General features: G+C 54.8%; 2 protein-coding genes across 5 annotated transcripts; one reads left to right on the top strand and one right to left on the bottom strand.

The window, feature by feature from the left end:
- The first annotated feature begins 17,278 nt into the window (after positions 1-17,278).
- Positions 17,279-23,415, top strand: TMEM106C (transmembrane protein 106C). 4 transcript variants are annotated; one of them, XM_081114622.1, is made up of 9 exons: positions 17,282-17,314; positions 17,558-17,619; positions 17,844-18,097; positions 19,357-19,420; positions 19,896-20,055; positions 20,147-20,287; positions 20,748-20,797; positions 21,269-21,322; positions 22,694-23,415. In XM_081114622.1, exons 3-9 carry the CDS (start codon positions 17,914-17,916, stop codon positions 22,788-22,790), a joined length of 750 nt encoding a protein of 249 aa, XP_080970748.1. In that variant the 5' UTR covers positions 17,282-17,314; positions 17,558-17,619; positions 17,844-17,913; the 3' UTR covers positions 22,791-23,415. The 4 variants fall into 4 exon arrangements, with proteins under 4 accessions (XP_080970747.1, XP_080970748.1, XP_080970749.1 ...); XM_081114621.1 differs by lacking the exon at positions 17,558-17,619 and having other exon boundaries at positions 17,279-17,394; XM_081114623.1 differs by lacking the exon at positions 17,558-17,619.
- Positions 23,416-27,653: 4,238 nt separating this feature from the next.
- Positions 27,654-58,480, bottom strand: COL2A1 (collagen type II alpha 1 chain; the record flags this gene model as incomplete). Its single annotated transcript, XM_081084306.1, has 54 exons — positions 27,654-28,211; positions 28,723-28,965; positions 29,274-29,461; positions 29,888-30,176; positions 30,518-30,625; positions 31,022-31,075; positions 31,331-31,438; positions 31,620-31,673; positions 31,768-31,875; positions 32,044-32,097; positions 32,362-32,469; positions 32,619-32,726; positions 32,946-33,107; positions 33,798-33,851; positions 34,285-34,338; positions 34,790-34,897; positions 35,183-35,236; positions 35,619-35,672; positions 36,029-36,082; positions 36,358-36,411; positions 36,751-36,858; positions 37,069-37,167; positions 37,355-37,399; positions 37,620-37,673; positions 37,884-37,937; positions 38,754-38,807; positions 39,169-39,222; positions 39,579-39,677; positions 40,325-40,378; positions 40,502-40,600; positions 40,691-40,744; positions 41,126-41,233; positions 41,593-41,646; positions 41,821-41,919; positions 42,013-42,057; positions 42,348-42,446; positions 43,890-43,943; positions 44,391-44,435; positions 47,316-47,369; positions 47,876-47,920; positions 48,229-48,282; positions 48,414-48,467; positions 48,825-48,878; positions 49,615-49,668; positions 50,082-50,135; positions 50,235-50,279; positions 50,910-50,987; positions 51,958-52,059; positions 52,195-52,248; positions 52,345-52,377; positions 52,482-52,514; positions 52,703-52,719; positions 54,125-54,334; positions 58,396-58,480. The coding sequence occupies 54 exons, from the start codon at positions 58,478-58,480 to the stop codon at positions 28,065-28,067; spliced, it is 4,467 nt and encodes a 1,488-aa protein (XP_080940432.1). The 3' UTR covers positions 27,654-28,064.
- Between the last annotated feature and the right edge of the window lie 10,647 nt (positions 58,481-69,127).

Genomic DNA, 69,127 nt, shown 5'->3' with positions numbered 1-69,127 from the left:
AAACTAAATAAAGCAAGCATGTCAAACTTGTGGCTGGCGGGCCGCAGGCCTTGAGTTTGACACGCTTGAAATAAAGGATTGAAATAGAAATGAAAGGAGGAGGGCCAGTTTTGGACAGGGCAGTGAGGAACCCTCTCTGAGGCGATGATAGGCCTGAAGGGTGAAAATGGGCGGGCTGCCACTGGGGGAGAAATTCTAGGCCCTGAGGCAGGAAAAGAACTTTGACCATTAGGAACTGCAAGAAGACCCAAGTGCCTGGCAACGGAGGGGGGCATGAGATGAAGCTGGAGAAATGGGAAAAGTCCAGAATCACTGAGAGCCTAATGGGCTGCAGTAACATTGTGAACACTCACACACAGAAAGCCTTGTGCTGAAAGGGTTGTAGGGTCTGAATGACGAATCCTAATGCTCAATGCACACTGAAATGGAGGAGCCTCAAGTTGGAAGCAGGGAGCCCAGTTAGGGGGCCACTGAAGAATCCAGGTAAGAGAGGAGGGTCGTGTAGAGAAACACGGGGTGGGCTGGCAAGTGAGAGACATGGCGGAAGTAGAGGTGCACGTTGGAGGTAGGATTTGCTAGGCTGGATATAAATTGGATGTGAAAGGTGAGGAGGGATCAAGGACCACAGTCTTTAGCAACTAAGAAGGTGGCGGTGATGTAGCAAGACTGGAGGTAATAGGATGAGAATCAAGAGTTCTTGTTGCAACAGATTAAGTTCAAAATGTCTGGGAGACCTCAAGTAGAAATACCAAGTGGGCACTGATTCTGAAAGTCAGCGCTCAAAGAGGAGGAACGGGCTAGAGTCAGAAATGTGGACTTGCCACCAAACGGGTGGTGTCTGCGGCCATGGAAACGTAGGGAGAGAAACCCCGGACCAAGTGCAAGGGCACTGGCATTGTGGTGGCTTTGAAGAGGAACCTGCCACGAAGCCTGAGAGGGAGCCACCAGCAGGGCAGGAAGGCAACCAGGAGAGGGCTCTGTGGGGGGACAGGGAGAGAAGGGCTTCAGCGTGGGGGTCAGCTGAGTTTCAGTTGTTGAAAGAGGGGAGAAGGGGGCTGAGACGTGTTCATCAGCTCTGGTGAATTTTTTTAAATTTTTATTGATGGGGGGCGGGGGGAAGGGAGAGAGAGAGAAACATCGATTTGTGGTTCCATTTACTTATGTATTCATTAGCTGTTTCTTGTATGTTCCCGGACCGGGGCTCGAACCCACAACCTTGGTGTATGGGCTCGACACTAACCAATTGAGCTGTCCAGCCAGTGCCTCAGCTCTGGTGAATTTACTATGAGCAGGTGCAGTAGAGAGGCTGGCGGGGCAGAAGGCACATGGGGGTGGAGGGGGTGGTGAAGAGGGAAAGTCTGGGGAGGAAGTAGCAGGTGCACCTGCCCGCCGGTTGGTGAGGAGCCTGGCTGTGAGAGTGATGGGCAGTGGCTGGAGGGGCCTGGGTCTTGGAGAGGGATTTTATTTTTAAGGTGAGAGTTAGAGCATGTTCATGTGCTGATGGGAATGGTCTAGGACAGTGGTCGGCAAACTGTGGCTCGCGAGCCACATGTGGCTCTTTGGTCCCTTGAGTGTGGCTCTTCCACAAAATATTGACTTCTGCGCATGGGCCACGAAGTTTCAATCGCACTGTATGTGCGCGCCCACGCGTGGTATTTTGTGGAAGAGCCACACTCAAGGGGCCAAAGAGCCGCATGTGGCTCGTGAGCCGCAGTTTGCCAACCACTGGTCTAGGAGGAAGCAGGAGAATGAAGGTGTGAAGGAGAGAGGGGCTAAGCCGCCCTCAGATGAGCCGAGGATGACCCTGCCCTTGGACCTGGACCCGGCACCCAGCCTATCCAGGCTGGATGGGAGGAAATGCCTACCAAGGCTCAGGGTGGAGGAAGCCGGGCCGGGAAGGCCTGCCTTGCTCTGGAAATAGAACACCGACGTGGTAACTGAATAACTCGTGGCGAGGGGCAAAGGCACTGGCAGAGTCTGAAGGAACGAAAATAATCTGTCCCGCTTGGGCAGCGAGGCGAGTCGGATGTGGTCGGTGGAGAGGCCTGGCCTCTCATCCTGGGCCCGCAGCACCCCTTTCTGGCCTGCAGGGGTGAGCACTGCTCTTCTCAGTCCTGCTCTGGCCCAGCCAGGTTCCCGGTGGACAGAGCATCATCAAGTGAAGGTCGTGCACTCAGCACCCGGCCGGCGAGCTTGGCTGCCTGCACAGCCGCTGCCTGCTGCACACTCCAGACCGACGGACAGGGCAGAGCCCACCGAGCCCCAGCCAGGCAGACAGGATTCCAGATAGGCTCCCCTGCTTCCCTCCACCCCACCTGCCACCTCCTCTCCGACCACACCAGCTGGCCCAGTGTTCACTGGCCTCCCACCCCTCCAGGAAGCAGGCATTGGCGTGCCAACCTCTCTCAGATCTCCCTCTTCTGAGTGCTAAAGCTCCCATCCAATGCCGCACATCTCCCGCACCACAGCCCTCCACACACAGCTGCAGTGTATGTCCCTCAGACGGGATGCTGACGTTCTAACAGCATCTTAGAATTGACGAGGGACAGAACTTAGAAGACAGAACTTAGAAGACAGAACCTACACAGAACCTACACACAGAACGTAGAGACAGAAGAACTTCGCTGGAGAGAACATGGCAAAAGATCCTGGACAGAAGCTGGAGACAGAACCTAGAGACAGAACCTAGCGAGAGAACATGGCTGAAGAGCCTAGAGACAGAACCTGGCTACAGAACCTGGATAGAACATGGCAAGAGAACCTGACTAGAACCTGGTGACTGAACCTGGCTGGAGAACCTGGACAGAACCTGGCTGGAAAACCTAGTGAGGGAACATGGCTACAGAACCTGGCTGGAGAACCTGGAGAACCTGGCTGGAGAACCTAGCAAGACAACTGGACACAGAACCTGGCTGGAGATCCTGAACCAGAACTTCGCTGGAGATCCTGATCAGAACTTGGCTAGAGATCCTGGCTAGGCTGCTGATCAACTGAACGCTGTCTCCGTGTCATTCCTTCTTCGCCGACTTCGTCCACACCTTTGGGGACCCCTGGACCTGCTGGGGTTGGACCCCAGCAATTCTGGGAAGATTTTTTTAAAGCATTTACCCTAGAAAACAGAGTTGCTTTATTCATAAAAATAAAAAAAAAAGAATTGACGAGGGATAGGCTGGTGTTTGAGTACAGAAGCTGCGGAGTGAAGATCTGAGCTTTCTCCCTTTTTGCTTCAGCACCTGTGTCCTCCCTTACCTTACGCTGGTCTCCCATCTCTCTCTGCTTCACCTCTCCCTCCCCAGGCTCGCCCCTAAGGTGGCAGGAAGCCAGAGGCACCGTCTGCTCATCCAGCAGACAATGCCGGGAGGTGAGGTGAGACCTGAGGGGGATGCTCTGCTCTGGTTTGCCCCAGGGCTACCCCTCTCTCCCACAGCATGCCATCCCGAGGAAGGCAGGTGCCAGGCTCCAGTGCATGGGGGTTGGGCCCGTCTCTCCTGAGGAGGAAAGGCAGGTGAGAATCACTGACCTGAGAAGTTTCGTGAACTCTGACCCTGAGAGAGAAGGGCGGGGAGCTGGGCAAGGCGCTGGGGAGGGAGCAACCTGGCAGAGTGGTTTCCTTGCTGTAAACTTCTCATTGGTTCCCATGGGAAACAGACACGCTGGACCTGCCCTGAAGAATGAGGAGGACTGGGAGCCACTAGCCACGGACATTAGGGGGCTGAGGGGTGTGCGGAACCAGGGGAACCATGGCCCTGGACAACTGGAGGCCGGTCCTGGGTGAGGGAGGCAGCTTACACAGGAAAGGCAAAGGAGGCTGTGCCCATCCTGTTCCCTCTGCCCAACCCTCCCCCCGCCACCCCTCCAAAGAAGTGAGGTCTGTTTATAGGTAAACTATGTGAGCGTCAGTGAGAGAGAGAATTGTCAGGTGGGTCCTCAGAAGTGCCAGCCCTGTACCCGGCTGCCTGCCGGGCTGCTGACGGAGCCACCTCCTACTGCCCCTCTCAGCACCTCCCTCCCAAGCTGATGGGAACAAAGAAGCCGAAAGTTTCCAGTAGTAAAAATCGGGGAGGAGCAATCAAGAACAAAGATCAAGGCTTTGATTTTCCATGACACTGGTGCCGAGGCGGAGGCACCATGCCTACCTGGCACAGTTCCCACCCCCCATGCCCTCTGGGAAGCAGGAAGCTGCCATGGGACAGGAGGCCGCGCCAGCCTCACCACCAGCACAGCTCCTTCCCCTGCGGAGGCCTGCGCCCATGCAGGCTGTCTGCTCAGAGCCTCCTGAACTCTGGTCCCGGAGCCGACTCTCCCCAGCTCCCTGAGATCAGATGGGCTCAGGGGCCAGGCACTCCCTCAGCAGGCCCCAAACCTGCAGCACTGCGCACGGGTTCAGGGTCAGGAGGAAGAGGGGAAGGGGGCTGGAGAAGAAAGGGTGGACTTTGGGTGGGTGGAGCTGTAGGGGAATCCATTTGCAGGTCAAAGGGCAGCTGGGACTGGGCTGCCTCCAGGGGTGGGGCTAACTTTTGAGGAAACACTTTCCTTGTACCCCTCCCCTTGCACCCTACTCTCTCAGCTTCTAGGAGACGAGGGGAGTGAGGACACGGAGGGGTCTACCCCATCACACACATGATGGCACATTTATTTAATGGAGCACTCTTCAGCTGTTAAAAAAAAAAAAGTGAAATAAATCCATGCATACTGACAGGGAAGAGGGCAAAGGTATATTCAGTGAAAAAAGGTTAAAAAATATGTAGATTTTTATACTATTTTGTTAAAAATAATTAAACCTAAAACAGCTGCATTTGGAAATTACATCTGGGATCATTTGGATTAGAATTAGAGGAAAGACTTTTGTATTTGAATTTTTTATAAGGTGCATGTATAAGGAAAAGAAAAAGTTGAGGGTGGGGGAGTGGTTCAGAGCGATCCAAGTGTGTAGTAGAGTGGGACATGGACATGCCAGGCACACGCATGTGCACACACACACACATGCACATGCATGTTCACACCAGGCATACCTGGCCTACCAAGGAGGGCACACCTGGTAAATCTGGCAAACACTTGGGCACACACCTGGCTCAGTCACATCCCTAGAGTCCCCGTGCCCTTGGCATGTGTCAGGCAGGGCCTGAAGCTCTATGTAGGCATTGATCCCATCCCACATCATCTCCCAGCACCTCTTGCTTCTCAGACCTCCAATGGCTCTCCACTGGGCTTCCATCATCTCCTGTCAGGTACTCAGAGAGCAGAACCCTGGAGAGTCAACCAATCCAGGAGGGAGTACCTGGCCTGGCTATGAAGTTGGCCTCCCCTTCTCTGGGGCACTGGGGCACAGTCTCCAATGCTGGGGCTGTCCCAGCTTTGCCTGTGGATTCTGGTTTGACTAAGAAACTTTCCTGGGGGCAATCAGCCAATCCAAATATGATCCTGGTTCTGCTGCTTACTGGTTGGGTGTCCTTGGACTAGTTATTTAATCTTCCTGAGCCTCAGTTTCCTCATCTGTAAAATGGGAATAATAAGGTTATTGTGAAACTCAAAGATGATAATATCTAAGAGACTAAATGCTTTGAAAACAAACAAGGAAATGACGATCACAAAAGTCAGGACAGCCCAGCTGACGTGGCTCAGTGGTTGAGCGTCGACCTATGAACCAGGAGGTCATGGTTTGATTCCATATCGGGGCATATGCTGAGGTTGCGGGCTCAATCCTTCGTAGTGGGCATGCAAGAGAAGCTGATCAATGATTCTCTCTCATCATCGATGTTTGTATCTCTCTCTCCCTCTCCCTCTCTGAAGTCAATAAAAACATATATTTTTAAAAAAGTCAGGAGGAGGAATGGAGTTGTGATCCAGGGGAAGATACAGGAACCTCTGGGGTGCTGGCAGTATTTTATTTCTTGACCTGCGCAATAGATACATGCGTGTTTGATTTACAATTATTTATTCAGTTATAATATATATTAATATATATCTATGTTATGTTTCATAATAAGAAAAAATGCTTTGGGAATTTTGATGTTCACTGTAAATGTAAAATGATATAGGGAAGTGTCAATTCCCACCTTCCTAGCCTCAGAATAGTTTCTGGGGCTCTTAAATTTTGCTGTGGTCCAAGTTAACCGGTGGCAAGATCAGCTAATATGTAGAATTTCATTTCTAACCTAAATTAGTGCTGGTCTCCTTGCTGGAGGAGGCTTAAGAGGGTGTGGATGGCTAGGGGTAGGCCTCGAAGAAAGCTGTAAACCAATCCCTTCAAAACTGAGCAAGCCTCATCCTGGCCAGAGTGGCTCAGTTGGTTGGGCATCATCCTGAAAACCAAAAGGTTGCCAGTTTGATTCCCCATCAGGACACATGCCCAGGTGTGGGCTTGATCCAGGGTAGGGGGCATGCAGGAGGCAGCCAATGGATGTTTCTCACATCCATGTTTCTCTCCCTCCCTCTCTCTCTAAAAATCAATTTTTAAAAAATCTTTAAAAACAAAAAACTGGGCAAGCATTCCCTCCCCCATGGGTCCTCCCCCACCGCAGACTGTGAGAGCGGCAGGCACTCTTTCCCACCAGACTTTCTGCTGGTGCGTAGTCACCCCTGCAAAGCCCCTACACCCTCCTTTCCACACCTGCCCACCACCCCCTAATCCTCAACAGCACAACCCCTCCCACATTGGTCCACTTACCTATTCACTGGTGTCCCACCTTGTTCCTAGAAGATCGGCTCCCCACTTCCCAGCCTTTTCTACGCCCCCGCTGCTCGCTCCCCTAGACTAGGAGGCTGTCTCTGCCACCCACAGCTCCTCAAGGCATCACCCCACTGCCCGCTCTGACTCCAGTGGAGGGAGCCCTCAGGAGAGCTGGGAGTGGAGGGCAGGGCTTCCCTGTCTGAGACCCCATGCTGGGCCCCAGCCCCCGCAAGCGCCAGGCACCCTGGGGCCGAGCCCACCCTGCCATCACAGGCCACAGGAATGTCCGTGTGGGCCTGGCCAGGGGCACTGCCTGTAACAGTCAACTCCCTACCCCCACATCTGACTTGCTCCCTGTCTCTTTCGGACTCGGTTTCTGTTCAGCTCCATGATTTAGTTTCTCTCCCGTCCCTGATTTTCTGTGCGCCCCTGTCCCAGTCCTCCCCGCCAGCACAGGGGCAGCAGGGAACTCCATCACTGTGTGTGGTGGCCATGGGCTCTGCTCCTGGCTGTCAGCCTGCTGCCGCCTGCTCCTGCTGGGAGTCTCCTCGCCTCAATGCCCGCCCTCTCCCCACTCAGGGAGGTGGTTGAGGTGAAAATTTCCAAAAAGAGCATGAGGGCCTCAGTGGCCGAGCCGAGCTCAAAGGGAAGAGGAAGGATGAAGCCTGAGGTGCAGGAGGTGGGACAGCACTGTTAGGAGCATGAGCAACGGGGTGGGGGGCGGGGCAGGCTGTCTGAGGCCTTACGTAATAAGAGCTCACAAGGAAGTCGAGTTCTGGAGAAAAGCAGAGTCTTGGGGTCACAAATGTGGTTTTCTGGGATAGATTCCGATATTAAGTTCTTTTCAATATCTAACCTCAACCCGGCCTGTTGCAAAACTAGCTCTTCCCCATCCATTTAGTCCTTGCCTCCTCAGAACCCACGCAGGGCATAAAGTGGAAGCAAGCGCAAGAGATGCTTACAAGGGCAATCTTCCTCCTCGGCCCCCCCCACCCCCCCAGCCACCTGATGGGAGTCCTTGGCAGGACCCCGAGCCAAGCTGTAGACCACAGCAGCTCCGAGCCATTCAGACAATCTTCCTTTCACAAGCTTATTTATTATTCTTTTCCCACCTCTCCACCTCTTCCCCACCAGCTGCTTAAAATATTTTTCAAACAGAAAAATCTAACCGCAGCTGGAAACCAACCCTAAAGTTAGTCCAGAACGTGGGAGCTGCCAGGGAAAATTGCCGGCGCTCAGGCGGGGCTGTGGGAGGAAGGGCCACAGCCACGGAGACAGCCCCGCTCTGCAGGGGACCGACGCAGGGACAGCAGAGGAGAGACGAGGGCACTTGAGTCCATCATCATTCCGTAGCCAGTCAGTGAGGACGCCCTGTGGCCAGGCCCTGTGCTGAGGCCACAGGGAGACACAGCTCGGTTTAAAGTAAGAGACTGATCTCAGAAGTTGCTGGCTTCATTAAGAGACAAAACACAGACACAAACACTCCAATGACAACAATAGCACACACTTAGAACGTGTTTCCTATGTATGGGGTCATGAGCCCACTTCAAGCCCTATCAACCCTGCAAGGAAGGTGCTATTGTTATTCCCCTCTTATAGCAGAGGAAACTGAGGCACACCGAAGTTAAGAAACTCTCACGCCACCCTACAACTGGTAAACGGTGGAGTCGGCCTCTGAGCCAAGGGAGTCTGTCCAGAATCCACGCTCTCAGCCCCCGTGCTATGCACTCTACAGGGCGGGCAAAAGTAGGTTTACAGGGTTTACAGTTGTGAGCACACATTGTAGTATTATTTATTATATATTTATTACAAACAACTGTACACCTACGTTCACCCTCCTCTGTATATGATCCTTCAAGGGTGAGGCAGAAACCCCTGAGATCTACAAAGCAAGCAGAGAAGTACAAACTAATCAACATGAGAATTCAGGAAGAGAGAGATGGTGTCTGGCAGAGGGTCAGAATCAAGGAGTGCTTCGTGAGGAAGTAATATACGGGCTGCTTCTGGAGGAATAATGGGGATTTTGAGCCTTTGCTCCGTGAGAGGGTCGGGAGGCATGTAGCAGAGAGAGCTGAGGCAGGAGCAGAGGCAGAAACAAGACCCAAGCAGCCCAGCTCCCCCTGTGTGGTCCCCGCCACTCAGCGGCCAGAGGGGAAGGATGGGCAGCCAGGCCAGGCCCAGCCATTGTGGACAGTGATTCAGATCCATGCTCCATCTCTGCAGCATCCGGAACCGCTTTCTCGCCTCCCTCTGATGCCTCCCTGCCCATACAAATCTCTTATTCTTACCATTTGTACTGGTCTCCTTGCAAACCTGTTCACAGGGGAGGATGAAAAACAAAAGCCACAAAACTGCAAAAACTCGTTATAATTCAAATATTGGTGGCATCTAATTTAGACCAAAAGCACCAAGCTGTCTTGGTTGGGATGAGCGACCCAGTGGGGTGACCACTCAGCCATGTGGCCCCAAGAACCCAAGAGATAGGCTAGCTGGTCAGTGGACTGGTCCCTTCTCCCCGCCCTATTCCACTTGTCGCTGTGATCTCTTCCAGGTCACATGGCATCTCTGGGCCACAGTTCTCTCTCTTGATCTATCTGGTGTGCTCGCTTTTGGGTCCAAAAGCCCCGTGAGCTCAGAGTATTAAGTCCTCTCTGCATAGAATGACCAGCTGGGGAGAAGCTCAAGGCTAATCTAAAGATACAGGTCCAGCTGGTGTCCTGTGCCTTCACCTGCGAGCGTCTACGGACCTGCTGCTAGAGAATCATCATTGTGGTGATAGCTTCCGGCTATGGAATGTTTGCTACTTGACAGATACTATTCTAGAAGGCTCTCGTGGAATAACTTATTTTATCATTCTAACATCATTAACATGAAGATACGGAGCCACAGAGGGGTTAAGAATGGTGCCCAAGGTCACACAGCTAGTGAGGTGCTGAGCCAGGATTCCCATGCAGGCCACCTGGCTGGAAGGGCACGGGTGCAGGGCTTCCATGGAGGGTGGGGTGCGGGTTCCTGGAGGGCAGGGACTTGTCCTGCTCCCACTGTCTCCCAAGGCCCCGACTTCCTGGAAAATGGGGTTGGCCTTGACTGGCATGAGGTGAGGTGGGGAGACAAAGCATGAATTCTAATGAGTTACCAGTGTCCAGGAATTGATGCTAATTTCCTTCCGCCTTCATGTAAAGGGCTCTGAGCTTTTCCCCAGCCTTTTCGGCCAATTTGACTCCATCTACAGCCTTCAGCTGCAAGGCCCTGTCTATCCCAAGATAGGCCTGATCTGGGTGTATCCTGATTCCCCAATAGGGAGCTGGCTGCCTCCTGTCCTACCAGGCAAGGGCAGGCCTAGCCAGTCCCGGGCTTGTTGCTGTGGTAACCCAGCTTTGGGTGGGCTCCTTCCCTCGGATCCTGGCTTCCTCATGAACCCTTCTATGAAGGGAAACAACCAACCCACACCTCAGTGGGTTTTAAGGCTGAGGCCCCAACTCCCGGACCTCTGGCGCCCCCTGGTGGAGGAACAGAGCTGTGCCCAGGCCTGCTCTGCTGTCCAAATCCAATCTTCCCTCAACTCTCCTCCCCTCCGTCCTCTCTCCTCCTTTGGTCTCTATTCATTCACCCTGACTGCATGTCCACTGGGTGCCAGGCACTTGCCATGAGATGGGAACACAGACTGTGTCCTGTGACTATGACATTGTCCCTGCCCCAAGGAGCTCCCCAATCCATTCTCTCAGCTCCCTCATTCAATCAATGAAATATTTCTGAAGCTCCTACTCTCTGCCAGGCTCTTCTCTCAGCTCCAGGGACACTATCCCAGCCCTCAGGGGGTTTGCAGTCTAACTGGACACCCAGGCAGGCTCACAGGCGACAGTATAGCGTGAGGAGAGCCAGGCACTAGAGAAGAGCTCAGAGGAGGAGACAGCAGGTGTGAGGACAGCTGCACTGACAGGGGCAGTGTGTGTGCAGGGGCGGCGGGAGATGGGTTTGGAGGGAAGATTTCTGAGTGACTTCTGGGCTGGGCTTGCACGGTTGTGTAGGATCTCTCCGGGCACAGGAAATGGGCTGTGGAGTGGGGTGGGGCAGGCAGAAAAGAATATCGTCTGCAGAGAGGACAGAGCGAGCAGGCACATGAAGTACCGGCATGTCTAGGGAGCTACAAATAGTCCTCTGTGGCTGGGTGTGTGGTTAGTGGGAGAGGGCCTTGCAAGCTGTGGAAGGGGGTTGGTCTTTCCCTGCAGCGGCTGAGGAGCCAGTGGAAGATTTAAGAAGCAGAATGGCAGGACCACATCTGCACTTTAGGAAAGGACCACGGGACTAGAGCACAGACCAATGCGTGCGGAGGAAGGGCCGTGGCTGGGAAAGACGCTTGTAGCCCAGCTGTGACCCTGGGCAAGCGGCTTCGCTTCTCTGAGCCACAGACGCCACATCCAACACAGGGGGCTGATGCCCAGCCTGCAGAGCTGTAGAGAGGACCAAATAGATAATGTGCAGGAAGGACCTACTATAACACATAATAGATAGTAAATTATAATTTTTTAAGCCAAAAAGCCTACTCAGAAGGCTACTGCCATTGCTTAGGCAAAAAAATGTAGAGGGCCTGGAGCTAACGGTGACTGTGGTTGGGGAGGAGAACCAGGAGCTATTCAGACTGTTGACTTTTGGGATGGGGTTGGGTATTGCTTTGGTTTTTCTAAAAACCTCTTGGAGTTCATTTCCACCTTCTGTCCTCAGGCTCTGCCTGGGGCTCCCTCAGTCCCCCCACACCCCGCACCCCCACCCCCATGCTTTTCATGGGCTGCTTTGCACAGGGTGTTCCCTTGCTCAGTGCTTGTCCCGCTTCCATTTCTCTGGCTGGTGCTCAGGCGGAGGCTGCAGAGGCGCTGCTGGCCGAGGCCCCAGGCACCGTGCCCAGCACCGCAGCACACACAGACAGGAGTTGAGTGGCGGTTTCTGAAGACAGTCACGTGTGGATCTGTTCAGCCACCGGGATTGTCCCCGAAGCTGGCACCGTGGGTGAGACAGGCAGCGCCAGGGAGGAGGGCTCGACCACAGAGACTGGCTGACCATTGCGTGGGTTTCCTCAAACACTAACTGCAGAGTTGGCATCAGCAAGCCCACCCCTGGATACCCTCAGGCATAGCTTCCCCCAGTCTCCAGCTCAGGCCGCCTTCCCGCCACACCTGCCCTGACAGTGCCCACCCCTAGCCCAGTTCCCACTCAGGAGGTGGCCCAGAACTTTTGGGCAGAGGTGCTCAGGGGTGGCAATTCCTGGGGGCGGGGGGGGGGTGGGAGAAGGGGCTACACAGTTTGCAGAGGTACAGCACGCACGCCAATGTGACTCAGCGTGTGCGTTCATCTGAGGTGGCCGGGGCAGGGATGCTGGCAATTATTAAGGAACAAGGCCCCCAGAGCCATCACACAGAGCCTGGGGACAGCGGTTCCTGGTGTTTAGGGGCCAGGGAGTGTCTCCTCAGCCTGCGAGCCCCCTCCCCCCGCCCCCCCACCGCAAGAGCCCGGCTTAGGTGTTCCCTAAGGCGTCAGCTTGAGTTTGGGATTTCCCTGTGTCTCTGTCCCCTGTTCCAAGGAGAGAACAGCTCTTTGCGTTCCTTTGATTCCCATGGGGCAGAAATCTTCCTTAAAAGGTTACTTTAAGACACCACCTTGAACTGTCTTCCACCTATGGCTCAGTTGTTGGAGAGGAAATGCCAGGTTTCCTGAGCTGCCACTGAAGGGAGAAAGGAAACCAGGAGGAGAGCAGGGAGAGAGGGAGCCTGCTCAGCTGGGGCGGGACCTCCGGGGCTCCTCTGGCAGGGCCGTGGGGACAGAGAACCTCCCTGGCATGGCTGGGGGAATGGCTGCGCTGGGCATGCCCGACCCTGGGCACCAGCTCTGGGCAAAGATTCCTGGGCCCTGAGGTAGCAGCAATGACACCCAAATCGGAGGCCTGCGTGGTGCTGGACAAGGAGGAGAGAGCGTGACCCATGGGCGGAGCGAGAGGCCCTTCCTTCCCTTGCTTCCTGGGCTCCAAGAAGCGAGTCTCCGGGACTCTTGAGTGACCTCGGCGAAGGGAATTCGGCCTCGATCACCAAGGAGATTAAATTCCCTGCCAGCCCATCAGGATGGGGCTCTGAGTTGGACTTAAACGCACCCGATCTAATCTTGTTTCCATTTATTAAAAATAGAACATCTTTTATCCACCTGGGCCTGGGAGGACGAGTCCTACCTCCCGCGGCAGCCAGCACAGAACGCTGTGTTGACTCTTCTGGGGCGCATCCCCAAGCAGGTCAATGGGGGCCCTCCAATCAGCCTCCTTTATGCTCCTCAGGGAAGGGGCTGAGGAGACCCCGGCCTTGCAGGCCACTTTGATAGACTGTGGCTTCACTGGTCGCCTTTATCAGGTTGTGGTGAACTGTCAGTTCCTGGAACACACAGCCCCCACAACCCTACGGAGTCCCCCTCATAGGGGACTTCTCTGAGCAGAGCCACCTGCCTTCAGCTGCTGCGCACAGCACACAACGCAGCCCCCACCCAGACCCCTTTATGTCTCTAAGCTCCCTCTGCGCCACTCCTTCCCCAGAACTTGTCTGTAAATGTCCTCCCTGTGACCGCTCTTCATAGGAAATAGCACAGTGAGAAGAGACAGGACTTGGGAGCAGAAGCCCCACAATCCAGCTCTGACCTTACCGCTAGCGCTGGGCAGCCTGCTTCCCGGGTTGTGTCGCGGTGGAAAATGGAAATGAGCTGCTTCCCAGCAAAGGAAGTGGCCGGTAAGTGGCAAAGTGCTCTCCTGCTGCAAGGGGCTCTTAAATGAAGGCACCGGCGCCTCCCCTTCTCCCCCGTCCTTCCCTTCGAGGACCAAACCCGGAGCTGCAGAGCGGGGCACTGTTTTCTGTTCACCCAGACAGCTCATGGGCCGGAGCTTTGCGCACTGAGATCTCTGATTCACGAATCCATTACACAAGAGGGTTGCGTGGCCCTTAAACCCCCCTGTTGTACCACAGTGGCTGCAGCAGTGGGGCTAGGGCCTGGCTTTGCCCCTACCTCTCCAAGCTCTAGCAAGTCCCTTTGCAAAGGGTAGCAAACAAGGTCACAGCAGATTTGGTTCCAGTCCTGATTCTTTCCCTTACTGGGTATCATTTAACCTTAAGCAAGTTTACCCAATGCGGGGTACATACTAGTACACGGGCAGAAGGAGGAACATGAAGAGAGCTTCCAATGTGAAGCCCCCAGTTTCCCTGTCAGCGCAGAGGGAGGTTAACCCAGTCCTAGACATTCCCCTGCCCCGTCCTGTCCTGTGTGTGAGCAGAGAGGGTGCAGAGCTTTCAGGACAGCAGCCCTTTGAGGTTTTTATTCCCCTCAACTTGTGGGGCCCGGGGGACATAATGCACATGGAGAAACTGAGGAGGCTGGGGGTGCAGGGACCCCCAGCTGGCCCCGCTCTGTCCCGGCCCACCCGGAGAGCCCCAGTGAGCTCATGTCTGCGGAAACCTCACTGCTCATCACCGGATGATGAGGTAAAGCTGGCAGCCAGGCACAGGTGAGAAGTGATGGGTATCTACTTAGGTATGTGCTGCCCAATTAAAACTGCCTCCCAGATGGCTCAGGTGGGTGCTGGGACTCCCCCCCCCCCCCCCCCCCCCCGGCCATGCTGGCCAGCCTCTAGGCTGAGTCTTTCTGCAAGCATTTATTGAGGGCCTTTTGGGGAGACAAGGAGAAAGAAGAGCCACACCAGAGAGTTCAGTCCATCTGTCCTAGACACACGTTTGGAAGCAGGTTGTCAGGAGGCCTTGAGGGTTCTGCTTCTCCTCCCCACAGGCCCCAGCCCTTAGCCTCTTTCTCTTCCTTTCACAGCATCCACAGCCCTCAGCCTTCCTCCCACCTACTCTTCCTCTTCACCGGGTGTGGATCAGGCCGCTGTCTCCTCAGCTTCCCTGCTTCTAGGGCAGCTTAGACAACCTTCCATACTGTCCGTCCACAGTACGCACTTTAGGCTTATTGTGCCCTGTCTCTGCAGGTTCCAGCAGAGGCCACACAGTGAGGCGACACCCATGTCACTGAAGGATGGGCTCATTCCCCAGGTTCCCTAGGCGAATTCCCTGTCGGAAGTGAGTCCTCAGACAAGAAAACTGAACTTGGAAGACAAGCGGCCTCCCTCTCTCTAAGGGCATGTACCCAGAGAGCAGACATTTTAAACGGGTAGAAACCGAAGTGTGCTCTACCTGGCGTGTGGTTACAGCAATCAGACTGCTTGTGTTAAAACCCAGGCTTCCCCCTTCCCTCTGTGTCCGTATCTTTCAGGGTGTCATCCTACTGTGAGAAACAGTCAAAACCCCTCACAGTGTTGAGGGGGTGGTTATTTTCCTCTTGTAACGAGAAGTCAGAAGACAGAGCCCAGGGTCTGAATGTGGCCCCAACGGCCATCAGGAACCCAGGCTCCTCCTACCCAGCCTTTCTCAGCAGGCGCTTCTCGCCTCATGGCCACGGGATGGCTGCCCCACCTCCAACATCAAACCCAAATTTCAAACAAGAAGAGGAAGGTCAAAGGACTAGTTGAGTCTCCGTCCCTTTTTAGAAGCTTTCCTAGAAGTCCCACAAACCGCTGCTTCCACATTATCAGCTTGGATTGGCAAGAAAGGCTGGGAAGCATATTTTTAATTGAGCATATTGCTGCACCCAACAAAACCAGATTGGTATAGATAAGGAATATAAACTGGTACAGTGTTTGCAAAGAGAGAGGTGAAGACCAGATTTCAGGAAGGAGACGGTGTGGGCAGAAGTGAAAAAGGAGGAGCAATGGCTCCTTGTTGCTTCTGACAAAGATTTCTTGCTTGGCCAGACTTTAGTCAGGCTCCTGAACCTTCTCCTAGGTCCCTCTGTGCACTTATTGTAAAATTCAGTTCCAGCGAGAACTCCCAACCCTCCATAGCTGATCACCTTAAATCTGATTGGATCCCTCGGCCTCCACCAGGCGATGTCTGATCACCCTGGCCTGTCTTCAGCGAGAATTCTATTAGGTTGCTTTAGCCAGAGTTCTCCTCACTCCTAATGTTCCCTCTTCGTAATTTCCCATCCACTGACCCTCACCCTGCTCCTGGCTATGAATTCCTACTTGCCCATGTAGTATTCAGAGTTGAGCCCGATCTCTCTTTCCCACAGCAAGACCCTACTGCAGCGGCCCCTACACATGTAGCCATGATCCTCTTGAGTAGCCTGCCTTACTGTCTTCAACTGTCATGCAATGTGTTTTCCTTTAGCACTTCTTATCCTAACGGCTCAGGGAGGTGATGGTGATCAGCGGTTGGGCAGTTGGCTAGACAGATGCAGGGGCCTCCGCCTTCCCCACAGGAGAACGAGGAAAGAGAGCTGGAGGTGGCAGAGTGTGGCGAGCTCAGCCTGGTTCAGTGACCCTGAGAGGGGGCGGTGAGGGATTGAGAAAAGACAGACAAGAGAATAAAAGCTGGGTCTCAATGGGACGCTGCTTCTCTGACGGAGAGACAGCACCAGCGCCCACAAGCCGTGTCTTTATTTTATAGCTGATGCCACCAGGCAAAGTAAGGGCGTGATCAAGATGTTTACAACATTCTCGTGGGTTTCAATCCTACTCAACTACATGCACCTGAACTCTATCAAGCCCACATCACTCAGCCACGTGGGGCCACGTGTTCCGACCAGAGGTTCAAGCTTACAACTACAGCTGTTGGCTGTAATTGTGCTGGGAAGGCTCTGCTCTCCAAGCTGGGACTTGCACGTGGCAATGAGAGGACTGTGCCCTCTCATCAGTCCAAGGCTTGAACCTGTCCAAAGCACTGTAGCGGCTCCCCACAGCAGAGAACTCGGAGGTGTCCAGCCCACTCTCCATTGCCAAGCAGGCCCCTCATTCACTCCCTTGAGAACTCTCCTCCCCCCAAGCATCATCTTTAGTAACTTCAACTGCTTAATGTCTGCCCTCACTTCCTTCTGCTTGCAGGCTAAGCTCGACCTGGCAGTACCTACAGAGAAACCCACCTTTTAAAGTGTTCTCTAGGCCGGCCAGGGTCTCTAGCGGTCTGGTTGGGGTGGCTCAGTGGTTGAGCGTGGACCCATGAACCAGAGGTCATGGTTCATGCCGGGGTTTCTGGCTCCATCCCCAGTGCAGGGCGTGCAGGAGACAGCCGATCAATGATTCTGCCTCATCATTGATGTTTATATCTCTCTCTCCCTCTCCCTTCCTCTCCCTTCCTCTCTGAAATCAATAAAAACATATATTTTTTAAGTGTTTTTAAGTGTTCTCTAACCCCTATGTGCGTGTCTTTTTTGCTTGTGGACGGCTGGGGGAGGGGAGGGCAGTTTTCGTGTTTTCTGCATCTTTGTACCTTCAGCATCTACACGGCCTCTGTGCTCAAAAAAAAAAATCGTTGAGAGTGGCTTTGGCTGCGGAGCCTCTTTATTCCTCCCGGGCGGGCGGAGAGACGTTCTGCTCCGGAAACGTGGCTGGAGCCTTTCCCGACATTACTGGGTAACGGCGCTCTCTCCGCGCGGTTACCTCCCCCAGGCCGCTTGGGGCGCTGCTCTCCCCGCACTCGGCAGCCCTCTAGCGCACGCGCAGGCCGCGTCCCCGGCCGCTCACCATTCGGCGCATGCGCACCGAGTGCGGCTGCTCAGAGGACCGGACAGGTTAACTCCGGAGGCGGGCAGGGGGCGGGGCGCGGTCGGGTGCGCCCAGGAAGGAGTTGCTGGGAGTTCGCGCCTGGCAGGTGCAGGACTGCGGCCTGCGCTCCCTGCTGGGCGGGGCGGGTGGTCTCCGAGCGTCGCTGTTCGCCAGGGGGCGTGACCTGAGCCCGCCTCGTGGGCTGGCAGGCGAGTGGGAGGATCTCTAAGGCTGGCCATTAATTTGGTGTCCGTTGTTTGTTGCGGAAGGCTTTCTCGAGGAGGACACAGAGTTTGCAGTAGTAGACGGAGAAGGGGCAAAGCCGGGCCAGGTGCGAGCTGGGGTGCCCCGAGTCCCGGGACGGCGAGGAGCTGGGCAGGTTGGCGGAGGCGACCAGTCCCTCCAGCTGCACGGAGGGGTCGGAGGGGGGCGGGGAGCACTGCTACACAACGAAGGCGCGGGAGAAGCTGTACCGGTGTTTGGGATCACACTGAGAACAGCAGTTTGGTCACTGTTGTGTTTTCCCTTTTCTCGGTTTCTTCCCTCCCTGTGCAGTGTGGCCATTAACATGCACCGCCTGGACTCTTCGCCCCCTAGGACATGACCCAGGTGGCACACCCTGGCCATGGGGTCTCAGCATTCCGCCTCTGCTCGCCCTCCTTCCCACAAGCGAAAGAAAGATGACAGAGAGGATATGCTGGACGAACGGGAGCAGGAAGAAGCCATTGCCCAGTTCCCATATGTGGAGTTCACGGGGCGGGACAGCATCACCTGTCTCACGTGCCAAGGGACAGGCTACATTCCCACAGGTGAGAACCTTTGAGAATCCCGAGGTACCCGCAGGGCTTCTGCTCCCAGACAGAGCCTTTACTCTGGGCAGGAATGTCACAGTGGAAGATGGTGCCCTGAACAGGAGCCATCAGCTGACCCGATACATTGGGGCAGGTTCCACAACTTCTGTTGGTTTCCTTATGTATTTGAAAGCCGTTCTTTTCTTCACTTCCACTCTTTGGTTCTTTGTTTCCTTGGCTTGGAACTTTTGGTTTTGTTAGAGAGCAAAAATTCAATCGAGTGAATTTGAAGATCTAATTGGCTTCAGTGAGCGATTCATAAATCGAGCGGCATCCCAAGTATAGCGGAGCCCCAAGGAGCTGTACAGTGTGGATGCTTTTATAGGCAGAAACTGGGTGGAACAGGAAAGTTGTTAGCAAAAGAAAAGAAAGGATTGTTTCGGGCAAAGGGGATTGTTCGTGGGGGTGGGGAGAGGATGAAGAGAGTCCACGTGACCAGAAAATTCCAGACTGACTGATTAAGATTACACTCCTGGAGAAGTCTGAAACTGGAATTAGGTCAAGTATTAAGTCTGGGTTCACTGTCATGGGTTTCAGCACAAGTGACTCCACTTTGGGCTTGTGGTTGTCTCTTTCACAGTTTGCTGTGCATTGTGGGATTTGTTGACAGGCACGTTTCTTTATTGTTGTCACTTGTAAGACTTGGAACAGCTTTGCTCCGTGGAAGCTTCTTCTCAAGGGAGCAGATAGTGAATCATTAACAACCTAAGATCTGAAAAATATGTGTATCACGTGGGGAGAGAAAAACAAATAAATGCTCAGGAGTGGAGCCTGGATTAGGTGCAGAGTCATATGTCACGACGCTGGTTCCCAGGAAGTCATAACAGCTTTAGATCATCACAAAGGTTAGAGCTGTAAGAACCATCTCCTCCAAAGCTTTCATATTAGAGGTGAGGAGACAGTGGCCTGAAGGGGTAATGCCTTCCCCAAGGCCATGCAGGAAAGCCAGACTTAGGGCCTCCCTTCCTGGATAGTGTACCTGCATGTCTCAGACCCTAGATTTCTCAACTTCCACGTCACTGCCCTGGCAGCACTGATACATGTTTTGTAATTTGTGACACTCTCTATAGAGTTAGTTAGTTATTAGACCCAAAATGCGAATCTACATCTAATTCCAAACAAGTATAGGTTGTGACAGGCTGATGTGCGATGCGAAGGCAAGTACTGCTAACATGTGAGATTTATTTTAGCAAAATAATTGTTTGGTTATTTTATAGAGCAAGTAAATGAGTTGGTGGCTTTGATCCCACACAGTGATCAGAGACTCCGCCCTCAGAGAACGTGAGTTACCGGCCTCTCTCCTGTTAACACCTAATTCTATCCCTGGTCCCTTTCTATACATATAAATGCCAGTTTTTGAAAACTTTTATCTGTTCTTGTCAATTCCTCCATTTCCTTTAATACTATTTGCTCGAGAAAGATATCTCTTCCCTCATCACCATCTGGGGGAGGAAACTTGAAGCTCGAAACATTCTGAGGGCCCAGGGAAGGAACTGAATTGGAAGGAATTGGAGCAGGGGTGTCCTGGGGGTTGAAAAATGTATCTGTCTACACAGCTCCCCTCTTCAGCGTCCCTTCCCCGATTGCAAACAGCAAAGGCTTCTGCCTCTGCACTCATTCTTGCCTGGTTTGTGGTTCCTAGCCCTTTGTCCTTTCCTGTCCCTGCCCCCGTCAGTCCTGGCTACGCATTTAATCTTAACCGATTGGACCTTGACATCTGACTACCCACGTGGGTCATGTGCTGTGTCATTTGCAGCAAGCAGTATGTCCTCCTGTCTGTCCTGCTGTGCCTCCTGGCATTTGGTTTGGTGGCTTTCTTCCTATTTCCACATTCAGTCCTTGTGGATGATGACGGCATCAGAATGATGAATGTCACATTTAATAAGCAGGACTCCCTTGTAATCCTCGCCATCAAGGTAAGACCTAGGGCCTCCCTTCCTGGGTTGTGTACCTGCATGTCTCGGACCCAGGAAGCTTACACTTCCTCCCTCCCTTGCCCTGATGCAGGCCACCCTGAAAATCAGGAACTCCAACTTCTACTCTGTGGCAGTGACCAGCCTGTCCAGCCAAGTTCAGTACATGAACACAGTGGTTGGGTCATATATGACAACTAACGTCTCTCTCATTCCACCTCGGAGTGAGCAACTGGTATGCCGGTGTTTTTTTTAGGGTCCTCACCCCATAGGCCTGAGAGAAGAGTGGGGGCTGTGGGAATGCCATAGCCTCCTTACTTGCTTTTTCCTCTCATTTCCACTTATAAGAACTGGTTGATGAGAAAGACCTGGCGAGCTCTGTAATTATGAAAAATTAGAGGGGGTGGTGGGGGGGATCAGCTTGCATTTAAATATTAGAGGAACAAAAGGATATGTAAAAGAAAGCAATTGGGTACAAATGAAGACGAGGCAAAATGATAGTCTGAGGTCCATGGCCTCTCCGAAGGGAAGAGGCGGGAAGAATTTGTTAGGGGCACGTAGTCTGTGTGAGGGCCAGTCTTAGGGAAACGTGTGTCTGAGAGGGAAGGGTGGTCCCAGGTCTTTTGATGCTAATGACAGTATTGTTCGTGTCAGTCCTGCTTGGCCACAGACCGACTCTGGTGTCTTCTTTACAGGTGGACTTTCTGGTGCAGGCGGAGATGGGAGGACCATTTTCCTATGTGTAGTAAGGACGCTGTTCTCTCTCTCTGTTCTCCGCTGGATGAAAGGGATGCAGAGTTGTGCTCAGTTGATTGATTGTGGCTGGTCCTGCCTTAAGGCTCAGCCTTTGGCTCCCTGACTTTGGCTGTCTTGAGATTTATTTGGAGGATGTGTGTTTAGCTGTGTGACTGAAGTGCTGGGATATCTAAAAGAGAACATTAAGCCACTAGAGACATTTCCAAGCTCCAGCATTTATATGATGGGTTTGAAAAAACAGAGTATCTCGGTGTGGGAGGAGGCAAGGACACTAGGGGCTGGGAACCAGTCAGCCGTGGCAGCGCCGAGGTCAGGAGAGCGGTGTGGGGAGGGGAGGCGCCCAGACAGGGCTGACTGCCCCGCCGCTTGACAGTGTAACTCCGTTCTCTCTTGCTGTTTTTCTTTTTTGTTTTGTTTTGTTTTAACTAAACTGACTGCTTTTATATTTGCTGTTTGTTAGCTTCTTCTGCACATTACCCGATATCCAGGTGCACAACATCGTGGTCTTCATGAGGTACGTTGCCCTCCTTCCTGTTCCACGGCCTCTGTATTTGAGTCTGGACCATGGGGCTGTGTGAGCTCGCCACCTCCGCGCAGGAGAGCCTGTGTGACCCACAAGGCACCCAGCCAGAGCGGGGACGGGGCGCCTCTGCCTTCAGGCACGGATACAGTAACCTTTTGGTGTCCTCTGGATGCCGTGTCCAAGCCCCTTCACAGATCCCCAGACTCACAATGAACAGTTAGATGTATAATGTTTTCTGTGAAACAAGGTCTAGTTCTGTGATCCCTTTAGAATCCTGACAAGACTAGTAAAGAACAGCAAGCTTCCTCCAGGTGCAAGTACTGAGCATTTGGCCAGACTGTCTCTCTAGCCACACAAATTACCTACCACATACCATGGACCTTTAGGGTCACTCCTAGAACCATGACAAGGCTCTGCTGCAGACATTTGAAATAGGAGAGTGTAGAGCAGGGGTGGGGAACCTTTTTCTGCCAAGGGCCATTTGGATACAGGCAGTCCTCGGGTTACGTCGGACTCGACGTACGTCGTTTCGTGGTTACGTTGCCATCTCCCATTTATTTATTAAAAAAAAAGTTCCGTCCTTTCTACGTTATGTACATACGTGCTTTATGTTTTTTTACTATTTACTGTATTTACCACAAGTAAAGATCAGGAATTGTTAACTTTCTTTTAATTTTTTTTTTTGCTGTTTCACTTCATTACTGCTGTGTATGTGCTCCATGTGAGTGACGTAGGTGCTTATGTAGGTGGGTTCCGACTTACGGCGAAAATCGCGTTACTTGGCGCCATAGACCCGAGGACCTACTGTATTTGTAACATCATTCAAGGGCCATACAAAATTATCAACTTAAAACTTAGTCTGCTATATTTGGTCAAACATTTAATTAACTCACCCTAATGCCTTGGCAGGGCCGGACCAATATACGGCCAGACAGCTGGACGTTCCCACCCCTGGTGTAGAGTGAGGTTTCCCAGCCTCGCACTATTGACATTTTGGCTGAGACAGTTATTTGTTGTAGGTGCTTTCCTGTGCATAGTAGGATATCTAATGGCATCCCTGGCCTCTGCTCACCAGCTGCCAGTAACACCACCACCCCCCTCCGTTGTAACAACCCAGAATGTCTGCAGACATTGCCAGAAGTCTGTGTGGGGTAAAATCTTCCCCAGTTGAGAAATGCTTGTTTAGAATGTCACAGCATCTCGGTGGATGTAGAAAGACTCTGGGTTTCTGGTTGCATAACCATGAAAAATGGGAATGGGACACATGGATATTGTTGCCTGAGTTTGCAAGAAATTATTTGGGCAATTTTTCTTATTTCATCTCAAAAGCAGAATTAAATCTCCTTGGTTTCTTTTTCCTAGAACTTCAGTGAAGATTTCGTACATTGGTCACATGACCCAGAGCTCCTTGGAGACACATCACTATGTGGATTGTGGAACAAACTTCTCAGCTGTTTAGAAACTGCTTTTGGCTCTCCCACGGCAGCACCTGTCAGAAGAGACACCCCATCCGTTCCTAGGGCCTGCGTTCTGCACCTACCCAGGTGGTAGAAGTAGAGGAGAAACTGGTTCTCTTAATCCCCAGCAAACACCCGCCTGCCACTTGGGAGGAAACCTCGCCTCTGTGGCACCATTTCCGTTTCCCTGAACCAGCGAATCACTGCCCAGTACCCGCTCTATGCCCAGCAAATAGTAGGCACTCAAGGTTTGAAGACTTTCATTCAGATCTTGCCAGCTGTGCTTGGAGATTATAAGCTGAAAGCAGACCAGGATACGAGGTTAGAGAACCAGAGAGGGGCGTAAGGCAGGACTGTTGGTGCAGCTGCACAGCTGTCATCAGGACCTCATCGCACCGAAGAGGCACAGGGAGGGAACGTGTGAATACATAAAAGAAAGCGCAGACCATTGAATATGTGATTTTTTTTCATCTGTTCCTCAATGCCTAGGAACTTAAAAACCTTTTTCTTGTAGAAATTTATAATTGTTTTTACTAAGAGTCTATGTGGGGCTTGATTAACCCTGCGTCCATTGGCTGGAACATGGATTGGGGGTTTGGTAGGAAAATAAACCCTGTTTTTGATTCATCTGCGTCTTCTCGCCTGGATGACTTAGACACCTCCGGGGGGCCGTGGATTAGGTGCCTGCTAAGTAGGTCAGCACAGGATGGGAAGGGAAGAAAACCCCTGAGTGCCATCCCCGGAGGCTCTTAGCACAGAGAACAGCCTCGCTTTTCCTGGTCTCTGGTGGTGACGCGCTGCCCTATTGCTCCTCCCAAACAGAGCACTTAATGCCCCCTGAAGGTTGGAAGAGGTAGGGCAGAGATGCCTAAGGAGTGAAGCTGCTTCTTGGGGCGGAATAACTTACCCACCACCACCCCGACCCCCTGGCTGTCGTTCTGATGAAAGGGGCCTGGTTTGAGTTTGAAAGTTTCTTGAACTGGCTCCAAGCTACAACCACCAAAGTGGGCTCCAGCCCCACAGTGGGAAGCTGGAGTAGTCAGGGTTCAGAGCTCAGCTGAGGTAGCCTCGGGAAGCCCTAATAGCAGCAGGTGGTGGCAGGGGTCAGTATTAGTCCTCATGCCCATAGCTTCATCTTCAATATTTGCTCATTGATTTTGACACTGAATCTTTTTTTTCTTTGGTTAATCCTCACCTGAGGATATTTTTACATTGATTTTTTAGAGACAGTGGAACAAAGAGGGAGAAACGAGAGAGAAAAATATCTCTCTCTCATAAATTGGTTGCCTCCCGCACGTGCCCCGACCAGGGCCAGGGATCCAGCCTGTAACTGAGATACATGCCCTTGACTGGAATCGAACCCAAAACCCTTCAGTCCTCAGGGACTACGTTCTATCCACTGAGCCAAACCGGCTAGGGCAACACTGAATCTTTTTTTTAAAATATATTTTATTGATTTTTTTATAGAGAGGAAGGGAGAGGGACACAGAGTTAGAAACATCGATCAGCTGCCTCCTGCACACCTCCCACTGGGGATGTGCCTACAACCAAGGTACATGCCCTTGACCGGAATCGAACCTGGGATCCTTCAGTCCACAGGCCAATGCTCTATCCACTGAGCAAAACCAGTTAGGGCCACTGAATCTTTTTTTAACTAAGGCTAAATTTTGTGACTGCTTTATTGACATTGACCATGATTGAGTAACCGCACGCTGAGAGCTGAGTTTCAGTGTGACACTGGGTCCTTTAATTGTCTGTATGAACACGTAGTGATGACTGTTCTGTATATTGACGATGGGACAGGACTTGCACAGAAGCAAATGTACACCGTTTCTGAGATCGTTGCCCTACACACATGAAGATGTTCACCTTGCGACATTTCCTCTTTAATTTCCCCATTTTCCAAATAGCTTCTAGTGCATATTTTTATGTAATTTTGGAAAAACTACTCATATTGGTACTTAAGTTTCAATGACTTTTGTGGCTGTGCTTCAATAGCATTTCTTGCTTCTCAGTATTACCTTTAAATCCAGCTGCAATGTTCAAAGGAAGCACTTAAATGTTTTAAACAGCAGTAAGTCTGACCTCGTAATGCTCTGAAATCTCATACCTGTTTACATCCTTAGCCCCCGCGCTGCACCGTGGGATACCTGCATAGTTGTGCCAGGCTCTCCGTCAGTTCTTGAACAAATGCGTACAGTTTGCTCTCAGCAACACCAAAATAGAAAGGGGAAGTGGCTGGCTCAGCTGTCATTGCCATCATCATCGTGTTTCTAGTGGATTGAAATTTAGAAAGAATGTGCTTCTTGAAAACAAGACATACTCTGAGATCTCTTTTTCTCTGTAGCTTCCTGCTTGGCCTCTACTGTGACCCCTTTTTTGCTCTCAAACTACTTATGCTGTGTCACCTGGTTGAAATCTCCATTGGTTCATTTACTCATTCCAAAAAGGTATTTATTGAGCACCTGCTGTATGCTAAGGATTACATTTTCTGATGTGTTTTGTCCAGAGTCATGGCTAGAAGTTTAAAACATCATCACAAGCCTTTTGTTTTAGGTAATTTTATTAAAGATTTTTAATGTTGACATAATTGAAGGTGTCCCCCTTTTCCCGCCCTTTGCTCTCCTTCATTCATCCCCACTTCTCCCTGCCTGGGCCTTCACCAAACTATTGTCTGTGTACAAAAATATCAAATGCTTCATGAATTTGCCTGTCATTCTTGTGTAGGGGCCATGCTAATATCTCTCCTTCCAATTCTTTAGTATATGTACTGAGAAAGCGAGCACCATCACAAGCCTTTTATACTCACCAGGCCCCATCTCTTCCTTAACTCTAGTTACCCCAAAGTAGGGTCCCCTCAATCTCTGGGTCAACTGTCTAGGAATTCTAACCCCAAGTGTGAAACATTACTGATAGAACCAGCCTATTTGTAAATGCTCTCCATGAATCCTAGGGGTTCCCAAATATTTCCTTTGCTCAAAATAGTCCTTATTCTTTGCCTTTATAAGTAAGATTCTTCAGTAAGATTCTTGAGAGCACCCTTTTAAAATTCTGTGTTCCTTCACTTGTTTAGAAGGGGAACTATTACAGAAGTTGTTCTGTAATTTACCCTGGAACTAAGGAACTTGAGTAAGTCTTGGCTGGAGCAGACTCCTGACTCCCAGTTAAAAGCCTTCAGAAACTTCTGTAGAGCTGAGGAAGCTCAAGAGAGGAAAAATAACCTGACTGAGGCCTCACAATTAGTAAGCCAGGTCTGTCTGCTGAAGCCTGCTGGGGGTCAGGATTTTCTATGAGAGGTTATTCTAAGTGGAGAGACCTTCTGCCTTTCCTGGGGCATTCGGGATCACAGGAATTAGTATGAACCTGGTTACTCTCACCCCCTCTGGGCCAGGTTGGGACAAGGAAGCAGCAGTAAGTAGCACATTGACTGCCAGCCAGGGTGGTGCATTTCAATTTGATCACACACAGGCAAGGTTCTCTGTTCCTCTGCTTCTCTTCCCTTAAGCTCTACCTCGGGTTCACTCCCCAATTACCACGCAACAGTTACTACAATTTCTAGGTTTAACCAGGTACCCAGGAAGTGTGTGGGCTGTGAGGGATCACCTTTATATCCTGGTGCAAATGGGACTTCACTTATCAAGGTCTGAGCTGCTTTAGTAAGAATAAGTAACTCTGCCCTGGCCAGTGTGACTCAGTTGATTGGGCGTTGCCCATGCACCAAAATGTTGCCTGTTCCATTCCATGCCCAGGTTGCAGGCTTGATCCCCTGTAGGGGGCATGCAGGAGGCAGCCAATTGATGTTTTGCTCTCACTTCGGTGTTTCTCTCCCTCTAAAAATCAATAAACTATTATTTTTTTAAAAAAAGGAATAAGTAGCTCTGATGACACTGTAGGAAGCAAAGTGAGGTAGGAAGCAAAATGGGCTCTTGGAGTGTGGTTGACAGGTTCAAACCAAACTCAACTCTTCATTTCCACCTATTGTCTAAGGAAATATTTTAATAAGCATCTGTACACCTCACTGCTCTGTACACCCTTGGCTCCCATTAGCTCTCTTGATAGATGGAAGGGTTGTTTATTCTAAATTATGAACTAGCCCTCTCTAGTGGAGAAGGTGTCAGCTTCCTCACTTTTGCCACTTACACAAGTCATTGGAAAGCAAGGGACACCTGATGGTAAGGAGAGATGGGAAGCTGTCTGTTCATAAGCCCACTGTTGGGAGGAAGTGCAGAGAAGCTTTAAATGTAGGTCCAGGAAGTATCGAATGGGGGGACAGAGGTACAGGGGCAGGAAAGAGGAATAGGGGTGGGTTATGTGTTCAACACTCCCACCTCTCCTTGATCTAAAAGTCTTGGGAAAAGACATAAATAAGTAGGTCACCAAGATTGCCTGATTGTGTGTCCTTAGCATGGGCCCCCCAAAGATTCCCTCCCCTCTCCTTCCCCCCTCTCCACACCCCCTCTTCCTCAGGAGCATCTTCAACCTCGCCCGCCAGCAAGATGTAGCCCACACATTGTCCCATCCTGAGCTCGGAGCATATCATTTCTCGTGCACTAATCTACGCAGAGTCCTGTGCCGTGTTTATTGTCACCCCTCCTCTGTCCCTCCCTTCCCAAATCTTGGTCTCTAGCCCCAGTTCACTCCTGGGTTCCACACAGTGCCAAGATTGACAAAAAAGAGGCAAGTCTGTGTTCCTGTGAGGTCACTAAACCAGGCAGTGTGGCCTCGGTGCCCGCCCTTTGGTTGAAAAGTCAACAAAAGAAAGCCTTCGGATGGCCATCTGGTCACGCCTAGAGAACAAAGACCAGTGGGAAATAAAGAACAAAGCTCGAGTCCATACATACTTTCCAATAATTTTTTTTGTTTTTAATATCAATCAATGTTTTAAAAAATACAGAGGTGTTTGACACAGAATAGCACCATTGTGTAGGACACACAGTTCCTGTGCCCGGCACCCGAAGTGGGTCTTCTTGCCTGGGCTGGGGGGCCGTCACTCAGGGGGCGTTTGACTCTCACCAGTTAGTTTCCTGCCTCTGCTTTGACCCAAAGGTCTTACAGGAAGACAATAAATAAATAGAACACCGAGATTTTATTTTGCAGTCTGCCCAGTTCAGGTCTCTTAGAAAGAGAGGGGAGAAAATCCAAACTGTGAAAGGGTGGGATGAATGGACATCAGGTCAGGTCGGCCATTCAGTGCAGAGTCCTAGAGTGACTGGGGTTGGAAAGTACTTGGGTCCTTTGGGTTTGCAATGGATTGTGTTGTTTCTGGGTTCAGGTTTTTACAAGAAGCAGACAGGCCCTATGTCCACACCAAATTCCTGCTCGGGCCCTCCTATGTCCATGGGTGCAATGTCAATGATGGGGAGGCGCGAGGTCTTCTGTGACCGGTACTCGATCATAGTCTTGCCCCACTTACCGGTGTGTTTCTGGAGAAGAAAGAGAGGAGACACTATTCAGTGATACCTTGAAATCCAATGCCAGCTGCCCAGGACCCCAACACTGAGCATCGCAGAACACAAAGTGAAAAACATACTTGGTTCTCCTTAGACCTCTTCTTGGCTGGCCAGAACCCTCTCCACCTCTACTCCTGTCCCTCCCAGCAGGGCCTCCCTTCTCCTCCTTCCCACTCCCCGCAGTGAGCTCCTCGCCTGTGACCCCCTTGTCATTCCATCTCATAGCCCATGAACATTACAGGAATCCTCCTATCAGAGTCTTTGGACACACTGGGTAAGGTCTTATTTCCCTTGAGCCCAGGAGAACAGCAAACACCTCTCCCTCACCTGTCACTCTGCATGTCTTCTCTACATGGCACACACCTCTGATGAGTCCCTCACTTTAGCACCACGACACCTGCTGGGGGCCAACCCTCCGCCCGCTCAGCCTGACCCCTGGGCCCGGGGCAGTTCACGTCTCTGGCAGCTCCAGCAGCCGACTCACCGTGCAGCCATCCTTCAGCACCGTGTACGTGAACCTGCTGTTGCCCTCAGCCCGGATCTCCACATCATTGGAACCCTGGATGAGCAGGGCCTTCTTGAGGTTGCCGGCTGCTTCGTCCAGGTAGGCGATGCTGTTCTTGCAGTGGTAAGTGATGTTCTGGGAGCCTTCAGTGGACAGCAGGCGCAGGAAGGTCATCTGGACGTTGGCAGTGTTGGGAGCCAGGTTGTCATCCCCGTAGCTGAACTGTTAGGGCAGAGAGCAGTGGTGTGAGGCCTGGGAGTGGCCTTCGATGGGACCAGGGGCTCCAGGGCCCAGGGTTCAGAGGAGCTGAAGGGGGTTAGGGGAGCAGGTCAAGGGAGGATGGTTTTGCTTCCAGGGTGTAGAGCAAGCCTCCAAAGACCTCTTCCTCCACCTCTAAATGGCAGAAAATGCTATTCCTCCTCTTTCCTTCCTTGTAGGCCCCAAAGAAAACTGGTGAGAATGTGCGCAAGGTGCTAAAAACTTCCAGGGAGGGAGAAGAGATCTCTGGCCAAGAGCAAGCAGGCACTCACGTGGAAGCCACCGTTGATGGTTTCTCCAAACCAGATATGTTTCTTGTCTTTGCTCTTGCTGCTCCACCAGTTCTTCTTGGGAACGTTCGCTGGGTTGGGGTAGACGCAGGTCTCGCCAGTCTCCATGTTGCAGAAAACCTTCATGGCGTCCAAGGTGCAGCCCTGGTTGGGGTCGATCCAGTAGTCTCCTGCAGGGGGAGGAGGCAACGCCCCTTCAGGGCTCAGACAGGCACAGACACACTCTCCCAAGAGGCTCAAAGACAGAAGGTATACCAGGGGGAGAGGAGCAGGGTGTGAGGGCCACACGTGGCCCAAGTCAGGGGGGACAGAGGGATCAAGGGAAGGGGGCTGAATGGGAAAGTCAGTGCTAAATGGGGCCGTGAGCAGCCGGGCAGGTGCAGTGTCTGCCTGGAGGATGGAACTCTACCATGCAGCCATGGCAGGACAGGAGCCAGGGCTTCAGTTTCTCTGCTGTGAAATGGGAGAGCAGCTGTCTGCCAGAACCTTCCAGGCCCACCTCTGCCCTGCACTAAGAGGTGCCTCCTCCCTGGCTCTGAAGGGGCCAAGCCCAATGGCTGCCCTCCTCCCTGGGGCCACCTGCCCTCCAGGCTCACCGCTCTTCCATTCTGGGTGGCAGAGTTTCAGGTCCCGGCAGGTGCGAGCGGGGTTCTTGCGGGAGCCCTCGGGGCTGCGGATGCTCTCAATCTGGTTGTTGAGGGACTTGAGCGTGGCATCCACCTCCACATCATGCTGCCTCAGATTGCCGGCTGCCTGATCGGCCCGCATGTACTGCATGGGGTCGGGGCCTTTTTCTCTCCCGCCTAAGCCAGCAAAGGCTGACATGTCAATGCCAGGGCCAGGGGGACCTGGAGGGCCAGGGGGTCCAGGATTTCCAGGAGGACCCTGCATCAGAAAACGGAGAAATCAGCCTGGAATTGCGGGGAGGTGCCCCTCCTGTGTCCATCCACCTGCTGAAAGGCACTAGAGTGTATTCTTCTCAGTCCCATGGGCGGGGGGCGGGGGGGGGGGGTGCAGCAGGCCAGGACCAGGAAAACCATAGCACCTTCCCTATTTCCTCATTAGCCCCCCTCTTCTGTTTCCCAACACCAATCGTGGGAACCTCCAGGGAGAGCCCAGGATAAAGGATGCCATCACCATTAGCTGCAGGCTGCTGCCCCCAAAAGCTCACGCCTCTGGGATGCTGGGGACACCCCAGGCAGCAGGGAAGGAGTCAGGGCACTTACAGCGGGGCCTGTTTCGCCAGAACGTCCACGGGGACCAGGAGGTCCAATGGGGCCAGGGATTCCATTAGAGCCATCTTTGCCAGAGGGACCGACGGGGCCAGGAGGACCCTGCAGGCCGGGGAGAGAGGAGGGAGAGAACAGTCATCAGCAAACGGAAGGGGAAGGTCGGGAGTAGCTGGGGCTGGTTACGTGGCCGTCCTGAGCACTAGCCACTCTGTCCCAATGTCCGCGTTTCTCAGTCATAGGCCCCAAACGGGTTTCACGCTCCCCTGCCTTCCTAAGCTCCTCTTTGTACTTCCTGTTCCTGGGAGCTCCTTGCATGTTCATCCTACCTGTGATCTCAGGTGCTCTCCGGCCACAGTCACACTGAGCCGGTCCTCCCCCCGCTGCAGTGAACCTCTGAGCACGAGGCTTCCCCAAAAGCAGCCACACTTCCCTCCCAATTGGACGCCTGGCCAGCGCCCTGGCCCCACCCTGAGGAAGGGTTCGCTCCATCCCACTTACTCTAGGGCCAGAAGGACCAGCAGGACCAGAAGCACCTTGGTCTCCAGAAGGACCCTGTGCAGAAGGAAGAGGCAAAGGTCAGAGGTCAGCACAGACAGGGCCCCGTCTTCCAGGATGGGGGGCCGTGAATACATACATCATGGAGTTGGAGGAATAGATATGGGCCCTACCCTATTCCCATCCCACCTGCTCCTCCCTCCAACCTGAGACATTCCTCAGGCTGATACCACGTCTTAGCAGCGTGGGAAACTCAGGTGGCTCTGAGCAGGGGGAGGCCTTAGGGAGCCAAGCACAGGCAGCAATACTCACAGGAGGGCCAGGAAGACCCTGCAGACCAGTGAAGCCACGGTGTCCCTTCAGTCCCCTCTCGCCAGCCTCTCCAGTCTCTCCTTTGTCGCCTCGGGGGCCTTGAGGGCCCTGGGAACAAGACGGACAGACACAGGTTGGGTCAGGTCCGGCTGGCCTCCCCTGAGCCATGAGTCCAGGATCCCAGGGCACCCGCTGCCTCCCCCCACCCCCAACCCCCCCCCCCCTCCCGCCAGCCTGCCCCCCAGCCTGCCACTGTCCGGGACTCAGTTCAGGACATTCAAATACTCACTGGGATCCCACGGGCTCCAGCTGGTCCTGCGGGGCCCATTGGGCCTTGTGCGCCCTGTGAGGAGAGGGTGGGGGCAGCGTCAGGGCCAGGCGGGGACAGGGCCACCTCCTCTGCATCCACCATCGGGCTGGGCTCCCCTGGTACTCACAGCTTCTCCTCGGTCTCCCTGCTTGCCAGTTGGGCCGGCGGGGCCCGGAGAGCCAGGGGGCCCCGGGGCTCCAGGAGCACCCAGGGGACCCGTCTCACCACGATCGCCCTGTCAGGAGAGAGGTCTCAGGTTCAGAGAAGAATGTTCCAAAAGAGGCAAGGGAAGAAGGTGCTTCCAGGCTGACACAAACCTGACCCCAACCGACTCCTCTGCTGACCTGTCAGGCCCAGCAGACCGTCCTCCAGGTCCCCCTGCCCCAGAGACCCCGACACTCACCTTGACTCCAGCTGCACCATCTCTGCCAGGGGGGCCATCGGCGCCAGGGCTTCCCTAGGCAAAGGGGAACGACGCCGTTAGAGCTGCCCCTGCCCGTCTCCCCGTCTCCCACGCTGCTCCCCTCAGAGCCCCAGGCCGGCTCTCTGTCCGACTGCGGCCTTGGAGCCAAAGCTTTCCCACAGAGCTCCTCCCGCCTTCCTCCCGAGCGCCCAAGTCCAGGTGTCCTCTCCACCACGACCTTCCCATGGCACCCGGTGCTTGAGCCTCTCAGCCCGGCCCATCCTGTTACCCTTCTCCACGGTGGGACCCACCACTCACCTCTCGTCCGGGTTCACCAGCAGGACCAGTCAGCCCAGGGGGGCCCACAGGGCCAGGGGGGCCTCGGTCTCCAGATGCACCAGGAGCTCCCTGCTTGCCAGGCTCGCCCTGAAGGAACCGTGACCGTGAGGATGAGCGTGGCCCCTAAGTGTCCCTGCCCCGGGGAAAGGGCTGACGAAGGGACACCCAATGCTCTGAGGGAAGAGCGTCCAGCCCGAGGCTGGCCCCCCCTCACCCAGAGGGCGCCCCTCACTCACCGATGGGCCGGGCAGGCCGGGGAATCCTCTCTCACCACGCTGTCCGGGCAGACCAACGATGCCCCTCTGACCAGCCAGACCCTGGGGACCTGGAGGACCATCGGGACCCTAAGAGGAAAGGAGAGAGATGAGAACTTGAGGACCCAGAGCGGCCCAGCCACCCAGCCAGCTGGCTGCCCACTCTGCAGGGAGCAGCACTCTTCCTGCTCTGCTCCCCTCCCCACACCCCACAGCCCTGCTGCCCTCCCCCACCCCCTGCTCTGAGCGAGGAAGCCTCTCCTCCCTTGGCCCTGGGCCAGCCCCGGCCTGGCCTGAGGAGGGACGTACAGAGGGACCGTCATCTCCAGGCTCTCCCTTCTCGCCAGGGGCTCCGGCAGGACCTTGGAGGCCGGGGTCACCGGCTCGGCCGGGGGGGCCACTGTCTCCTCGAGCACCTTTGGGACCATCTTTTCCAGAAGGACCGGGGGGACCAGGGGGTCCAGGGTTGCCCTAGAAGAAGCAAATGCAGGAAGTGAGGACTCATCTCACTTGCCCGTTGGGGCTGCAAAGCCACCGCGGCCCCAAGGACAGCGGTTCCCCTGGGAAGGGCAGCTTGACCTCCCCCCACCCCAATCTCTCTCTCCGATCTTCTCTCCCACATGACAGTTCTGGGCAGCCAGCCCTTGCTTCTCCAGGCCCTGCCCGTGTGGCTTTTTCTAATCTACTTGGAGTCTCTCCTGCCTCCTTCCCTTTGCCCTGAATTCCCCCACCCACCTCACCCCCATTCCTCAAGGAAGGGCGCAACCCCAGTTCCTCTGCCCCCTAAGCCTGTGCACCGCTCCCCCTGCTCTTCTGTGTTGCTGGTGAGCTGGATGCTTTTCCTGATCGCTCCTCTCTCCACTGCACCCCCCTCAGGGCAAGATGTGTGACCTGCACAGGCCGGTGCACAGAGCGTGCACAAGACATGCGTGTCCGTGACGGAGGCGGTTATGCAGCCCCATCCTGCCCACCAGGCCAGGGTTTGAGGGTTCGAGCCCCAGCCAGCTGGGAAGGTTTCCCCACGACCAACAAAAGGGTCGGGAAATGGGCACAGGGGTGAGCCTGGGCTCCCTGGGGCCCTGTCAGGACTGGGCAAGACTGTGCAGCCCCTGCCTGCGCCTCACGTGCCCGGAATAAAGAACCAACCAGGAGAGCACTTACGTTGGAGCCTGGGGGTCCGACGCGGCCAGCAGCTCCGGGGAATCCGGTGGCTCCCTATGTGAAAAGAGGGGAGCCCCTGAACCCCTCGGTCCCTCAGGAGCTCCAAGAATTTAATGTTGGGGGTGGGGGGGTCTGAGAGGCCCGTGTGGAAAGGGCCCGGGAGCCAGAGGGGACAGGGCTCTGTTGGGCAGCTGTGGCTTCTCTGCCTCGGGCTCCTGCAGGGGGCGCAGTGGGGCACTCAGCACCCAGGGCTGTCTCCCAGGATCCCTGCGCCCCAGCAGAGAGGGGCGCCCTCCCTCGGGATGGGCTCAGACGGGGGCAGGAGCAGGACTGAGGAGGGAGGAGGGGGTGAGTCCCAGAACACCACAGTGGAGCCCCTGCGGCCAGGTCTTTGTGAGGCCAGGGGGGCGGGTGTGAGAGAAGCTGCTGCCCCCACAGCACCCGCCCCCCACATCTGGGTCAGGGAGGGAGTGGGGGCCTCACTCACCGGGGGGCCTTGAGCACCTCGGGCTCCTTTAGGACCAGTCACACCAGTAGGACCCTGGGAGAGAAGGAGGGAGAGACAGTGAGGCCTGCTCGCCTGGGGGAGGGCCTGTCTGAGCCCCAACAGTGGACCCCTGAGGGCTGATTGCAAAGATGCAGCTTTCTTGGCACTAACTCCCAGCTCAGAAGCTGTCACAGGCAGGCCTGCCTCCCCGGCCACCTACATCTCAGGGCGGAGCAGTCCATCAGGCATTCACAGAGCCCGTCACCTACATCTCAGGGTGACATCTCAGGGCGGAGCAGCCCATCAGGCATTCACAGAGCCCGTCACCTCTCCCCGTCACCCCTCTCACCCCTAGGAGACTGGCTGCTCTGTCCAGGGCTCTGCACCCTCAGGGAGACAGAGCTGCACTCTGTCCAGCCCCCACCACATACCCACACCCAGGAAAATAAAAGCCAATTCATCTACTTGAGCCTTTATCCCTAAGTATGAACTCGGCACAACTCACCTGAGGCCCAGGAGCTCCAGAGGGGCCCTGCGGCCCTGGGGCACCAGCGTCGCCTTTCTGGCCGGCCTCTCCTTGCTCACCCTTGGCGCCTGGCTGGCCATCAGCACCCTGTCCCAGGAAGGGGGAAGCAGTGGGTGAGGGGAAAGCCAAATACTTGTGGTTCTTCCAAAGGGCCTGAGACTCAGCGAGGATGTGTGCGTGTCTGTGCACCTGGGCCTGAACGCTGGGCCTAAGGACTGTTGTGTCCGTGTGGAGGTGTAACGGGAGAGGAGGGACAGGACCATTTCTCTCTTGTTTAAACTCTGCCCCTCCCTCCCCACAGGCTGCGAGGCGCCCTCAGGTCCCGGATGTGAGCTGGCCTGAGTGGAGGGGCTGGCGGAAGGGTCCACTTACGGGAGGACCAGCGAATCCAGCGGGTCCGGGAGGTCCGGTCTCTCCACGTTCACCCTGTGAGAGGAGGGGGCCGAGGAGGGTAAGGCCCACTGCCTGCCTGCTGTTCCCTCTGGGAGCCCAGAGCCCCTTTGGGCCCAGCCCAGCCTCCTCCACTGCAACCCCAGAGGGAAGGCCTCTGAGAGTAGCTTCAGGAGGCTCCATCCTGAATAAAGGGAGCCAGGTCCAAGAGCCTCTCTCGGCTAGAGGCCCTAGTGCCTCAAAGCCCTCCACCCTGATCACTCCATGCAGGTGACATGCCTCCCCCCTTCATTTCTCATCTCTCCTCTGGCCCCCAGACCCCAGGGCAGGGAGGGGGCAGGGCCAGGCTGAGGCAGAGCTGGCTCTCTTGCTCCCAGGGGCCTGGGGACAGAGACAGGCTCAGGGGGCAGGTACTCACCGGGGCACCTCGAGCACCAGCCGTTCCCGCAGGACCAGGAGGGCCAACTTCTCCCTAAGGGTGGACAGGGGAGGGGTCAGAGGGGGCCCCTTTGAGAGTAACGTGCATCCGGGAAGTCCTGAGGATGGACAGGGGCTCTGGGTTCCCCTCCCCACGGTCTTTCTCCTGTTGCTTCAGCCACCACACCTGTGCGTGTCCAGGGCCCTCACTGAGTGCATCCCCCCCCCCCCCCTCAGTCCCTCTCCACTCCACAGGGCACATGGCCGTTGACTTTGCTTCTAAGACCCACATCCCTTCCTCCTCCCAGCCCCTGGTGGGCAGCAGGGTGGCAACTGATGGGTGAGGAGAAGAAATAACAGTCCTTGGCAGGATATGAGAAGGCTCGATGGGGGAAGGGAGCCAGGACTCACCTTCTCACCGTTGGCACCCGCCGGGCCAGGAGGGCCAATGGGACCTGTCAGACCCTGGGGAGAGAAAGGGCAGAGGTGAGGAAGGCAGGGAGAGTTGGTCTGGGATGTGGAGCCCAACAGGGACTCTGGGACCCCACACCCGATGGCCCCAGAACTCCCCCTCACCCTGTGGCTCCCAGTTTGACAGGAAGTCCCGGTGGTTGCCCAGCCCAGACAGCTGAGATCGGACGAGGGACTGCACACATACACGGCCCCTCCTCCCCCAGTGCAGGGCTGGGCACCTCTAGGCCCCCTGCATCTGCCCCACCCAGCCCCCAGCATTCACTTACTCGTCCACCGTCCTTCCCAGGGGCGCCCTCTGGGCCTTTCTCACCAACATCACCCTGTGGGACAGAGAAAACGGGCCACCTCAGGGTCACGGTCACTCCAAGAAGCCCTTTGCCAGCTCAGTGTCACCCTGAATGGGGCTCCAGGGAGAGCTCGGACTCTGGCCAAGAGGGATTTGCTCGGGCCCAAGGGGGAGTGGCAAGGAGTAACAGGAGTGAGATGGAGGGAAGGGTGGGGGGAGGATGTCACTAAAAGGCACACAGAGACTTTAGGGGGGTCTCCAAGTCCCTCAAGACAGGTAGCTGGGAACCTCACCCCTAGGTGCTGTGGGACAGGGAGTGAGTGTGGGGCCACGGAGTATGGATCTGGGGGAGGCACGGCTGCCTGGTACTTACCCTGTCTCCCTTGGGCCCAGAAATACCAGCTGCTCCCCTCTCACCGGGCATGCCCTGCAGACCTGGAGGGCCCTGAGCCCCAGGGGGGCCAGCTGGGCCAGATGCACCCTAGGGGGAGGGGGAGAGAAGGAGTATGTGGTGGGCAGCACCTCCCCCGGGATCCCAGTGCCCAGATGCCCCTTTCCTCCTCTTCCTCCTCTGCCCAGACCTCCTTTCTCCTTCATCTCCCACGCCTCCCTCTCTCTCTTCCTCTTCCACCCTCAGCAGGCCTCCCAGGCCAGCCAAGAGGGCCCTGCCGGCAGGACCAGCCTCACTTACTTTGGGACCATCAGTGCCGGGAGTGCCGGGGAGGCCACGGGGACCCTGGAGGCCCTGGGCACCAGGAGAGCCACGTTCACCTGGGAAACCTCGTTCACCCTGTGGCAGAGACACCAAGGCACAATTAGGCAAAAGAGATGGGGTGGAGGCCCAGGAGAAGCAGGGAAGTGGGGAGCGGAGGGGGAGCCCAGGACTGCAGGCAGCTGTACTGCTGGGAGGCCTCGCAGGCTGCACAGGGCGAGGCAGGCCCAAGGATGCCATCAGGGGAGGTCAGCAGCACACTCACTCTGGGACCCACGAGGCCGGGGGCTCCAGCTTCGCCGGGAACGCCCTGCAGAACAAGAAGGGTGATTGAAAGACTGGAAACTTTTGTGTCCGAGCCCTGGCTGAGCATCCAACCCTGAGCCCAGACTGTCATCCCGGAGCTGGGATGTGGTCCCAGATATCCCGGGCCTCAGGGGTTCCTCGTGTCCGCGTGCCCTTGTCTCTTGGGCATCAGGAGAGATCTGCCCATGTGAACAGGTTGCAGATTCAAAGAGCCCCATACTCACCTGGTCGCCTGGTTTTCCACCTTCACCTGGGGGACCGGGAGGACCAGGAAGCCCCTAGAAGCCAAAGTGACAAACATCAGCAAAGGTGCGACCTTGCTGCCCCCACCCTTCAGGGAGGCCCTGCATGGAGCGGGCCAAGGCGTGCAGGGAAACCTCATTTCCCTGGTCCCCTTGGGTGGGGAGGCCTCCACCCCCGGGGCGGCTGCTGCCCCCTGAGCTCTGGTGTGGAAGGGGGCTGCAGAGAAAGCCTGTTCAGCGGCGTACCTGGAAGCCAGATGGTCCGGGAGCACCCTGCTCGCCTCGTTCACCTGAAGGTCCCTGCAGAGGAAACAGCGACGAGCTGAGCCAGCGCTCCAGAGTTCCGAGAGCCTCAGCTAGCGCCCTGGGCAGCCATGGGAGAGCAAGACAGACTCCCTCCTGCTCAGTGCAGGCCAGCCTCAGCTAGCGCCCTGGGCAGCCATGGGAGAGCAAGACAGACTCCCTCCTGCTCAGTGCAGGCCAGCCTCAGCTAGCGCCCTGGGCAGCCATGGGAGAGCAAGACAGACTCCCTCCTGCTCAGTGCAGGCCAGCCTCAGCTAGCGCCCTGGGCGGCCATGGGAGGGCAAGACAGACTCCCTCCTGCTCAGTGCAGGCCAGCCTCAGCTAGCGCCCTGGGCGGCCATGGGAGGGCAAGACAGACTCCCTCCTGCTCAGTGCAGGCCAGCCTCAGCTAGCGCCCTGGGCGGCCATGGGAGAGCAAGACAGACTCCCTCCTGCTCAGTGCAGGCCAGCCTCAGCTAGCGCCCTGGGCGGCCATGGGAGGGCAAGACAGACTCCCTCCTGCTCAGTGCAGGCCAGCCTCAGCTAGCGCCCTGGGCGGCCATGGGAGGGCAAGACAGACTCCCTCCTGCTCAGTGCAGCCAGGGCGCTGCCTGTAGGCCTTGCTGTTCTCAAGGGCAGCCAGGGTGGGGTCCACACGGCCCCCTCGGGGTGGGATACCCCACCTCGGCCCAGGGTTAGTCTAGTGTCCTGGATCAGCCCAGACCCACGTCTGTCAGTGCCATTGCTGGGCGGCCTGAGGTTCCCCGCCTCTCCGCCTCCACCCCACCAAGCCCCTGTCCACAGGGCCACCTGAACAGCTGGACAGGTACTTACCGCGGGTCCAGGGGGGCCTGCAGCGCCTGTCTCACCATCTTTGCCAGGAAGACCCTAGAGGAGAGAGAAGGGGGGTGTGATGACACTCCTTCAGTTCCGCAGACCCCAGCCCTGGACAGGTGCATTGTGGCCCAGAGTTTCCACCCTCCACCATCCCACACCCGGAACTCCGTGTCCACCCCTTTCCTCCCCTTCCTTCCCTGGCCCCTCCTGTTGCCTCAGTCTGTCTCCCTGGGCTGCTGACTGACAGCAACCAGAAGTCCCCCTGTGGGGACTCCCAAAGGGCCCAGAGCAGATGGGCTCGGCCGCAGGAAGCCCCCCTGCTAATGAGGGGTCCCAGGAACATGCTGCAGGGATGCCGCTCCCTCATGGGTGTGCAGCCAACACCACGGCAGGGCACTGGGCAGGTACTCACTCTCAGGCCAGGAGCACCGGGCAGTCCTTTCTCACCAGCTTTGCCAGGCTCGCCCTGGAGGAGAAAACGCAGGACTGTGAGGTGGAGGGCTTGGGTGGGAGGGGAGGGGAGAGCAGGCTGCTGGGGCTTGGGGCCTGACGGACAGCAGACTAGAGCTGAGAATCAAGCCCCTCCTCTTACACCCGGAGGCATGAACTGAGAGCCCTGCCCATGGAGCAATGTCATGGCTGAGCGGTCTCGGGGCTTAGGAGCCCTGGGTGTCCCCGGGTGGCATGCACTCCTGCAGGCATGAGGCACCAGGGACCCTGCTCAGCCCTGCCCTTGGGTTAACTCTATTCAGGAGCCAGCCCTCTCCCCAGGGAGGGAGGGAGCACCACGTGGAGGAAATGGAAGAGCAGACTGTTACTTACGTTGGCACCTTTGGGGCCAGGGAAACCCATGACACCAGGCTGCCCACGAGCCCCCTGCGGCCCGGGAGGCCCGGGGCGACCGTCTTCACCGGGGGCTCCCTGAAAGAGAGGGCACCGTTCTCAGCACAGACGCTCTGACCACATTCCTCCACCCAATGCTACTAAGGGCCTACTGTGCAGCAGGCACAGGACCCGGCGCCAGCCAGGCACAGCATGTGGGATTGACCGAGGTTGCGACCAGCAGCCCACACCACACAGTGGGCTGCCTCGGTGACCAGGCACTGTTTAGCTTACAGTGGTTCTCAACCTTCCTAATGCCGCGACCCTTTAAATACAATTCCTCATGTTGTGGTGACCCCCCAACCATAAAATTATTTTCGTTGCTACTTCATAACTGTAATTTTGCTACTGTTATGAACTGTAATGTAAATATCTGATAGGCAGGATGTATTTTCATTGTTCGCGACCCACAGGTTGAGAACCGCTGGCTTAGAAGTTTTGCTTCTGAAAGTGCATACCAGGCTTTGTCCTCCCCCAAGGAGTGGCCCAAGCGCACAAGGGGGTGACATTTCCAGAGCTCACAGACACTGCACAGGCCACACCCGACCCCAGTACCTACCTACCGTCTGCCCCCTCCCCAATTCTCAAAATCCATAGGCTGTGCCCACCCAAACTCCTGCCTCTCTTCCCACCTGCTTCCCCGGGGATACCCCCACCCCTCCCAGCCCACCCGATGAGGGACTTACAGAAGGACCAAGTTTGCCTTGAGGACCAGCATCACCAGGACGGCCAGTGAGACCCTTTGTTCAGGAGAGAGAGGAAGGTGGCGGTCAGAGCAGGTCCCGGAACCTCCCCCTCCTGGCAGCACCGGGGTGAAGGGAACACGTGGGGAAGGCCCGAGGGCAAAAGCAGCTCCTACTTACCCGAGCTCCAGGAAGGCCAGGCTCTCCGGGACGGCCAGGGTCACCGTTGGCTCCCTTGGGTCCAGCGAGGCCGCTGGGCCCTCGCTCACCAGGGGCTCCCTACACAAGAACAAGAGGAGGCAGGGAGTCAGAGGGAGGCCATTAGACGAGGGCTGCAGGAAGGGACCCAGCCCTTCTTCCCTGACCCACCTTGGGACCGGCCAGACCGTCTTGACCAGGGAAACCACGGTTGCCAGGAGCACCCTAGGAAGAAGTGGAGAGGAAGAGCAGTGAGTTGGGTGGGCCCTGAACCACCGTGGCTGCAGAGAAGCTAGCCCGGCTCCGGGACCCATCCCTCCAAGCACAGTTTCTATGGAGCGGCAGCTACAGCTTGCAAGATTCCAAAAGATTAATTTCTTGGGTCTGTCTCCGCCTGTCTGGGAAGGAGCTCAAACTGTTTCATGTCATCCTGGGTGGGGGACACAGAAAAGGAGAAAGGAGCCCTATGGCGATGGCGGTGGGTAGAGGAAAGAGGGGAATGATATTCAGAAGGTCACAGGACTCGGTGAGAACACAGAGCCACAAGGACTTGCTTCCCTCTCGGGGTCACACCCCAGCGAAAGTGGGGACTCCTGGCCCACTTACTCTTTCTCCAGGGGGGCCGATGGGCCCAGCACCACCAGGCTCTCCACGGGCACCTCTTTTGCCTTCTTCACCAGCAGGACCAGGGGCTCCCTGGGGGCCGGCAGGGCCCTGAAAACCAACACAAAGGAGAAACAGGGTGAGCCCTCACCTGGCCCTGTGCAGAAAGTGGCCTTGATCATTGTCTCGGGGCTGGGGGACTCGGGAAGGGAGGCCATGAAGGGTCATCGTGGAAGAGCAGAAGTGGCCCAGGGGAGACAGAGGGTGTATCGTTCAAACTGTTCACAGTGGCCAAGTCAAAGACAAGAGCTGCAGCAGCAACTCTGTTACATGCCCTCCTGTGGGCACAGTCTGAGAGGTCCCAGGTGAGGGGCGGGGCTACAGAGGTGGTGGGGAATGGCCCTGGGTCCCCCACCCCCACCCCGAGAGCAGCAGTGTGGAAAGACAAGGACTGATGGGCAGATACTCACAGTTTCTCCCTTGGGGCCTTGTTCGCCTTTGAAGCCAGCAATACCAGGCTCACCCTTGACAGAGAGAGAGGCAGGTTCACCCTGGGTTCTCCCCGCATACCCTGCCCCCACCTCCAAAAACCCTTAAAGGTGCCCACCCAAGGACACCAGGGCATGTGTGGGAAGGAGGGAGGGTGGGGCTTGACTGCAGGGTGTCAGTGGGACTTGGGGTTCACTCCAGGCTCTTACCGTCTGACCTTTTGGGCCCAAAGGACCAGTTGCACCTTGAGGGCCAGGAGGACCCCGGGGCCCAGGGAAGCCGGGAGCACCAGCAATGCCAGGAGCACCCTGTCAGTGTGAGCAGAAGAGAGAGGCATCAGGAGAGGATGTGAGGGGGGACCAACCCCACCTGAAGGAGCCAAGTCCAAAGGCAACACTCACAGCAGATCCTTTGGCTCCAGGAATTCCATCTGTTCCAGGGTTGCCCTGAAAAGGGGGCATGGTCACCATAAAATAAGCAGCAAAGCATAAATCCCAGCCTTCCCAACCCTCCCAGGCCACAGGCCCCGGGGCTGGGCCAGCAGCTGCCCTTTCCAGGCACTGTCCTGCTGATGCTGCAAGGATCGGATGGGAGGTGGAGGGAGACTTGTCTGTAGAGGTGGGGGTCGAGGGCAAGCATTGGATCAGAGTGAAAGTTTCCCTCACAGTGAAGCACAGAGTCAAGTGTCAGGGCCACAGACCCCAGGCCCTTCAGGCCAAAGAGAGGCTGCACTTACAGAGGCACCAGCCGGCCCGGGGGACCCAGGAGTGCCAGGTTCACCACGAGGACCTTGAGCGCCTTCAGGGCCACGAGCACCGGTGGGACCAGCTTCACCCTGGGAGAGACGGAGGGATGGGATGAGAAGACAGGGGCCACGGACCGCTCCAGGACCAGCCACAGTTCAGGGCCAGCCGTAGGCGTGCACCAAAAGCTGAGCCGGCCATGTGCATCCACCCTGCACGCGAGCACGTGGGGCCACCTGACCGAGCTCGCTGGCCTGGTGGCTTCCTCCCCCTGCCTCCTTCTCCATCTCCCCTGGAATCTGTGAACCACCAGAAGCAAATGCACGGTTACACGCTACAGCAATGGGCGCCGTGGGGTCCCATCGGCACCCACGGGAAAGCCTGTGCCGGGGGTCCCGCCACCCCAGTGCGGTGGGATGATGGAGGCAGGGCTGAGACTGGCAGGTACCTCTATCTCCCCCTCCACCTATTTTTCTCAGTTACTGAGGGGACGGAGGCCCTGGGCCATGGCAGCTGAGGGCACTGCTCCACTGGTACTGGCTGATGTGAGGACACCGCTCGCTACCCCAGGACGGCCGTTAGAATTGAGCCAGAATGCCAGGGCCAATGCGAGCTAGGACAGCGCCCACTCTGCTCTTCCCTGCTCTGACTACGGTCCAGTTCTCCCTGGCTTCTGGTAGTCGCCACCCCCGAAATGGCTTCTGCTTTTACTTTCATTTTTCCCTCAAAACTGCAGTCTGGGCTCTGGCAGGCAGTCCCTGGGGAGGGCTGCTGACCTGCAGGGAAGGCAGGGCCTCCTCGGGTTTCTTCTCAGAACATTCTTGCTCACTTTTGTAATTATTATTTTCTAAAAGTCAGGCCCCCTCACCTTCCGCTGTCCCTCTTCACAATGGGTCTCCTTCACGGGGCTCCCAGGGCCTCAGACACTGTCTGGTTGCCATGGAAACCCCCAGGAGCTAAAAGCAACCTGATGCCAGTGACCACAGGGAGGCTCCTTATTCATCTCCTGCCGGTGACAGGGAGAATTCCCAGGGACGTGTGCACTGGAATCCCTGCTGTGCCACCGGGCCTTTCCCTGCACTGGCTGGCCTTCCACTGGCCTCTATTAATCCTCAGAAGGACTCAATTCTCAGTGCTCGGAAGAGCCAAGCCGCTGATGAAGCCGGGAGAGGGAAGCATGGAACCGGCTCCCTGCCCCGTTCGTGTCCCTCCAACTCCCTTCTGGGTCCAGAGTTGGATGAGCTTTGCCTTCTTCCCTTCCATCCCTGGTCTTCTGCTCCCTCCCAGGTCTCCGGCATCTCTCCACCTTTCTTGGCCTTCCTCTCTCTGAAGCTGTAACTGTAGTACCTCTAGCCCCTTATCCTTCCATCTCACGCTCCCTTCTAGCTGGTGACTCTGCGAAAACGCCTGGCTCTTTTCCTTGGAGAGCAGCGGTGGGGTGGGAGACATTCCTCAGAAGGGAAGGGGATCGTCCAGGGGCAATCAGCAAAGGCCATGGGGAAAGGGGTACCCAACTCAACCAGCAGGGCACTCACCTTGGCACCGGGAGCCCCAGGGAAGCCAGGACCTCCAGCAGGACCCACGGGACCCTGGAGGAAGAAAGGGGGTACAGAGGTGAATCCCGTGTCTGGGCGGAATCTCTGCAGACCCCAGAGTGAGCGACCCCCACACTTCCCACGCCTTCCCACCTTTGTACTGACGCGACTCTACATCCATTGAGGCTAAAAAGTCCCTGGATGAAACCTGTCCCCACTGCCAGTGCCCCCAGGCCTGGCTTCAGAGGCAAAGCAAGACTCTGGTAAGAAGCAGATGATCCTCCCAGCTCTCTCTCTATCTAGCCCTCCTCAAAAACCTGCTGAAAAGGTCGCCTAGAAAAAAAACCCCATGGCTTTAAAGCTTGTTATCAACAAGCTCGAGCACCCTGATGATTCCTCCTCCTCCAGGAGAAGGCTGTGCTTACACCAAACAGCACTGACCCTCACGGGGCTGCTGAAGGGGCCGCAAGACCACACCTGCCGAGGAGGAAGTGAACTTACCGGAGGCCCTGCAGGGCCTGGTTGGCCATCGTTGCCCCGGGCACCCTGTGAGCAAGGAGAAGGAAGCAGACCTTGTGAGAAGTGCCATCTCGGTCCCTCCCTGCCCACAGCCCACCCGCACAGACACTGGGGCAACGCTGTGCCTGGGTGTCCCAGGGCTGAGCATGAGGCTGACAGAGGAGAGGCCTGGGCTGGGCATGAGCAAAGGGGAACTGTGGGACAGCCCCATGGGAGGGAGCAGCCCTGGCACCCCTCCATGGTGGCTGCGTGAATGAGTACTTGGGGGGGTGGCTCATTCTCAGCTTCAATAAAACTTGGTAATTGGCCAGCTGTTCCATTGTTTCTTTTGTTGTTGTTGTTGTTGTTGTTAATCCTCACTCGAGGATATTTTTCCCATTGATTTTTTAGAGAGAGTGGAAGGAAAGGAGGGGGAGAGAGAAACATCCATGTGAGAGAGACACATTGATTGGTGATTTCCTGCCTCCTGAATGGGCCCCAACTTGGAGGGGGGAGGGGGAAGGAGGAGGGAATGAACCAGGTAAGTGACCGGGAATTGAACCCTTGGCCCTTCAATGCGCAGGCAGGCCGAGGCTCTAGCACTGAGCCACGCCGGCCAGGGCCCCATCATTTCTTAACCTTCAGTGTCGATCTCAAATATCCCCACTTTCAAGGCCAAGTTACCATTTAAAGATTCAGAGAACCGAGCCAAAGGAAAATAAAACAACCGAGGAGCAACCTTGACTGGGATCCTCCCGCCCACCTGCTCATAGCAGGCAGGCTTCCAGGGCTTGGTGAGCCTCCCTTGATGACTCCAGCTGCCTCTGTTCTCTGGCCCCTCCCCACCTGCTCCTAAGGACACTAAGATGCTCACAGGGTGTCTGCCCAGGAAGAAGCTCCATGACGGGGACAAGGTACCAGCACAGCCCGAGGACCACATCCGGGCTCACGCCCCCTGAGGCTCCTTTACATAGACAGGCCAGGCTGCGGCTCCCTCTCTCTAGGACCTGCACTTTGAGGGTTTTTCCCCGGGTTGGTGGTGAGCACCCCTCGGTTTATCTTTCAAGGCCCTGCAGGGCCCAGGGAACTTTCACCCAAACTCCAGGCACTGTTAGGCTGGGCCGGGCTGGGCCGGGCACCTGGTCCTTGGCAGGGGACTAGAGGGGGCTGAAGGCAACCTTTCCCCGCCCACCGGCCTCTGCCTCTCTGCGGAAGCTGCAGAAGAAGGATGCTTTAGGGGGAGCTCATGTTTTAAATAAGACTCAGCTCTTCTTCCTGGCTGTGCCCCATTTCTCCTGACTGGCATTAAGCAGGAAAGCAAGAGAAGACTTAGAAAAACGTCAGAGGGAACATAAAGCCTCAGCATTGGCCAGAGTGCCTTCTGGGCTGCCCTGGCTGCTTCTGGAAGCTCTAGGGCACCCTCCCTCCAGGGCTCGGCCAAAGGAGAGGCCCGGGCTGGGCATGAGTAGAGGGGAGCTGTAGTGAGGCTCCGAGAGGCCAGAGCTGGGGTGGCCTCCGAGGCGCTCCCTGCAGCAAGCCCGGGGGGGGGGGGGGGATGACACAGTCTGGCCCAAAGGGGGGGCACGTGACTTCAGCAGGCAGAGGCCAACCCAGCCCAGTCCCTGGCCCAGCCTTGCCGCCAGGCCTGCACGTGGAGCTATGTGACGTTGTCAACCTTCTATGCCAAATCCTATGCACACCCTGCCTGCTTGACTTCCGTGGGGGCCGGAACCAGAAAGGTGGACCAAGAAGCAGGGCCCACTGTGCCCAGGAAGGAGGGAAAACAGGGCAGGGGATGCAGCTTGTCTTTGCCCCACACAGGGGCAGCCACCATGGCTCTGGGCCTGGCCAGGAAGCCACAAGCCAGGCCCTGCTAATCTGAAGGAACAGCGGTGTTTCTTGGCAGGCTCAGCGCTCTCTAATCCCCTCACACAAAGCGACCCTGGGACAAGGCACTTCAGCAGCTCTGGGTGACAAATGGGGGTCGTGGCTGCCGGTTACTCCACTGATCTGCTTTTGAGAGCAATTTCTGCCAAACAGATATATTATCTGGAAAGCAGCACAACTGGGTGAAGCTGGTTTACTTTGGCCAGCCCTGCGAGGACCGGTGAGGAGGGGCCGCAGTGCGTGGGTGGCCGGGGCATGAAGTCAACAGAAAGCATAATCTTTCTTAAACACGGCTTTCATCGCACCACTCGCCTGACTGAGCGCCTACAAGGGCTCGCTACTGCCACGGGATCAGCGCTAAGCACCTGCACCCTCCGGCTGCAAATCCCCTCGCTTCTCATCGCCCACGTTTACAAGAGGCTGCCAAGCATTGTCTTAGGCTATGTAACCTTTCTGTGCCTCGGTTTCTTCTTCTCTAAAATGGGGAGAAGAATAGAGTCCACTCACAGGATCTGGGGGAGGATTAATGAGGCCAGCATATAAGGCATTGCTCAGAGGAGGTGCCCGTGAAACGGAGGCCCGGCCGCTGGCATTATGTCACAGTAACAGCAGCAGCAGGGTCCTGGGTACAGGCTCTGTCAGATGACACCAGATGGCTACGCTTTCTAGGGCATCATCTGAGTTAACCCAGAGAACCAAAAGTCGTACCGCACTGTAGCCAGTTTAATTCTGTCCGTAAATTCAAACTGGATTGGCCGGGGAGTGGGCATGTGCTGTTGAGGGGATGGCCTGAATAACGCAGACTGGTTAAGAGAGAGTCCTGTCCTCGCCGCCACCTTCCCAGAGCCCGCCCCCTGCTCCGAGGGAGCAGACCTGGCCTGGGAGTTTGTGCTGGCAGATCGGAGTGACCCCCACAGGATGATGGTACCCTACACCTCACAGGGTCGTTCTGAGAGTCAAGTGAGTAACTCCATGTGAAAGTGCCTCGTCGACTCTAAAGTGCGGAGCAAATGGTGACTTTGGGCCTTGTCAATCACTCACCACGGCGCCTGCAGGGCCAGTCCGTCCTCTCTCACCAGGCAGACCACGGGGACCCTGGAACACACACCAGGCCAGCACAGCGTGAGTTGACTCAACAACACTATGGGCCATCACTTCTGCAGGCCCTTCCCAGACACCGCAGGGAGGAAGCACGCAGGCGCCCTACAGGCAAAGGTGCACACGCCTCCCGCCTCCCGCCTCCCGCCTCCCGCCTCCACCAGGAGGCTAGCACACCAAAGGTCTGTCTGCCCGGAGGAACATGCAGGCACTCCTGTTACTGACCAGGATCCTGGTTACAGGCACAACTGGCCTCCTAAACAGAATGTTTAAAACTGCAAGCACACAAAGTGTGTTAGGCTATTTCAAGGAAAAGTTAGTGGAGCCTTGACCAAATCATCTATTGAATGCATTTTGCTTTTTGCTCAGAATGTAGATCAGTCTACAAAGCTGAATATCTACTTTGCACAAAGGAAACACTGTTGTGTATGGAGGGGCCTCTGCTGGGCTGGAGGGGGGGGTCTGAGTGTCTGGGGCCCTGCACGGGGGATGCTCATACTCACCATGGGGCCCGGAGAACCATTCTCACCAGGGGAGCCACTCTCGCCCTGGAAAAAAGATGAACACAGTCAGTGACTGGGACCCCACTGCCCCCGCCCCCCCCCCCCCCCCAGAAAACTCCCAAGGAAGAGGCGGAAAGCTCCGGTTCTCGCCTCGCACTGATACCCCCCAGCCTCAGCTCTGTGAGGGACAACCCCCGAGCACTCTTCGTCCATCAGGACACAGGACTGGGTGCTCCCACCCAAAGCTGTCCTGACATCCTGACTCCACTAGCTCAACAGTGTCTCCCTGACTGGGAAGCAAGACTCCCATCACCTCCCTGCGTGCCCTGTCCCAGGCACTTCCTGGTCCTCACCTTCACACCCGGAGCACCAGCTTCGCCCTTAGCACCATCCAGGCCTGGGTAACCCTGGGGGACAAGAGAAAACGTCGATCACACTGCTGGGGAGCCCGGATAGGAAGAAATACACAGGCCCCCACATGCTTTTCTCTCCCCCAGGGCAATCCCTTCCTTCCAACACCCTCACCCACGATACTTACTCTGTGACCTTTGACACCAGGAAGTCCTGGGGTTCCTGGGAAGCCGCGAGCACCCTGAAATCCAAAGAGGAGATGTCAGGGCACAGAGCAGAAGGGCCCGGTGAAGGCTGCCGAGCTGCTAGACAGCGTTTAGAGCCACTGCCTCAACTGCCAGGGAGCAGGGGAGAAGCCCAGCACTTAGACGTTCTTTCAGAAAATCCCAGAACCCCCTCACCTGCCTCACCCCATCTCATGCAAAGCAGGCAGAAACAACAGCTGCCCGGCCTCCCTGAGGACCCATGTAGGATCATCGGCATGATCAGCATGAAGGTGTGATGCATGTGGGATGGTTGGGATTTCATTTTGGAAGTGAGCTAACTGAGCTGGATGAGCAAAAAGGGAGGTTTGAGGCTGGGAGAGGTGGGGCTTCACCTGAGGGCCGGGAGGGCCTCTTTCACCAGATTTTCCGGGCTTTCCAGCTTCACCCTGCAGGAAGAGATGCACCTCAGCTGCTTCGGAGACACGGCGGCATGATGGGCACAGTCCAGACAGCGTCTCTCCTCAGCCCTCCATGCCTTCGCCCGCCTGCTGCCCATCTCCCTCACCTCCTTCACTTTCCAGACTTCCCTAAAGGCCTCTCCAGGTCACAGGATTCTTGGGGACAGCTACGTGCTGGGTGGGCAGGCTCCTCCATGCCTACCAGTCGCCACTTCCCCTGGGGGCTCTCTCTCTGCTCTTCAGAGCTCTGCTGGCAGGGCTCGCTCCCTAACCCGGGGAGACTTGGCTCTCTAATGCCAATCGTAAGCACTGCTCGAGCGCCACCTCTGTCTCTTCATCCTTTGTAGACATCCTGACTCAGGCTGACTAGTCCGAACTCATTTACAATTAAGATAATGCTGGCTTCTTGAACGTTTCTTTCTTTGTTTTTTCTTCTCTGTATCTTTTCCCCTGGTGTTCTCCCTCTCCCTTCTCTTGTTTCTCCATTTCCCTTCCTGGAGCTAATGATGTTTTAATTATTTCCCTTCCCAGTGAGGCCACAGCAGTCCCTGGGGCACTTGAAAGCTAAGTTGCAAGCAGGAGTGTAGACAGCAGACAGGGTCCCAGACTCTGACTGACCAGTCTCACCCTTTCGGACGTCCCCGCCCGGGGCCAAGCCCATCACTGCCCAGCACACACCCTCCAGGCCTTTCACAGAGGCAGCCAGCCACTGGGGAATACTCACATCGTCACCAGGCTTTCCAGGGGGGCCCGGAGGACCACGGGGACCCATAGGACCCTGCAAAGGAAGAGGGTTTAGGAGGTAGTTGAAGGGGGAAGACACCGAATCAGTGGACAAAGCTTTGAGACTGTAGTTTTGGAAGCTAGTTCCCCTCTAAGGAAGGGAGATAGGAAAACCTCACTTTGTGCTAAGAGAGAGCAAAGGTGCAGGGCAGATCCCAGTGGGAGGCAGCAGACCGCTAGGCCAGCGATGGGCCAAAGGGGGCAGCTAGGAGAGGGTCCCTGGTGGTCCTTGGCACATTGGTTCTCTGTCAGAGTCCCTCATAGCTAAGAAGTGACATCTGGATCTCCTCTGTGCCCTCCACTGTGGGAAAGCCCAGGGCAGAGTGTGGGAAGGGGCACTGACAGGACTGGGGTCTGAGGGGTACATCTTGGAGTCTCCCCAGGAGGAGGGCCCGCGCTGGTACTCACAGAGACGCCGGGTTCCCCGGGTTCACCAGGGTTGCCTTGAAATCCTTGAGGTCCCTAAAAAGTAACGTGAGAACCCAAGGTTGGCCACCACACACGGACAGAGGGCTTGACAGCAGCTGCGCTGTCCCCGAGAAGAGAAGACCCGGTACTTACGGGAGCACCAGCAGGGCCTGGAGGTCCTCGAGGTCCCATGGGGCCCTGCATTGGGACAGAAAAACGAGGAGGTTCACTGGAATTGCTTCCCCAGAGGTCTCCAGGGTGCCACCTCCTTCCGGCCAGCAGCCCAGACAAAGGACAAGGAGCTACTCTGTGGGCAGGGGGCCTACAGTGGCTGCTCCCTCTCATTTCCCACTCCCCACGCAACGATCCATTTTTATTTATAGGCACCATTTGACAGAAAAGCTGGCCTCGCTTTCTCCTGGACAGCAGCCATGTTTACTAAAGTCTGAGTTTCATTTAGCCTGTGCCAAGTCGGAGCTGCAGGGCTGAGATTTCCTGCTGGAAGTCTTGTGGATGCGGAGAACAGTGGCTGCTGTCTGCATTCTTCAGTTCTCATTCCAAAAGCAATAGCAACTGGCCTTCTAACAGATCGGCCTATATGCATCTCTCCATCCTCATTCTGCTGAGCTGCCCCCGCACATCATTAAAACTGGCACCCATGGCCATTAAACACCAAATGCTTTGGGCTAACTAAATGGGAGGTTACATAACGGATGGAGAAGAGCTGCTCTAAGCAATTATCTGAAAAGTGAGGTTGACAGAGCCTCTGGCTCTGCTAACGGCCGCCTCCTGCCATTTTGGCCGCAAAGAACTGGTGTCTTCTCTTACCATTGGTCCTTGCATTACTCCCATCTGGGCGCCACCAGCCTTCTCATCAAATCCTCCAGCCATCTGGGCAGCAAAGTTCTGCAAATAAACCCAACAACATTAGGAGCTTGAGTGGCCCTAGGTTTTTCCTACTCGGCTAGGTAAGCTATCTCTGGGTAGAAAAACCTATTTAGATAAACTCTTAATTGTTGGAGATTAACCTAGCACTGATCAGGTTCCTGAAAAACATTTTGGAAATGTGATTGTAGATGACAGTGGCATAATAATTTTCCTGGAAGATTAAGTGTTATTTGGAAGAGTATTAGTTATTTGCATTTCATTTGATAAAATTATTATTTTTAATTCTAAAACATTAAATATGTTAACATATATTGAAAAATATGACTACAACTTCACCTTTAAAAGTGCCCCCGCCCCCCCCCCCCAGACGTTAATACCCAGCAAAAGACTAAAATCAAGGTCTTGAAATATTTTAGGAAGGGATGTAGTAGGCGTCAGTGAGTTTAAAGTTTAAACATTTAAAACACAGCAAACATCAAAATGGCAAACCTGAAAAAACTGGGCAATAACATAATTTGTTGATTGGTTGGATTCCAAAAACGACTTTAGCCACACACCTTCACTCAGTGGGGCTCTTTCATGAGAATGAATAGTTGCTTGGAATGTACTTGGCAGGGGCCGAGAATAAATGTCTTCCAAGGACAGTGGTCACTCTTCTTCCAGGGAAGTACAAGTGCCCAGTCATCCTCTCCCCCCACCCCCACACCCACTCCCAAGAATTGACCACACAGTACAGACGCCAGGGAGCCAGGTAACTGGAGACTTTCTTTGCAGAAACCCAGTGAGTGAAAAAAGTCAACCCTTAGTGCCACAGTCTCATGCCTAATATGTGATTCCACTAAATTACAGGCCTGGGGGCGAGGCCCATGGGCAGGCTGTGTACACACTGTTGGCAGCCCTGGGAGCCAGCCAGGTAGGTGTGAGTAGCAATTTAGAAGCCACATTTCTGGAGGGACATCCTAAAGAAAGGGGACATAAGGATACTTACTCCACCAAGGCCAGGGGGGCCAGGGGGGCCAGGAGGGCCAGGGGGGCCAGGATTTCCAGGGGTCCCAGGCTCTCCATCTCTGCCACGAGGTCCAGGGGCACCCTGGGCAGAAAGAGAAAAAGGCACCCATGTGAAGCAGTGTTAGTGCAAGAGCCATCTGTCCACTGGCTGCCCTCAAGGTGGTGGGCAGGCACGTAGGGGGCCTTAGAGGGCTGGCAGCATTGTTTCTCTACTCACTTTTTCACCTTTGTCGCCACGATCACCTCTGGGTCCTTGTTCACCGGCAGGTCCCTGAAGGCCAAGAAATGTTGAGATCACGGCAAGACCAGGGCCTGCATATCAGTAACTTGAGGAAGCGGCAGAGGAATGGCTTTCTCCCCGTCTTACCTGAGGCCCAGGGGGTCCTTTGGGTCCTACAATCTGTGAGAGAGAGACCCACAGAACAGCAAGTTAGAGGGGACCACGAGAAAGTGACCCAGTGAGAGCAACAGAAACCACATGGTGTGAGAATAATCTTTACTTACATCCTTGATGTCTCCAGGTTCTCCTTTCTGTCCCTAAAACATGACACAGTCTCAGGTTAGAGCCAAGCAAGCCCACCAAGCCCCAAACACAACATCCTGCCCAAGGTGCCCTCTGAAACAGACCTCTGCAGACATCTAAGAAGTGACAGGCTGCATGAGCAATAGCATTGCTTCTGAAGAAGGAACTAGCAAGGCCAACGTAAAAAAGAAAAAAGCCTCACCTTTGGTCCTGGTTGCCCTGCGAGTGGAAACAAATAGAGAAGGAGAATGTAAGACTTGTGAGATAGAGAAGTACGAGCTCTTGTCACTCAAACACTCTTTAAGGAATCAAACCCAAAGGAGGACACAACCGAGGAAGGAGGCAGCTTCCTGTTCCTCCACAGAACCCTCTGCTGGGTGTTAGAGTTACTGGGGCCCTGGGGTTGCTGAGGTCCCAAGAGGAACAGAGATGACCCAGACTTTGTTATTCCAAAAGCAGCCAGCATGCAAGGGGATGGAGCGGGGCCAGTGGAAAGAGAAAACAAAGAGCTCAAGATCTAAGCAGCCACCCAGAAAGCCCCGAAAGCAGTAGGTTCAGTCTCTTCTTTCCCCCACCAGGTCGGAAGCTCTTCCCGCACAAGCCCCCCAGATGAAGTTAGGTAGTTAAAAAGGTCTTACATTCAGGCTGGGTCTCCTTGAAGCAAGCACAAAAAACAAAAACAGCAGGGCATAGGCGTTATAAAGGGCATTGCAGCCAGTGCCACCCCAAACCAGTGACCTCTTGCCCTTTGTAACAGCAACAATAAAGGCAACTGACACTGCACTCAGAGGCCCCCTCAGAAACGACCTGGGAATCCGGACCCTACAAGCAGCTTCCCCAAGCAGCTCCCCAGGGCTGGCGCAGTGTTAAGGAAAGGCCACCTCTCGCTTCCTTTCAACTTCTTCTCTACCTGAACAGAAAGGGGCCAGTGAGGCCACCCACGAGGCCTAGATGTGGGTCCCCATCCCTCTGCAGGGAGACAGGGCAGGTAATTGAGTGCTGGGGAGGTAACCTGCACACACATCACCCGCCAGCACTGATTCCAGCTGGGAGTCAACTGCCCACCAGCGTGCAGGCACAGGACGCAGTCCCAGCCCCATCTCCACCTTCACCACTCGGACTCCCAGAGCCCAGCTGCTCCTTCTCTTGCTAATGTGCTTCTGAACTGGCCGTCCACGCCAAGAGGTAGAAACAGAAGGAACCTGCCATCCGTGTTCCCACCTCAAAGACGGAGGCTGCCCTCTGTCTCCCGCGGCCAGCAGAGGCTTCTCCTCATGGAAGACCCTCTCTTTAGAGGTCTCCTACGGAGAAGGAGGAATTCATCTGGGGCTTGGCCAGATGGAATGTTCGAGCTCCACTGTGGCTCTAATAATGCGCAGGGACATTCCAGAGGCGCTTTGTGGAATCACACCTGTCCTTCCACGTGTCTGGGAAGCATATACGTGGGAGGTCAGGAAGGACCCTCTAATGTTGGAGGCTCACTCGAGTTTCAACCTGCAAGCGAGAAGTGGCCTTTCCTTTCAGCCTCAGCCGCTGGGGCCCCATGGATAACCAGCATCCATGGGCAGGCAGTTGCTGCACCTGCAGTAATTTATTTATGTGGAACGGGAAATAAATAAATTACGACCACTGGCAGTGGCGAGGTCAGTTGCGCAGATGGGGCAGCACTCTCCGAAGGGGGTCTCGGGGCTGAGGCAGTCTTTCATATCTTCACAGATTATGTCGTCGCAGAGGACGGTCCCAGTGTCACAGACACAGATCCGGCAGGGCTCGGGCTTCCACACATCCTTATCATTATACCTCTGCCCATCCTGCACGCAGCTGCCAGCCTTCTCTGCACCAAGGGTGGAGCAGGAGAAGCAAAGAGCGAAGGGAAGGAGGGGGTGGGAGTCAGAAGAGAAAAAGAGAAAGAGGTTGCAGTCAACTTGACATCATTCAAATGCTGAAGCATGTGGCCTCGGGCCACCCAAACATAATGAACTTGAAAATTGTTTTTCTAAGGCATCATTCATTCTTCCATGTAGTCAACAAGTATTTATTGCGTGCCTTGCACTATGCAGTCTATCCACCAGTGAAAATCCAGAGCCAGCACTGAAGGCGGGAGGGGGAATAGTGTATTGACTGTGCAGGACTATCTTCTCTTCCTGCCTCTAGCATGAGACCTGATGATGGGAGGGGGGAGGGGGCAGCGGCAAATTAGAGTGGGAGCAGAACGAGATGAGACTCAAGGACTGTACAGGCGGACGAGAGGGGGAAAGGGAGACACCCTCCCCCCAGCACGGAACAGAGGCCTTCTTTTTCTGCCTTCCCCTCGGAATGTCGGGATTGCTAAATATCACGGATAGCTAATAGTCAGGAGACATGTAGAAAATTCTACCCACGAAAATTAGAATCTATGAACAGCCAGGTTCCCACTGTGGACATGGGGCGGAGCAGCTGAAAGAAGGGGCCATTAGGATTAGGATCGTGTCCCATTCTTTAAACTATATTAGGATTAGGGCCAATCGGGGGGGAGGATAGGCCCATTCTAGCAATACACTTGGACCCAAGCCGGCTAATAAAATGTCCTGGGAGGCAAGCAGGGCCAAAGGGCTCCCAGTGCTGACCTCCGCTGTAGCCCTCCGTGGAGAGGCCCTGCCTCCATCCGTAGGCAACACCCCAATGTGCAGGGCAGGGGGCTTTGAATGCTGGGCCTGGGCTAAGATTAACCGGTGAGGGCCTGGCCTGGGCTAAGAATGCAGACCAGGAATGGGGAGGGACTAGTAGTCCCTTCCACAGCGTCCTGCCATCTGGCATCCACCCCGCAAATGAAACCTGTGCTGACAAGAGCGCTCAGAGAGCGCCAGGGGCTGAAGAGCCCGCACCACGCGCTAGGGAGCGCCCAGCGCTGTTTTTCTCATCAAAATCCCCAAAGCAATGGCAGCTGCAGGGGATGAATAATAGGAAAGAGCCACAAACCAGGTGGGTGGAGACCGAACCGGGCCTGCCCCCTGCTCTTTAAGCAGACTCTGAAAATCTAAAGATAAACCTCTCTTTTTTTTCTTTTCCACTAGAAGAAATCCTCTCCGCCTTTAGGCAAGACAATCAGGAGGGAGGGGGCGGGGGGAAGCCCAGGGGATATACAGAAGCCGCTGGGACACACCCACCCTAAAACTGCTGGTACTGTAGAAAGCCCAAGGCCGGGACGAGGAAGGAGGAGAGGTTAATGGTCTCTGGTCCGGACCAAGGAAGAGCCCACCCTCACCTAAGAAGGCCCAGGATAGAAAGAGGGGGAAAGGCTGGCAGAGGGAGGTGCACCCCCAATGCGGATCGGATTTCGCTTGGCAAGGCTGCCGGGATGCGCGGGCGCAGGGGCGGGGCCCGGCCGCGCTGGGTGTGAGAGCCGCGGGGTGACTCTTTGTGGAGGCGGCTCTGGACACGGCTCGCCCACAGACACTGGGAGGGTGAAAAGTGGGATTAAATGACTGCCCCAGAAAGGAGCCAGCACCGTAACCGGATCCCCTAGGTGTGGACGGAGGAGCCCAGCACCACCATAATTGCAGTTCCAAACGGCTGCCGATAGCATCCCGGCGCGCCCGATCGGGTTCCGCTCATTACCGCAGCGCCGCATAAGTGATTCTTTGTAGCAGGCCAATTAAAAAGCTACCTCTTTCGGGGAACGGCTTCGCTCCGCCGCCGAATTGCGCAGGGCTGGAGTCCGGGAGGTGGCGGCGGGCGGGCACAGGGGGGCATTGTGGGAGAGGGTGTCGGGGAATCCGAGGGAACCCACCGGACCTCGCCTCGCATGAATGGGGCTTTTCTCGAGCGCACACAGAGCCCGATTCACAGGTCTCCGCAAGGAACCAGTTTAAATAAATACGGGCAGCGTTTCAGCCCCATCTGGAAGCCATCGCTGCCAATCTCCCAACGCAAACAAGCCTCACAAAGGAGGATTGAGGTCTCTCCCCCTCGCCGAGGAGCACTTTCGGAGGCGAGGGCTGTGAAATGCAGATGTGGGTCAAAGACGCCACCGCCAATAAGTTTCTCAAACTCTTGGAAAGATGGGGAGGAGGGGCGTGCCCGAGCTCCAGGTTTCTGACATTCCTGACGTCCACGCCGACTGCGCCTTTCCCCGCGTCAAATAGTTAGGTCCGCCCGCCGACCAGAGGGGATGGGGATGGAGCTGGGATACTCCGGGGCGCGAAATCAGCCACTGGGTTGCACTCTCCCTGCGGGGGGAGAAGCAGCGACTGGAAGAGCTGGGCCCAAGAAACTGTGGAATTCACTCCCTCTCGAGGAAGCGGCGGCGGTGAGAGCTCTGCCACTTAAGTGAGCGCCTCCAATACCAGGTCGAGAATCTGGGAATTATTTTACAGTCACCTAGCTAATTCCTTTGTGCACTAAAGCAGAGGTCAATCAAGAAAACAGCTTTGTGGGTGTGTTCATGTAAATGTAGGACAAAATATAATCAGTCCCACATTCACATGACACCGTATTGACACCGTATTCCAACAGGTGCCCCAGAGCGCACTGCCAGCCTATTAGCGCTCCACACAACACCTGGCCAGGACCTCCTGCCCCAGGCTTCCTGCGGCTGCGCAGCGGGCTCCAGTCCTGCCCCGCCTGGGGCAGCCACTCTGATGAGCGGAAAGTCCTCCCAGGCCCGCAGCCTTAAAGATCCATCTCTGGGGACAGCCTGGTGGGAGACGAGACAGCACACAGCCTCCTCCAGGGACTTTGACGCCCCCCTCACCCCCCCCCCCAAAAAGAAAGGTTGCCCTGCGATTGATTTACAATCTGTAACATACAAAGACAGGGCTGGAATCCCAGGCGTCGGAAACGTGCCCAAACACGTGGAAAAAAGTCTCTCTACCTAATACACTTTCCAGGCTTCGTTTGTCCTGAATATAATCCCAGACTGAAGGACTTTGCGGAAGGAGGCCGTGGCACGGTGCGGCCGAGCCGCCTTTGAACCAGATTGTAAAACTGCCATCTATCTCTAACTATATTGGGTTGAGATAGTGATAGCAATACACACACACACACACACACACACACACACACACACACACACACACGCAGCCTGGCTCGGGGAGTTTCAGAAACAGAAAAGTAACTCATTGTAGTACCTCGGGAGTTTAGAGGGGAAGACCGCGGAGAGGGGGCGCTATTTCCAGGGGCGTTTGAAAAGCTCGGTCTGATTGGAATGTTATCACCTCTCAGATGGCCTCTCTTCTGGGAAGTTTCAGGGGGAAAGCCGAGATGCGAAAGAGGGCTGCCCCTTGCTCCGGCCAGCGCCGAGCGGGAGGGAGCCGCGAGGGGCGCTGAGATCGCAGAGCGCCTCTCCCAAGCCTTTCTTTGTGGCCTCGGATTTCAGCCACCAGTTTCAGAGCATCTCCTTTGTCTACCTCCTCTTTGAACCCCCCAGCGACCAACCCCTGGCCACGACTGCAGGGTCCACCCCTTGGCGCTGGCTGGCTCCTTCGCCAGTCCTTTCTCTCCTACTTCTAAGAGCGATGGGCCACGACCTGTTTTGCTGAACTCTGAGTGCTTCGAGGAGGCGAGATGCGTGCGTGTGCTCCTCATGATCAACACCGGTGAAAAGGAGCGCGCTTAAGTCTGTGCGCAAACCTCTCCAACCCGACACTTTGCTTATTTAATATCCCGAGGCCGAGTCGGGACCTGCACATGCCTCTGATCGTAACCCGCCTGGAGGACTCGGGAAGGAGCCGCTGCCTTGCAGACAGACCTCCACTCGCGAGCTCTGAGCACCCTGCGCCCGAGTCGGCTCACTGTGACCCCAGGAGCCGCTCCCACCCGGACCCGCGGGCTTCAGCGCAGCAGGGACCCGCTAGGTCTAGGAGGATGCGGAGGGGCAGCACGGAAGGGCGGCGGGCAGGGGCTTGGGCGACTTACGGACATCCTGGCCGTGACCCCGAAGGACAGCGGCGACGAGCAGCGTCAGCAGCACCAGCGTCTGGGGAGCCCCGAGGCGGATCATGGCTCACCGCGGGGCCTGGCCGGGCCGGCCGAGCGGAGCGCAGCGAGGCGGCACGAGCACGGCGTGGGTGCGGGTCTCACCGCGCCCTCATGCAGGAGGCCCGAGGAGCAGGAGGAGGAGGCAGGAGACCCGGCAGCCCAGCGGCGCTCTGCGTCTTCTCCTCGCCGCGGCGCCCGTTATATGCGCCGGGCCCCACTGGAGGCTGGTGAACTGGCCCAAACCGCGGGCCGCCCCCGGCCCCCCGCGGGGCTGTAACCTGAGACCCCGCCCCCGGAGCCCGCCCAGGCCCCGCCAGAGCCCGCACCTGCCCGGCCCGGACCCCCCTCTCAGCTCGCCCGGCTTCCTGCCCCCCACCCCAGTGTGCCGAGTGGCCTGATCGGGCGGGGCGCAGAGCCGGCCCCTGTCCTCCCCCCTCCCATCGGGGCTGCGGCGCTGCTCCCTCCGACCACACCGGGGAGGGGGGCTCCGGCCCCGCCCCTCGGAGTGCTGCCCGATTGGAGGGGCGGGGGGTGTTTGCAGAGGCCCAGGCCGCGAGCCCCAGACTTTGGAAAAGACTTGGGAAGGAGGAGGGGAAAGTGGTAGAAAGGAGCAGCGCGGGAGGTAGAGGGGGCACCGCGTTGGGACCTGGGACTGCGGGGGCGTGGGGGGTAGGGCGCTAGGGGAGCCCACGAAGGTATCTGGACCCCTAAATCGTAGAGACTGGCAAGCAGGGTCAAGTTTGGGGGCCCCTTTCCGGGGTACCTGGCCCCGGGCTCCCACCTGGATGTTCAGAAGCCAGCCCCCCAGCCCCTCCCCCATCCTGCTGGGCGATGAAAGAGCCTCCTCCGGAGCCCGGGCAGACGTGGGCCGGAGGACCGCCAGGAAAGGGGCCGGCGTGTAGCAGCACAGAGGGGGACCTGTGTGAGGTGGGGGAGGGCGGAGGCAGGTCCTGGGAAGGGGATGGAGGAGCCAGAGAGGACGGAGAAAGCCGAGACTACACCGAGCACGCTGCCGAGGTGGGGGACTGTCTAGTTCCGGGCTCAGACGTGGTGTCTGCTCTTCCTGGCCCGGCTCCGGAGTCCGGGGGGAGTGGGCGCTGCCGCCCTGGGTGAGCAGCTCCAGCCAGAGACAGTTGGTCACTCTGCAGCCCCGTCCAGGGAGCGAGGAGGCCTCTCCAGCTGGACCGAGTCCGTGAGCCAAGGGAGATGCCAGGATTTCCTAGTTGGCCCCCTGGCCCTCGGCTTCCCACCTCACCTCACCTTCCCTGGTGAGCACCGCTGGCACCGCAGCCCAGGGCTCGCTGTGCTCCTCGCCTGGCTCCTGCTGCCTCCTTTGATAAGAGGGAGGAAAAGCCCCCAACGGACTTCTTCCTCTGAAGGAGCTAGTTTTCTGTCCCAGGATTGTAGGTCCCCCTCCCCCGCCCCCCAAAGAACTTCAGGCAAATACAAACTTGCACGAAACTCAGAATTGAACCCTGACTTAGCCAGAACGCCCCTTCTCAGCAGTAGGGTTTCTGCAGCACTTTCCTCCGAGAAGTTGACAGACCCTGCTTCTACCCCCCACCCCCAGGCTGCAGGCTTCCACCGGGACTCCAGGCATCCCCCCACCCCCACCCCACCCCCATGATCTGAAACTTCTGAATTCCAAGTGTGCAGAACTTCACTTGTGTGCAAGTGTGCTGGCTGGAAAGGGGAAGAAGTTGCATGGTTTAAGGAGACGCTGCCACGCTCTGTCCAGGCTGGATGGAGGTAGATGACAGTTGGAACCACTGATCCCAGTATCTCCTGTTGGGCCATGGGCCTTCCTTGATTCTTTCCCCATCCTCCTGTTCAACTCCTTGCACTGAACTCTGAGCCACTCCCCAGCCCCAGCCACTGCCAAGAGAAAGCTGATCTCACGGCCACAGTGTCCTGTGCCCCCATTGGGGTCATGGGTTCTGTCTTCTCCACCCTGGAGGTAGAATGACCAAATCCCACTCATTTCTTAAGACCCTCTAGCTGAAAACCCCTCTGAGGTCCTTCCCTGACCTGTCTAGAATGCAGGGTCTCTCTGCATCCCTCTGGCATTTATACCCTGAGTCCACACTTATACTCGAAGCTGCATACTTTGTGAGTAGTTCTCATGTTCCCCCTTGTAGTCATTGGTCCTATCTTACCAACGAGCCCGGACGCTCCCTGAAGACAAGCACAGGGCCCAGCACAATGCTGGCACACAGTTAATTCAGCGAAACCCCGTGGACTAAGGCATTTAAATGCAACCTATGATTTACGATGCAAGCAACATACCAGCAGCTATAAAGTTAGGCATTCATCCATTTGACCCCAACTACAAGTGGCCATAAGAATTCAACGGAAAAATAAGGGTTTTGGTGAAAACACTAAGATATATGAAACGTTGAAATCTATTTTAAAGTGATCTAGTTCAGTGGGCAGCAAAGAGAGACCTAGTTTTATTGCTAAGTTGCTCTTGATCTCGCTCCCTGACTCTGATGATTCATCTTTGCCGGTGAACTGTATCGACATATAGAGCTCTGGATTCTTCCGGTGACCGTGGTTCATCTGTGAAAGCCAAGTTCAGTTCTCCACTCCCTGTGGGGGGAAGCTTTCTCCTCAGAGATGAGAATTGACAAAAACAAAATAAAACTTAAGTTGACAAAGCCAAAATAAACTATGGAAATTAGTTAAGTTCTAAAGTCAACCAAACACCAATATTAATATTTTACTAATTCATGAATCCAAACAACTACAATTTTCAAACTTCTAATTTGTGACTCTGACTGGAATTGAACCCATATGTGGTGACTATATATGTATGCATTTTGAACATAGTAGAGTCCTTCTTTACTCTATTAGCTCATAGTTTACATAGTGTATTAACAGGTAGCGTCATCTGACCTCACCATTCAGCAGTAGAAAGAGGTAATATAGGAGAGCAGTTGTTGGATAAAGGCACAATAAGAACAGAAAAAAGAGCCCTAGCTGGTTTGGCTCAGTGGATAGAGCGTTGGCCTGCGGACTGAAGGGTCCTGGGTTTGATTCTGGTCAAGGGCACGTGTACCTTGGTTGCAGGCTCCTCCCAGGCCCAGCCAGGGCCAGCAGGAGGCAACCAATCAATGTGTTTCTCTCACACTGATAGTTCTCTCTCTGTCTTTTCCTCTCTCTTCCACTCTCTCTAAAAATCAATGGAAAAATATCCATGGGTGAGGATTAAAAAAAAGAAAGAAAGAAAAGAACAGCAAGAAGGGTCAATAAGGGAGGAGATAGAAAAGCAGGAAGTGTTGATGCAATGAATAAAAAACATGGGGGAGGGGCTGGGCAGAGAGGAATAAAGGGGGGAATGGGAGAAACAGATGTGTCATACTATCAACAATAAGACATATATATATGTCTTACTATCGTGTCATATATGTGTCATACTATCAACAATAAGATACACACACACACACACACACACACACGGTAGCCTAGGGCCAATAGGGTGGAGTCAATAGTACTATAGTCCTCAATGATTCCAGGGAATATTCTGTTTTATAGCATCTACTACAGTCCGTGCGGTTTATAATGATGAACTCAAATGTCCAACAAAATGTTAATTTAAGTGTATTGTGGTCTCCTTGAGTAGACAGGAAAATACATAAGTATTCCACTTTCGAAAGGTCTCCGTTAAACATAATGAAAATAAATGTTCGTTCCCTCAATGTGAAGAATCTACGTCCTGGCAGAGTTCGATGGACGAGGACACACCGTGCTTTCCAGGACTGTAGGACTGGAATCGGAGCTGCTGTTTCCCCACTTGGCGGGAGTCAGGCGTCCGTGGCTGAGAACAAAGGTCCCACCTCCATCATTCACTTGCACCTTTAAGTACAACACGCCTAATGTAGGTAGGACAGCTAGAAATAAGAGACACAGTTAGTGTATCTACACCAAATCAGACCAACTCAGTGAGACAGATGGGTTGAACCAGTCATTTTGTGTTGAGTAGACAAAATAACTGTTTCACTATTTTCCCCTCTTTTACGGGGATATTAAATTTAGACTTATGTAAACACAGCCTTATTGGGAAAGATGTTTGTAGGTAGGAAAGATGTTTGTAGGTAGACTGTAAAGAAAAGATCTCCTTCTCTCCCTCAACACAAATCTCATTTTAAAATAGTGATAAAAGTGAGGAAGGATCCACATTCCAAAGAGGCAAGCCCACCCCAAATATGGCAGGTGGTGAATGCACAGCCTTCACTCAGCCTCAGCCACACTTCACACAGGCGGTGGCTAGCGGGGGCGGGGGGGGGGGGGGGGGGGGGGTTGGGTCCAGCTCCCTCAGTGACATTCCGCTTCTGTTGGTCGGGCTCAGCTCAGACATCCTTTCAAGATGTGTTTATGTTTTGCTTTGGCATTTGGGGGCAGAGTAACAGGATCAGGACTGTCCAGGATAGGATTCCCAGATTTATTACATTCTAGGAGCATAAATGTGCTATTCTGTCTTCTCGATCGCAAACAGCATTAAGAGTCCCAGCCAGTCTCCTCGGCCCTGCCCCAGCGCCACACTGGAGCTGAGCACCCACTCCTGTCTGAAATGGGGAAACAGCGAATATTAAGAGACTATCTTTGAACCCATTGAGGAAACAAGAAAAAAAATGACTGTGAAAAATGCTGCAAAGAAAAAAAAAATGCTGCAAGGAAAGCACTCTCCTACCTCCTAAAGAACAAACAAACAAAAAACAAACCAGAAAGAGCAGCATTCTGGAAGCCACAGAGCAAGCTGGAGAAGGTCCCTGGGAGAAGTGAGTCTCCAAGGGTGGGTTGGATTTGGTTTTAAAGGAAATGATTATATATATATTGATTTCAGAGAGGAAGGGAGCAGGAGAGAGAGATAGAAACATCAATGATGAAAGAGAATCATTGTTGTCAAAGGCGGGGGGGGAGGGGGAAGGACACATATGTAATACCCTTTGTAATACTTTTAGCAATAATAAAAACAAAAAAACAAAAAAACAAAAAAGAAGGTAGGAGGAGGAAAGGATTGCCCATGGACACAAATAATTTTTAGAAGGAATGAAAACAATCTTTAACTTGATTATGGTAGCAAATTTTATGAATGTATAAAACTATTAAAACTCATCATGCAGTAACTTTTAAAAAAAAAAGAAAAGAAAGAGAATCATTGATCGGCTGCCTCCTTCATGATCCCCGCCCCCCTCCACCCCCCCACTAGGGATCGAGCCCACAACCCTGGCATGTGTCCTTGACCGGAATCGATCCTAGGACCCATCAGTCTGCAGGCCGACGACACTCTATCCACTGAGCCAAACCAGTTAGGGTGGGTGGGTGGATTTTGAAATGCAGTGGGATAATGAGAGGGCAGGTCCCCTATTCAAAAGCAAAGAAGGCAGATGAACCAGGAGATCAGGCAGGGGACCCAAAACATTGTGGAGTCAGCCACAGGAGCCACTGGAATTAAAATGTGTCACCAGGGATGAAATCGAGGTCAGACACGGAGGACTCCACGAATGCCACTGGTTGTCACTGAATCAGGCTCAGACCTGCCTTTCCCACTTCTCATTTTCCCCTCTTCTATCTGTCTCCTACTAGATAAGCCTTTGGGGGAAAGAGAAATATGTCTGGGCTTTTTGAAGGCTTATGGTTGGAAGCAATGACTATACTTTTACACAGAAATGATCTTCCCATTTCACTTTGTGTTTTTTTTTAACACAATACTTCATGCCAAATCTTGCATTTTCTTGAAGTGTGTGGCTTTCTGGCTTTAAGGGAACATATGTCTCTCTCATCAGCTCCCGATGGCTCTGGGGGAAAGGGAAAAGCATTAACGCCTCATTGCCGAGCTGTCGGAGCGCTCCCAGCAGAGGTTGCATGTGGAGCACGCGGGTCCACATCCGATGGTGGTCCAGCCACAGCCGTCTCCAAGGGCCAGACAGCGTTTGCTCTGGGCACCTGTCACACAATGGCACAGCCCAGTGGTTCCGGGGGACACCCTCCGAGGGGCCAACAACCTGCCAGACATGTGTAAGTGGGTGGCTTCTATCTCCTGTCTCTCTCCCTCCCATGACCTCTTTGCACTTACATATGGCCAGTACCATGGAGTTGCCCTCATTCATTCATTCATTCGTTCGTTCACTCATCTATCTCTCAAACATGTAGAGAAATCCTATATGAGTCTATTCACATACCTTCTTGAGAGCAGGGGCCATAACTTGGACATTTAAAGTGTTTTCCAGCCTCCCTGTCACTGTGCTGTCCCCTAGTAAATGCTCTACATTCTTGCCACTAGACGTGTGGCCCATCGACCAGCACCATTAACCTACCCGGGAGCTTGTTAGAAAAACAGAATCTACAAAATCAGGATTGGCATTTTACCACAATCTCCAGATAAATCATTTGCCAGTAAAGGGCGGATACGTGCCCGTCTCAATATTGGCGGGCCAGTGGTGACGCGTGGCCCTGGCTAGCAGCAGCGTGGTCTATTAGCGGCTGGGATCACGTCCACCGAGTGAGGAGGGACGGCAGAAAGGAGAAGTGAGTTGAGGGAGAGGGATGGACAGCGGGTTGCAGAGCAGATGACAAATGCATGACTGAAAAGCCTGCTGCGGGGGGGGGGGGGGGGTGTCAACTCTCAAGCGCTGTCGCCTTCTGAAGTCTGTGGGAGGTCACTTTTCCCATGTTCCATTTCTCCGACAGGAAATGGAATCGGTGCTAGGAAAGGACTGACCCATTCCAGAGCTCCCTCCTGAATTCCCTGGAGAGAGTATCAGGGCTCAGCTGTGCACAGAGTAGCTGAGTCTTACCTCTTTCCCAAGGGCCTCCCAGCCCCGCCTCCCGGAAACTCCGGACCCATGAACTCTTCCCGAGTGGGAAGTATCATGGACAGTAAGGAGCTAGACTGGGGTGCCTCTGGGCTGAGCAGGATATGTGTCCCCTCAGAGAGCCAGGCACCTAGAAACCAAGTTTATTCTCTCCAGGGGGTGGGGTGTGCCTGCCCTCCAGGAAGTCCCTGAAAAGCTCAAGGCAACGTGTGGTCAGCTTCCAGTGGGCCCCTGTGCCAAGAACAACCTGGGGAGGCAACAGAAGGACAGTGCGTGCCACCCTGGCCCATGCAGAACTAGTGAGTGCGCCTTGTCTGCTCTGCCCGAGGCCCCTGTCCAGGGAGGGCTGGGGCACCATCTACTCTGCACATCTGCACCCCTCTCCAGCCAGCAGTCCAGCTCCTCACCTGGCACCACCCACTGCCCCGACACCCCTCCCGCCCTCCCAGCCTCCTGGGCTCAGACCCTTGGAGACCTCCTTAACTGTCTCCCCTCACTCTGCTCCCGTCCCCGCCCCGTCCCATCCCTGGGCCAGCCTTCCGTCTGCTCCACCTGCTGAGCTAGGCATTTGCTAGGTAGTGTGGGGGACAGCAAGCAAGATGGTTTGACGTGGATCCTGTTCTCAAAGAGAGTGCTGCCTCAGAGATATTCACATAAAAAGCCACACTTCGAGGCAAACGAGTTATACCATGATATGTTGTGACGTGGTGACACGGCTCAGTGCCTCCCACAGGCCCAGGCGCTCCGTTCTGCCTGTAGCGGAGAACAGCTCTCCTGACACAGGCTCGGGCAGTGACGGCAGCCCGGTCACGTCTGTCCACAGCGTTTACTAGCTGTGGGGTCTGCAGCAATCTGCCTTCTTCCACCCTCCTCCATCCCCAAGTATACTTTTCTTCCTCTGGCACATTAACTAAGATACCAGCAAGGCCCCCACAATGGTTTTCCTTCCTTGTCAACTGGTTATAAAGGACTCCATTCTCATGGGAACAAGAGTAAAAAAATCCTACTTGCACCCAGTTTCCTCCTACGCCTGCCCATCGAGAGGCCTGTCCAGTTTCATCCTAAAGGTATCTAGAAAGGCACACTGTGCTTAATGTTTTCCTGAATAAGTATATAAAGCGATAGGGTGGCCCTTCACCTTGCCGGGTTCACCAGCTCCATCCTCTTATCCTCTCAGGAGAGTCATTGGGCTCCTTCGAACCTCACCCATAGAGCAGGGAACTGTGCTCACGGGCTCACCGTGAGGATGAAGGAAGGAACAGAGGTGAAGTCTCGGCAGAGAGCTTTGCTGGGGATGCTCAGTGCCATGGGCAGTATCCTCAGCACCGCCTTCCTTGGTCTCCACCCCATGTTGTTGCCCTCGCCCCTCACCCCCAACATGCCAGAAAGAAGCAATCTCACATCTCGATTTCTCATTTAGTCGAGCCCTGTTAGCATTTTTATCTTACCAGTTATGTTTCCATGTGTTTGGATCACAATGGACAGGATCTAGGTTGATTGATGAATAGCCTGGAATTTGAGGTGCAGAGTTGGAGATGTTTTAGTTGTAAACTCAGTAAAGCAAACTCAGCATTCACAGACTTTCAATATTACCTGCAAAGGAAACTTGGCACTAGGGACACATGGGCCCAAACTTAGGCACAACTGTTCCCTAAAAAGGAGAACAGAACGTTCCAGGTTATCATGAAAGCTAGGAAGAGTAGGAGAGCGACTGACCTCAACAGCGATCAGCTTCCACAAAAGACACGTTTGATATAAATGTGAAAAAAATCAAGATTTGAGAGGAAATGACCTGAAAGGCTTTTTGATCTGGTTTGATGAGGACCTCCAGAGGTTCTAACTCTGAGATATGAGAGGGAGACGTTGTCCTTTTCAAGTCAGCTGGTATTTCCAGGCAGGGAGAACAGTTCGAAATGAGTAAAAAATGATACGTGATTGTATCTAAGTGTTTCTGTCTCTTTAAGTCTTGCTTGAAATTGTGTAACTTTATTTATAAATTACTTATCCTGATCCTCTGTGATCTTTATATCTAACTGTAGTAATAAAGGGATTTAGTTTGTCAGGAAAGATATATTTAAACTAGAGGCCTGGTGCACAAAAATTCATGCACTTTAATTTGATATCAAGGACCAATACACCAAAGTGGACAGACACTGAAGGGAGGTCCCTCAGCCCGGCCTGCCCCCTCTCACAGTCCAGGTGCCCTCAGGGGATGTCCTACTGACGGCTTAGGCCCGCTCCCCACGGCCAATCAAGGGAAGGCACTGCCCCCATCACCCCCTTGCTGCTGCTGCCTCTGGCCTCCCTCTGCAGGAAGTGACCCAGCGATCAGGGGAAGGCGATGACCCCATCACACCAAAGCCACAGCAGCTGCCTGAACCTCGACCCTCGCAGCCACCATGGTTTGCCTGAGCCTTGGCCCGGCCCTTATTGCTTGAGCCTTAGGCCCTGGGCAGCGGCAACCATCAGCAGCAGCTTGCCTGAGCCTCAGGCCGGCACTGGACAGCAGCAGATGCCATCTGAGGCTTGCCTGAGCCTCAGACAGCCGCTGCGGCTTTGTCTGGAAGGATGCAGAGTCAAGTCCCTGCCCACCTGCGCGTGCCTCGCTGAGCACACAGCCCTGCCCACCCGCGTGCACCTGCTGCACACACAGCCTCCTGCTGATCAGTTGTTATGGCGTGATGGTGTGACAACCATTAGCAAATTAGCTCTTTATTATATAGGACAGGAAACTGCATATTCCAGGTTGTTCAGATTGCCCGCAGATAAGATAGAGCCTCCACCTGGTGGCAAAGGGTCACAATTGCAGGCATAGCATAGCGCCCAGCAGCAAATGGCCTGAGGAGTGCTGACGTGGCCAATGCCACCTAACAGCAAACATCACGTCCTCTCCTCTTGTGGGAGGGCTATAAATGCCTAACGTTCTACTTGTGAAGTCAGTTAGCATGTCGCTCTTGGCGAGATGACACCTACTGACATTAAGTAAATGAGAGCACTTAACAAATGTTCACTTCCCCAATATTAATGCCTGTGAGTGTCTGTCCACTTTGGTGTATTGGTCCTTGATATTAAATTAAAGGGCAGTGGTTACTTTTGTCTAGCACTGATTCTCAATGAAGATAACACTGGATGATGAGAGCTATTGGATAATTTTCTATCCTGAGAACTTGTGAGTAACATGATCAAGACTGAGGTGGGGCCGAAACCGGTTTGGCTCAGTGGATAGAGCATTGGCCTATGGACTCAAGGGTCCCGGGTTCGATTCCGGTCAAGGGCATGTGCCTGGGTTGCGGGCACATCCCCAGTGGGAGATGTGCAGGAGGCAGCTGATCGATGTTTCTCTCTCATCGATGTTTCTAACTCTCTATCTCTCTCCCTTCCTCTCTGTAAAAAATCAATAAAATATATTAAAAAAAAAAAAAGACTGAGGTGGGGAAGAGATAAGGAAATTTCGAGAAACGTTGGCTGTTGTCAGTTTATGCATTTATTGAGAGTGGACTGATCACCACTTTGGCACGCTGGGCTGCACAGCTTGCAAATGTGCAGGATGGTGTGTCTGGAGACTCACAAATGGAGCTACTGTTTCTTCTTTCCAGCTTGGAAACAGTGCTCATTGCTTCACCTTTCTTTACTCACAGTGAGTTAGTTACTCATTAGAGAGGTTGCTTTATTACTGAGATACGTATATGTGTTGGGGCAGGGGGAGACGAGTTTTAGTTATCCCAGAAGGAGTGTGTCCAAAGTGAATCCAACACCTTGTGGTGGGTAGAGGTGAGAAGACAGGAAAAAGGCAATTTCATTATCAACCTTTCTAACAAACATTTAAAGAACACCTGTATTGTGTACTGTGCCTT

Source organism: Myotis nattereri, assembly GCF_964212035.1.
Source record: "Myotis nattereri genome assembly, chromosome: 2".
Taxonomy (NCBI): Eukaryota; Metazoa; Chordata; class Mammalia; order Chiroptera; family Vespertilionidae; genus Myotis; species Myotis nattereri.
The sequence above is the reverse complement of the archived record's forward strand: the minus strand, read 5'-3'. Positions and strand labels throughout refer to the sequence as shown.

Excerpts from the sequence above, each read along its gene's own strand:
- TMEM106C (XM_081114621.1), top strand. The coding sequence starts at position 17,914 with ATGGGGTCTCAGCATTCCGCCTCTGCTCGCCCTCCTTCCCACAAGCGA. Across the intron at positions 20,798-21,268 it reads GGACCATTTTCCTATGTGTA|CTTCTTCTGCACATTACCCG; the intron begins GTAAGGACGCTG and ends GCTGTTTGTTAG. Across the intron at positions 21,323-22,693 it reads AACATCGTGGTCTTCATGAG|AACTTCAGTGAAGATTTCGT; the intron begins GTACGTTGCCCT and ends TCTTTTTCCTAG.